The sequence below is a fragment of the Eurosta solidaginis genome, chromosome 1 (assembly GCF_040869045.1).
Source record: "Eurosta solidaginis isolate ZX-2024a chromosome 1, ASM4086904v1, whole genome shotgun sequence".
In the NCBI taxonomy this organism is placed as follows: Eukaryota; Metazoa; Arthropoda; class Insecta; order Diptera; family Tephritidae; genus Eurosta; species Eurosta solidaginis.
In genome coordinates, this window is record NC_090319.1 from 31,924,314 (window position 1) to 31,996,402 (window position 72,089).

Genomic DNA, 72,089 nt, shown 5'->3' on the forward strand with positions numbered 1-72,089 from the left:
TTTTTTCGTTGTTGCAATTAAACAAACGAAAACAAATGAAGGTGGTGAATGGTGTTGCCAGCTCCGCAAGAATATCTTTTCAACTTGGTAGAAGATTATAAGGTGGTGACACGTCGACATAAATGCAAACAAACATACACTATCAATGTATTTTGTTTTGTAATTCTCTGTATAATTTGAAATTAATGTATTTAATTGGAACAAGTGCAGAATACATACATTTATCAAAAAAAAAAAAAAATAATAATTGGACAATTGTTTTTGTTTTTATCGGCCTATTGATAAATCATTCAAGGTTCGAATCGAGCTCAAGGCCAGAACAATCATTTTTTTTTCTAATGATAATTATTGTTATTATTTTTTTTTTTTATCATTATCTTTAGAAAAAAAAAAGAAAAAAAAGAAAAATGATAATTATTGTTATTATTTTTTTTTTATCATTATCATTAGATAATTTTTGTGATTATTATTTTTTTTTTATCATTATCATTAGAAAAAAAAAAAGAAAAAAAAGAAAAATGATAATTATTGTTATTATTTTTTTTTTTATCATTATCATTAGAAAAAAAAAAGAAAAAAAAATTATTGTTCTGGCCTTGAGCTCGATTCGAACCTTGAATGATTTATCAATAGGCCGATAAAAACAAAAACAATTGTACAATTTTTTTTTTGTTTTTGTTTTTTTGATAAATGTATGTATTCTGCACTTTTTCCAATTAAATACATTAATTTCAAATTATACAGAGAATTACAAAACAAAATACATTGATAGTGTATGTTTGTTTGCATTTATGTCGACGTGTCACCACCTTATAATCTTCTACCAAGTTGAAAAGATATTGTTGCGGAGCCGGCAACACCATTCACCACCTTCATTTGTTTTCGTTTGTTTAATTGCAACAACGAGAAAAGCGACAATAGTACCGACGGGTTTTCCGCGAATAACTTTTAAATGAGATAAAAAATGTAGTTTCTGCTTTCGGATTCTGAATCTTGACGCAAATACGCGTCTTTTAATATCGCTATTGGCATGTGCGACCCGAATTTTAAGTGCAGGACTTAAGTTGAAATTTTACTAAATTTGGAAATTAAAAGGCTTATATTTCATAAACTAAGAGTTTCCTAGAGTTGTGGATGATAATTTTGTGATTTTTAGGACCACCCCCACCCCTCGAAAAAAATAAAAGTTGGAAAATCGTGGCACCTTATTCTAAATATTCCCCTTTTCGTATAGATGTGTGCAAGCAATCTTAAGGCAGTGACACAATGACATTTTTCATATAGATGCGTTTAACACAAGCTTATGCATTCCAATAACATCGCCACAATCAACCAAGATGTTGCGTTTGTAAATATGAAGGAACTTCAGACTTGGTAATTGAAGTTTATTATGCCTTGCCCATTCACATACAAAATTTCGCGAAGTACTGTTGTAAACATTCTCCCTATACAACAAAATTACTTGTTAACATATTTTGTGTCGTATTCGATTGTTATATTGCAGTTTTTAATTGTGAAAAATGTTAGAAAATTTACCAACCAGTGGAAAAATAATTTCACTTGCAAAATGTGCCAACACCCTTAGCCAAAGCAAATGCCAAATTCATCTTCTTATGATTTGCTTGGAACAAAATGGGGGAGTTGGCTACTTTTCAATATCAGATGGCGCCAGTGTCGCTCATTCTACCGTTCTCCATAAAAATACGTGCAATCTGCTCATAATGAATAAGCATGTGTTAAACTCATCTATATGAAAAATAGTTTATGTGTCGGACCTATTATGCTGGCTGGCAATGGACAAAAAATGCTGCTGGTAACCATTGTGAATGATAAATAAGTGTGATATCTTTCTGTCAAATGCCTGACAGGATGTTCAATATGGCTACCTTTTAGCGTTTTGACCATTGTAAATTTTACCAAGTAGCGCAACTAACAGCTGATCGGTGAAAATTCGCACATTCACACGCACAGTTCTCGAATCAGTTTCAAAAACAAACTTTAGATTATTTAACTCAAATTTTAAAGTGAGACAATCCTTACGAATTTATGTATATAGAATATATAAGGCGTTTTTTGTTGTTATTAAAACAATAGTTTTATTTTTATTAAAGCTTTTATCATTTTGTTTAACTTTGAAAAGACTCCGAACACCATTCCTTCATTATATGACATTCGACTGCCTAGTCCACTGCCTTCCACTCTATTCGCAACATAACCTCTATTTAAGTTGCCAAACTATATAGTAAACAATGGTTTTAACAGGGTGTTCAATATGGCGGCGCCTATCTTCAGTGGGTGATAGAAAGAAATGCATAATGAGACAGCGATAGTCAAATACAAATCAGGCGATCCAATCACTTTGGAATTTTGACGTCTATGCAGAAGATATCACACTTAGTTATCATTCACAATGCTGGTAACCATAGCAATAGGCGCGATCGGCGGTAGTCGTGCTCACACGTACTTGTTGTCGGCTTCGCGTTGATGAAAATCAAAATTTTCAGATTTTCTTCGCTTGACAGCTGGTCTATTTGATCGTGGCCAACGTGGTTGACAAGCATTAGTGTGTTAGTTTTGTGAGAACGTGAAATCAGCAAATTCGCGGTTGCGGTTCATTGAAACCTACGAATGAAAAGGTCGGATGGAAAAAAATTGCCAAAAAGCAGGTAATTTTCTTAGTGGCTTAACATTAGCATCATATTATATTAAAATTAAATAAGCTACAAAACTGCATAATTCTCAGAAAAAAGTTCAAAAATGTTTTAAATACAAATGGCGCTTGCTGATTCCTGCTTGTGTGGTGGCCGTGCAAGCGACAATCAACCGATACGCACACAACCACCCGTTGCTATGGTTACCAGCAGCATATTTTGTGCCGTTGCCAGCTAGCATTATGCATGTCAGTAACAGTAACAGAAACTTCAGACTTAGCAGTTGAAGTTTATTTCGCTTTGCCCATTCGCATACGAAAATTCACGAATTACTGTTATAAATATTCCCTCTGTCTTGAAAAATACTTGCAAATATTTTTTTTGCCCTATTCATTTGTGGCATATTTTAACTGTAAAAGCTGTTAGAAACGTACGAACGAGTGGGAAAAATAATATCAATTACAAAATGTGAAAGCACTCTTAGCCAAAGCAAATTTCGAATTCTTTTTCTACTGCTTTGCTTGCAAAGTTGGCAGTTGGTTACTTTTTCGTGTCAGATGGCACTAGTGTAGCTTTATCTGCTAATTAATGAGCCTTTTACACTACGCAAAACACATTTGACACTGCATGACCTCTTTAAACAAATATTGCTGCATTAAATCAGTGTTGGGTAACAAATAACCTAAACATAAATAAATAAATATTTTTCCACCATTTCAGTTGTTCTACTTATTTAAATTCAAAACTGTATATTCAAAGCAATTTTCTTGGAATTGTAAGCAACAATAAATACTTTTACATTCAACCATGATACAAAAAATGAAGGTAGTTCCATTTAGTGTGACGTTAGCCACTCGACTTTTGCGAGGGCAATAGCCGTGTTTTTTTCACGTCTATATACGTTTACGCTTGAACTTTATATGGACTGCTAAGCGACAAACTTTAAATACACCTCTGAAATTGCTACGCATAACATTAATACTACTAAATTTCAATACGCATAATACTCAGATGTAACTGAAATATGTGTCCAAGTTTCACCCTCTGCACTAATTACATGTATTCTATGCCCGTCCACTATCCATCACATCTGATTCAGCTATATGTTATACATAGCTATATGTTATACACAGAAATCCGCTTTTCGGTACCCCTAGTTGTTTAACCACTGCCGCTAGATGGGTCTCCTAAGCATTATCTAAGCGAGGATAGGCGTACAAGCATATGGCTGTGGTCTGTTGAGACATCCAGAACTCATGAAAGATATTGTACAAACTACAATGCGTGTGCTATCGGCAAAATTACGCTGATTAAATGGTAATGGAGAGCAATCAACATGTGACAGGAGGTATCAGGGAATGTGTGCAGCCACACGTGCTGGTGATCACATACATATTCAATGTTTTCATAACCATATTACATTTATGTGGAGCAGTCATATGAAAAGGAAGCTGGGCTTGGAATTTATTTTATGTATTTACTTTACAATTTTACGAGCAAGCAACAAATATTTGAATTTTTTGAGGAACGTTATGGCTTAAAGCCCCGCACAGAATCGAAAATGATTTTGAATTAGGGGGCAGCCTTTTCACACTACTAGACTGATAATTACTTACTGAATTTGGCGAATAAAAATATTGTGACGAATACTAGCAACACTAAGGGGTACTATCATCTCTAAGCCTATACTAAGCAGTGACTCGTATGCACATCAACAAATCAATCATTATGTCTACTCATATGCCCATACGAGCAGCGGAGAAGAGACACACAAACACATGCATATATCTCATCTGAGATGCTCACAAAAGATGGCAATAATTTGTGCAAGTATCGTTCACATATACACGCGCATATGAGAAGCTATAAACGTAGTTATAGCTGGTAATTTCATAGCTGATAACTAAATAGTAAATTCTAGAATAGAAAAGCCTAGAAATATGCAACGAGAAAACCAGACAGTAAAAGGCAGCAACAGTAGAGGCATGACAATCAGTTTGATTAAAGACGCTATCTGGCGAGCAATAGAAGTGTTATTTTGAAAGTAGTCTAATAAAGGCCATTTTGCATTATCGAATATTGGAGTTATTTATTCAACAGTTTAGTGATTCGAACGTTAGCAGAAGGTTGCAAATAAGAGGAATTCCAGCAAATTCATTACAATATGTATAGAAGAGATGCTAAACTTATGTAAATAAAAAAATTGAGTAAAATGAAGATTTTTACAGCACCTGTCTTAAATTTAAAGACTCACCATTAGGTTTGGTTTAGTTGATGGTATCTATTGTGTTAAAAATGTTTGTTCTCCTAATCTGAAAAATCCCCTTAAAAATTATGACCTATATTATTGGCACCTAAGGAGTAGAAGGTTCAATGTAGTTGTTGTTGTTGTAGCAGTACTTCGCCTCATCCAATTGGAGCGACAGATCACAAATTGTCATCAATTTCCTATAACGGGAGTCCAAGGAAACCTGCAGCCTGCAGTTTCAACAGGGGTAGATCATACTGACAGGGTGTTAGAGGCGTTGGTTCCAAATTACAGTTGAAGAGATTGTTGGTTTCATGTAGGTGATTATATGTGAGTTCTGAGTATTTTTCTTTAAGAACTGGATGCGTCGGGAAATTCCTGGCATATATATCACTGAGGACCTGCTTGTGCTTTTTGGCTGTGTTCTCAGGTTAGCTATTTCCTCATAATGCTTACGGAGATTGCTCCTTATGGGTGGTGTTGACTCATCAATCAGATGTCTGTTGCGATGCCCAGGTTTCTGGGTATTCAACGGGAAATATTTGGTTAGCATCTCATTTCTCTCCCTGATGGGGAGTATTCTCGCCTCATTATGTAGATGGTGTTCTGGGGGCATAAGAAGACAACCCGTGGTGGTTCTGAGAGCAGTATTTTGGCAGGCCTGTAGCTTCTTCCAGTGAGTAGTCTTTAGGCTTGGGGGACCATATCGGGGACCCGTAACATGCAATCGGCTGGCCAATTGCTTTGTAAGTGGTAATGAGCGTTTCTTTGTCTTTTCCCCAAGTACTGCCAGCAAGAGGTTTGAGGATTTTATCACGGCCCTGGATTTTAAGTACAATTGCGGCTGCATGATCGCCAAAATGTAGACCTTGATCAAACGTCGCACCAAAGATTTTGGGGTGTAAGACAGTCGATAGCATAGTGCCATTAACGTGGATGTTCAAAATAGTCGACATTTGCAACGTCCATGTTGTAAATAAGGTCGCCGATGATTTAGTAGGTGATGTCAGGTTTCGCGAGGCGAAAAAACTGGAGAGATCAGGGAGGTAGCCGTTCGCGCATTTTTTCGAACTTAAAAGCACTTTATCGCCGAATGCGATGGATATTTTGTCGTTGTGCTTAGTTGGGTTCAATAGGGACCTTACGGTAAACCATAGCTTACCCACACCGGTAGAGAGGTTACAATACTTTAGGTGCTCCTCCCATTTCACCCGCTTGTGGTTGTTCGCAAGCTGTCTGATGAGTTGGTTAATGTCCGTTATTTCTCTCACTAGAGTTGCGGCATCCGCTGGAAAGTGTGGCTGGATTTCCGCGATTCTTCCGGCGGGAATAAAACGAGTCGAAACGAATTCGATGACTTTGCGGAATACACGCTCCCCTTGATGGGTATCAGACGGGATTGGGAGGGCAGCGAAGCGATTGTTTGTGAACGTTTTGTGATCTTCCCATTTTCCCTTTTTGAAGTTGATGAAAGCGTATAATTAATATATAAAGATAATATATATATTTATGAAATAAGTATAATTTCGTTATTTTGTGGAAATTGTTGCCTGCTTGCAACGCAAACAAATTTACATATTTGGCGAAAATAAACATAAGCTGACATCTGTTTACAAATGCGCATCATTCATTGTGGCGCTGTTACTGTCACGCATAAGCTTGTGTTAAACGCATCTATATGAAAAATGTCATTGTGTCACGGCCTTTACTATGCTTGCAATCACGGTTCAATTATATGGTTGGCTCATCTGTACAATAACAAAATATATCTGTTCAAATTGTCAAAATCTGTGTATTGGTGTTGGTGCGAATGATATGGAATGGAAACATAAAACTTAGCAGCTTTTGCATGTGTAAGAAAATGATGCCATTGTGTTGGCTTCATTTTGAGTTTGCCATCTCCTTTTGACAATCCCATCAACCATGCAATGAAATAAATAAAATCAGCTGATGAGATGAGCCAACCATATAATTGAGCCATGCTTGTAATACATGAAATATCATATAATAATCTTTCTTTATAATCAGTTTTGACGGGAATGATAGAAAATATAAAATAAAATATTCTTGAATTGAAAAGTTGTACAAACTACACAACTTTAGAATTTTAATTAAAAAGTTTAACAAGAATTCTAAAAGATTTTATAGTATATAAAATAAATTTGGATAAACAAATTCGAAATTTTATGCTTTTGAAAAATATTGTCCATTTTTTATACAAGTCTGTGGCACAAGTTGCACCATAGAGCTGTTAGGCAAGGTGCACCCGATGATATGCGTCATAGACGCGTATTAGACGCTGCAGGCGAAATCTGTACGCTGTGATGTCTAAAAGCCTTCCGCGATTTACAACCAGATTGACTGAATTTTTGTATGTGTGCGTGTCGGGTATTTGACGCTTGCCCCGCGACTATCAAATAAAAAGCCATCAATCAACATTTGCATTGAGAAACCGTAGCGTTCGGACGTGAATATGTCGTCATCGGATGATGACTTTTTTTTACTTGCAACTACAGCAGTTTCATTAAATAATAAAAAAATTTATAAACATTTTATTAAATTTTTGTTGTTATATTTTATTAAATAATAATAAAAGCTTTACATTCCATAAAGCTGGTAAACATTGATAATTTTCAATAAATTTTAATATGAATTGCAGTTCTTCCGCGCACTTGTTCATTTTGAATGTCGACACAAACTAAATACAACACTGCGTTTTGTCAATCACACCCCGCGACTATCAAATAAGCTAGCGTCAAATGAAAAAATCAAAAATTTTTGATTTTCATCAACGTGTAGCCGACAACAAATACGTGTGTCACGAAGCCACCCGACTGCACTAACACACACAAAATTCAGTCAATCAGGTTGTAAATCGCGGAAGGCTTTTACACTTGTACTTGAATGGAGAGCTGCGCATGAGGCGTAAGCTGCATGAAAGCGACAAAGCATAGTGTACCTATACCAAGTGTGTTCACTAAGCGATAAACGTCAAAACTACAAACAGCCTCGCTCACCTGATGGAAATCTCAGGTCTAGAGTCGCATTTTTGGTCTCAACGACAACATTTTTGTCTACCAATCGTCTCGACTTTTTCAATTTTTCAATCATTCGGAGCATTCGGCAATGGTATCCATTTTGAATTCGCTGTCATTCCGAATCCAGCGAGTGCCTGTCAGAATGCTTGACAGATAAGTCAACACACTTGTACTTGTACACTATGCGACAAAGCATGAAAGCTTCATGTAGCTAACGTACAGCAATGTTGGTCGCTGAGCGCACGTACGCCTGAAAAAAAGGAAGAACGCCAACCCATCTCAACAATGCCATCAAAAATATCAGGCATGCTTAACGAACGAAACGATATCATTTCGTTACGATAATCAACGTTAATAAACGAAACGAAGTCATTTCGTTTCGTTTATTAACGTTAAGAACGACAAATTAACGTTAATTTGACGATCTTAACGTTAATAAACGAAACGAAGTGACTTCGTTTCGTTTATTAGCGTTGATTATCGTAACGAAATGATATCGTTTCGTTCGTTAAGCATGCCTGAAAAATATCACAATCAACACCACGTCCAACCAAGTAAAAAAGCAACTAGAAAAAACCAAAAAACTATTTCTTAACAAAGTATTGAACATTGAAATTACACAAGCAAATATAGACATAAAAAATTCCAACAACAACATACACCATGCGGAAAATAGGTTAAAACGACAATTAAATAATACAGATTTTTCCAATTTATCGAAAAACAAAACTTCTTAAGCCAAAGAATAACAAAAGAAAGAGAAGAAACACACAAATCAAAATTAAATAGACTAAAATACCAACAAATATGCGCTACTGGTATCCACATAAACAACGACTTTTCTGTAAACAAAACCAACATTGAATTTCCGGACGAAGTTAGATAGCTACTTTCCCTAGGTAGGAAATTCTCAATACCTACTACAAAAACAAACTTCACACCGATAAATATCATAGCCGAAATGGAACAGGTAATACAAAATATAAAAGACGACAAAGCTAAGGATGTTGCCCGTAACAAATTAAGTAATAGGGTATTACAGTTTAAACGAAATGCCCGACACAATGAAAAAGAAAAATTCATCCTTCATGCCTTTAACAATGCAAAAACCTTTTTAAATCAATACAAAAATATCGTGATAACCGACGCAGACAAAGGCAATAAAACAGTGGCACTATATAAAGATGATTACATGACAAAGATGAACACAATACTAGACGACAAAAGTACGTATAAAACGATGAGGAGTGACCCTACGAATGAGCTCCAAAAAAAGAATAACAAAATAGTAGAAGAGCTTCACAAAAACAAACAAATCAATTCAAAAGAAAAACAACTATTAGCATGTTCCACTGCAATTGCCCCAAGAATTTATGGGCTTCCCGAAATACACAAACGTGATATTCCACTTCGTCCAATTGTATCATCAATTAACGCTCCATGCTACAACAAATCTAGGTATGTAGGAAATATACTTAAAAATTTAGTATCTAATGAGCACAACATTAAAAATTCCTTCGAGTTTAAAGAACGGCTGAATGCCATAAAGGTCAATGGCGAAGATATATTAGTTTCCTTTGATGTAGTATCACTATTTGCGAATATTCCAACTATTCTTGCTACAAAAATAATTTTAAAAAAGTGGGGGGGGGGGGGGGGGGGGAGGGGGGGAAATACAAAAAACAACAAACATACAAAAGAGAAATTTCCAACAAATGCTAGAATTCTGTCTTAAAGAAAACAACTACTTCGTTTGGGGTGAAAAACTGTATGCCCAAACATTTGGGATGCCCATGGGCAGCCCTCTGTCACCAACCATCGCAGATATAGTCATGGACGACTTACTCAACGACTCCATATCTAAACTAAAAACACTACACAACATCGAGATAAAATTACTGGTTAAATATGTAGACGACATCTTCGCGATAGTGAAAAGAGATGATGTGGATACTATCTTAGATACACTAAATAAGTACCACAATAAATTAAAGTTCACGCTTGAAACCGAAACGAATTTTAGCATACCCTTTTTAGATACACGGGTTCATAGATATAATAACATTCTGTCATTAGATTGGCACACAAAACCTACCTCGTCTGGCCGCCTGATAAACTTCTTATCAGCCCAACCATTCAAATACAAAATAAATACCGCAAAAAATCTTAGCAACAAAGTCTTAACTATTAGCCATCAAAACTTCTGGGAAGCAAACATAAGAAAAATTAAAAAAATTCTTACAACCAATAACTTTCCAAAAACACTTATAAACAGCCTAATTCGAGAGAAAATGTCAAATGTTGAAAATAATATCAATACAAATACAACAAGAACCACAACTGATCAACCCAAACAGTATTACAGTGTTAAGTACATACCTAGATTAACCGAATACTTCTACAAACACATTACGTCTAACAACAATAACATATATTAGCATACACATCGAATAATACATTATCTAGTATCTTCACAAAAACCAAAACCCCTCTCAAAACTTCACAACAAAACAAAATTGTCTATGAAATACCATGCAAAGGTAAAGAAAACGAAAGCTGCGATAAAATATACATAGGCACGACTAAGCGAAGTCTAGGACATTGTTTACTATATAGTTTGGCAGCTTAAGTAGAGGTTATGTTGCGAATAGAGTGGAAGGCAGTGGACTAGGCAGTCGAATGTCATATAATGAAGGAATGGTGTTCGGAGTTTTTTCAAAGTTAAACAAAAAAATGATAAAAGCTTTAACATAAATAAAACTATTGTTTTAATAACAACAAACACACCATATATATTCTGTATACATAAATTTGTAAGGATTATCTCACTTTAAAAGTTGAATTAAATAATCTAAAGTTTTTTTTTGAAACTGAGTCGAGAACTGTGCGTGTGAATGTGCGAATTTTCACCGATCAGCTGTTAGTTGCGCTACTTGGTAAAATTTACAATGGTCTAGGAGTCCGCCTAAATGAGCATGAAGCAGACATAAGGAAAAAGAAAATCAACACAGCGCTATCGCAACACACCACATCAAGCGGTCACTCAGCTGATATGAAAAATGTCAAAATATTAGACAAAGAAAAACGAACAAAAATCAGATACACTATAGAGAGCTTACGAATAATGGAGAAAAGGAACAAAACAGTAAACATAAAAGAAGACACGGATTGCATTTCCGCGGCTTATTTGTTATGCCTTTAAATTCTGTTGTTTAGTTTGACAATTGTACCACATATAGATGGTATTAGCGATATGTTTTTGTAACAGAAAATTTAACATATATGTATATGCAGGGATGCACCTTAACGTTAAGCTAATCGTTTATCAAAAAATTTCCACCGTTTCCGTTGAAACACTTCGAAATATTATCGATAAAGAAATTATCAAGATAAATTGTATCTCGTTTTTAACCGAAACGAAAAGCTTTCGTTAACGTTAAAAACGTTAACAAAAACGTGATACTTTATGTTTGAATTGTGCTGGCAATGCTATAGCCATGGTGAAGCCGTAAGGTGGCAACAACGAGCGCACATACACACACAAACTCTATGTAATTTGTTTGTGTAATTCGTTGGTGGTAATGTCAAAAATACTCTGAGAAATGTTTGTACTGTCAAAATTCATGAGAAAAGTTGCAATCAGCTTGGCTAATGCTTTCACCTTTAATGACTCCGCCATCAATCAGCTTTGCCAGCATAGTTTGAAATTAATAATCAACATAAACGATTTGATTTCGTTTTGATATGGCAGAAAACGAAACGAAATCATTTCGTTAATTTGACGATCTTAACGTTAATAAACGAAACGAAATGACTTCGTTTCGTTTATTAACGTTGATTATCGTAACGAAATGATATCGTTTCGTTGGTTAAGCATGCCTGTGTATATGTATGTAAGTCAATTTGGTTTTAATGTTTGGACTTTGTTGAAATTTTAAACAACCATTTTTATAAGTTCATGTCAAATTACGTTGGTAAATTGAAAAAATATTTAAATAAATGCAGTTTCGCCCCTGAGGAAGCTAAGGTGCTTAGCGAAACGTTGGGACGTAATAGTGGAGTTTTACTTGAACTAAAAGCAATGGTCAAGAAAAGCCTATCATAACACAAAAAGAAGAACAAGATGTTTTTTTTTTACATTTTTTGTATGCAAATTTGTGTAATTAGTTATAAAATGTTATTTTATTTAATAAAAGTGCGTGAAAGGTTTATTACCAGAGCGAAAAAGATTATTCAACACCACATAAGCTTGGTTAGACATTGTTGAATCTTTAAAAGGCTAAAAAGTTGTTATGGAAACGCATTTTCTATAGGAGCAGCAAGAAAGGCAGTCGGCATGATCTAGTGGTGCAATGTGGCTAGTCATGTCGGCTGGGCGGGGTTCTTGCCAACCCTGCTGTCCTGCGCCATAAACACTGCCCGTATTACGTGTTACGATCCGTGGACGAAACTCATTTTTTAAATCACAATAGCTCTGAAATGGGGGATCGGATTAATGGCATATTTGAACTAGCGACAAATAGTACTCGTTAGATCCATAACGTCATATAATTTTTGGAAAAAGCCTTACAGTTGCGTAGTTATCGCTTGAGCGAAAATGGTTTTCAGTCACTGATCGTAACACGTAAAAAATCCTATCATACCTTTAAAAAAAAAAAAAAAAACTGACAAAAAGCACAGGACAGCAGGTTCTGGGTTCTAGATCATGCCGACTGCCTTCCTTGCTGCTCCCATAGAAAATGCGTTTCCATAACAAAGTGTTGGAAACTAGAAATCATTTTTTCTCTAGTCCGCGGTGGTGTAAAGTTGCCTTTCATAATTTACAAAGGCTCGGGGATGGAAACAACTTTTAATACCTATTTTCCTTTAGTTTCGGGGACGGATATACCTGAAGAAATTTAATTTCTTATTTTTTGCAATAATTGCTTGCTTTTTGTAACGACGCCCGAAAGTAGCTTCGTGTGCAGATCTTGAGGAATAGTGAAATCGCAGCTATATGTCATATCTTGTACGCGTCTATGAAGCTAAGACCCATGTGCATATTGCTTAGGTAAATATAATCAGAGATAATTTTAAGATAGAGATGTTGCAGGGACAAAAATAGTGTGAAGCAAGCTTCACAAAATTCAACTTACCACAGCAGAATTTGTTAAACAACCACTGGCTGTATTTATTATTTAACAATTACTTGTACACTTTTAATTCAACTAATGTGTTCAGAATTAACATTTTTACACTCTAAAACTACAATCCATGTATTTTGTGTGCTTGAATTATGTTAGAAATTGTTTTAAAGTTTCTGGTGTGGTGGAAGTGACCTACTAGAATTTTGTGAAGCTCTGCTGCTTTCCACCGAAGTTCGCGCCTGCAACATCTATATCTTAAATTTTCTCTGATATAACCAGAAACGATATAATATAGAGACATTGCATAGACGAAAAATAGTGTGAGGCAAGCTTCACAAAATTCTAGTAGGTCACATTCACCACTTACCACAGCAGAATTTGTTAAACTACCACTGTCTGTATTTGTTATTTAATAATTATTTGTACACTTTTTATTCAGCTAATGTGTTCAGAATTTTAACTTTTACTCTCTAAAACTCCAATCAGTGTATTTCTGTGCTTAAATTATGTCAAAAATTGTGTTAAAGTTTTTGGTGTGGTGAAAGTGACCTACTAGAATTTTGTTACGCTCCGCTGCTTTCTACCGAAGTTGGCGCATGCAATATCTTTATATTCAAAATTTTTTGATATAACTGCATATATTGTGAATGACTGCGACGCAAATCGTAACGGCGTCATACATAATCTGCCCCTTATTTCTATCCATTTCTGAATCACGCTTTATTGGAACGCAGCTTATGGTTTCCCCAATTGGAAATGTCAACGTGAATAGGCAAATATGGTGATAAAAGTAGCGCCGAGGCAAGAAGCAGTGATAAAAAATAATTTAAAAGAAAACTCTATCGAAACGCCAATTAAAATTTTTTTGGAAAAGTTTATATTGATTAAAAGAAACGCAATTTATTCAAATAAATGTTGAATCTAAGCTTAAACAAATCAGAGAGCTAAAAGAAAGTGTACTTTATAATTTTTAGGATAGGAAAGGAGTCGAAACATATTAAACTCAAAAAAATGCCACTTAAAGAACGCAATATTGCCATGATGGGCTACAGTTCAGTGGGTAGGACATCCGTCTTTGGCTCATTCAATTTTACACAAATTTTGCAGAGATCTAGCAATGTTAAACCAATTGAATTCTTTGATAAATTCTTAGCACAAGTAATTGTTGATAAAGAACCAAACTGCTAGTATCTGTAAAATTACACAAAAACTACGAGTAATTGTTTATACGTTTATATGGTTTATACACAAACATGTATATATATATATACTTTTGTTAAAACCTTGACTATAAATTACATTTGTTTTTTTTTTATCATTTCATCCTTTGGGCTAATGCTCGCTCTTCACGCATATTTTCGGTGATGGATTATGAAAAATAATAAAGGGAAATCATCTTTATGCATACAATTTGTTGAGGGTCAATTTGTGGACTCCTACGATCCAACCATTGAAAATAGTGAGTATATACAGATGTATATAATATGGTATATATATATATATATATTAGGCCGGGTCGATTTGTTGGGAGGCAAAAAAATCGCCCATTGCTCTGTGAAAATCATATTCTAGGGATCAAAATGAGAAACTTTGCCGAAGGAACCATACCTCTAAAACGAATTCTGATGTCCCCCCCCCCCCCCCCTCAGGTAGGGGCAAATTTTGAAAAATCCCACTTTGACCTATTTAGAGTGCTCCACTCGAGTCCAAATGTATGACCGACCCCACTAACTTTGGAGGCCCGACCCACCGATGCCAGTGGCACACCCCCTGGAACCCCCTAGGGGTTCACCATACAAACATTTCAAAAAATCGCCGGTTTTGCACTTTACATGAAAAAATCAGCACAAACATATCCATACCAACTGAAAAGAGGTGCACCACTGCGTATACGTAACATTTTATTATTACGTATAAGCAAAAAAATGTGCAATAAAATAATTTGAAATGTTTGTATGGTGAACCCCAGGGGGTTCCAGGGGGTGTGCCACTGGCATCGGTGGGTCGGACCTCCAAAGGTGGGGGTCGGTCATACATTTGGACTCGATTGGAGCACCCCAAATGGATCAAAGTGGGATTTTTCAAAATTTTCCCCTACCTGGGGGGGACATCAGAATTCGTTTTAGAGGTATGGTTCCTTCGGCAAAGTTTCTTATTTGGATCCCTAGAATACGATTTTCACAGAGCAATGAGCGATTTTTAAATCGACCCGCCTTAATATATATATATAAATATATATGTTAATAAATAATGGATATATAAAGCTTTAACGTTTTAGAAGCAATTAAACCTTAAAAAGTTAGAGTTGAGAAGAAAACAAGAAATGAGCAGAACATTGTATGGGCATGTATGAGATCATATTGATATCGGATCCCTTTGCTGATTGGTTATATGTAGATAAATATGCAATCATACTAGGTGTTATGCAAACTATGTATTTTTTTATTGACACATTTTCTTCATTATTATACTATTCTGTTTTAGAATTGGTAAACATACAAATGTGTCTCTTCATAGCCAGTATACATACATAAGTGTCGCTGCTAGCTGTGTTTTGTCGTTGCGATTATTTACTAACAGTATAGTGATGCTATTATTCGATACACTGCCCTCCACCTAAGTGTGATCCTCCCGATCAGACAAATCTCTCGATCCAACCGCTGCTAGCCTCTCCAAATGAACCACCCTTCTATTTCGGGGTTTCCCAATTGTTTGTATGCGGTAGATGACATCACTGATCTGCTTCACAACTTTGTAAGGGCCTTCCAAACTACATTAAAATTTTTTTTTGAACACCTTTCCGCCGGTGAGGGTTGTATAGCAGTACCAAATCTCCCTCCCGGAAACTTTTCGAATTATTGTTGTTGTCGTACCTGTGTTTCATCTTTCTACTCATTATCATGTTTCGTTCCGTCACACTCTGTTGTTTGGCCAATGAACTACGTAGGGCCTGATAATGACGAATTGGCTTTACATAATCACTATCGTTTTGACGTTTCACAACAGTAGTACGCCCTGGCTTGAAACCACCCTTGCATCATTTGTGGGAAATTCTTTCCTTCGTTTTAGCACGTCCATTTGAGTTGTCAATGCCAGTGTTTTTCTCGCAGGTACCTTCGGTTTTGATTTGTTTGGCCCATTCGTTCCATCAACCTTTGCCCGATCTACTGTCATTGACTTTTGTGGTGTTTGTCGAATCTCCTCCATCAGCATTCGCTTACTGCTGAACCCTTCCTCTAAACTGAAGTTAGGTGGTACATCCTTGTTCTAATAGCGCATAATCCTTCTTTGCATGTCGATCCTGACGCCATGTTCAACTAAGAAGTCCATTCTCAATATGACTTCATCAACGATCTCTGCCACAACGAATTTTGTAGAACCGAAACCTTCCCAATTACGACCTCGCATGTCACTTCTCCCTGTACTTGGTTATACTCGCTAGTGACCTTATGCAATCTCGCTCCGAGTATTGGCTTTACTCTCCTGTTGGCCAAATCAGATCGTATTATGGTAAACGCTCCTTGTCATCCTCATAACCTCTTACGGTAAGACTGCTCGATTTTCTTCCGATTTGTGATACAGATATCACAGGACATTCAATAGTTGGACCAAGCTCTCGATCTTTACATCTAGCTCGCTCTTGCAACATTGCAATGACGTGCAATGTGACCTGGCTTCCCGCATTTGATAACTCTGTCCCTCCGCTTTTGCGATCCTTTCAGCGCTTCCAAAATTGTGTTCACCCAGTCTGGCCTTTCTACTTCCACACGGTGGCTTTGTACGCTGGCTTACTCAAAAGTAAGGCTGTTTCCTGAGTCAGTGCATGTGATACCGTTGTTAATTTTGGATTCGCATATGTAGCTCGTTTCTTTTCGCCATCCCATATTCCATTTATAAAGCTTTGAATTTTAACCCTCTTGTTGTTGTTGTTGTTGTTGTAGCAGTGCTTCGCCCCATCCAATAGGTGTGTCCGATCACAAATTGTAATCAATATCCTCTAACGGGAGTCCAAGGAAACTTGCTGTTTCAACAGGGGTGGACCATAATGAGGGCGGTGTTAGAGGCGTTGGCCCCACATTATCCTCTCGGTGTATTCCACGGGTGCGTCCGCATTTGCGAGATGAGCCAATCTTTCAACATCCGAAGGGAACCCCTGCAAAGTGTCATTAGCTTTTTCATAGCGGTTTGCACTTCTATTTGGTATATCTGCTTGCTGTGTTCGGTTCCGTGTCGCCACTCTAGAGCGCTCTTCAATGTTTCGTAGTTGTTCCGCTCTACTCGGGAATAGACTGTAGGATTTCCGCAGCAGATCCTTTCAATGCCACGAATAGTGCAGCAACTTTATCTTCAGCATTCCAGTTGTTCACTGTTGCGGTCTTCTCAAACTGAAGCTTAATCCCTTGGAAAGGATGGTGTTTTTACCTCGCTGAAACTGTTGGGCGATTTAGTTGCAACTCCTGTATATGTTTCAATCTCGGCATCGATTTTGTCCTCGAGTTGTAAAATTTTTGTATCCTGCGCCTCCAAATTCGAGGAAATACGTCCTTCTTGCTCTTCCAGTTGCGCAGAGAATTGCGATGATATCTGTGCTGAAATTTGCGCCATTTCCGATATTCGTGCCCCTTGTGCGTCAATCTTAGATGTTCTACGGTTCTCGGTTGTTATACGATTCTCCTGGGATTCCAGTTGAGATGCCATTGATGTTTGTGCAGATATTGCAGCGAATATCATGTTCAAGTCGTGTTCGTCACTGTCTGCGATGTTTCATTTGCTGTTCCATTTTTGTCGTTGCCTCTGCCCCATCAGGTTGAAAGACATACTCCTCCACATTGATTCCTTCCGACTCCATAAACTCTCGTAGTAGTACCTGAAGTTCGGATTTATTGCCGGTTGTATTCAATCCACGGCTCTCCAACTCCTTCAGTTGCTGGATCTTCAATTCACTTAACCTTGCCATATCCAAGTTCTCTTCGAAATCTTCGGAATTTGTCCAACAATTCCTCTTCTGACACCAATTGTAACGAATTTGAGGAAATCCTGGTTATTTTGCACCTTATGCTAACGTTCGTATCGCTGAACTGTCGAATAAGTAACACCAATATTCAGTATTGCAATATAGTATGTATTTAGTCTACTTTGGGGGTAGTACAATTATACGTCACTTCACAACTAATAGCGTGTTTAAATCAAACTGATTACTAATTCCTCAGCTTGCGCTGCTTTTATTCTCTCGGTTTTCTCGTTCATCCATTTGTCCTAATGTCTAGTAATTTCGCTAACAGTTGTATCTCATGCTTGGTTACCGGCTATATACATGTATATTTGTAGTTTATGCTTTTCTACTAGCCATATGCGTGTGCATGTGTGAGTAACTACTTCGGCTGACGGCTACACGTGTGTGTGGGAGATATCTCTTCGTTGCCCTGTACATACATAAGTGTCGCTGCTAGCTGTGTTTTGTCGTTACGATTATTTACTAACAGCATAGTGATACTAATAATCGTTACAATATTAAGCAGGCGAGGTTCCGGCGACCCTAAGTTCCTCATGGACCTAAGGGTCGAAGGCGGGGAGTGCATTAATCGCTACAACAACAAAGGAATTGACAACTGTCGGCTATATAGGTCACCAACTTCGATGGCATTACGCGGCCTTCAACCTCATCCACGATAAGTTGTCAAAGTACCATGATGATAATTAGATATATACGCCGGCGACGGCGGCTTTCGGCTCGTTACTATATTTTTACTCGACAAGGTCGAAAAGGGTATCAACGGATGCCCATCACTGCAAGTAAAAAAAATTCAATTGCGAAATTTAACTCTTTCCAACCGTTAAAAACAGCCGCTTTCAATGCCAGCTCAACACCGATTTGGCATCACCGCATTTATCAAGTTATTAAAACAAAACACTTAAAGAAAAGTTATATAACAATCTTAAATGCTCACTTTGTATAAAAAATTCCAATCCTGATTGGTTTAAAGAATAAGCGAAATCGGTAATGCAAAATCCTTTATTAGATTCCAGCGGTTTAAATACTCCTTTGAAATGATTCTCACGTCATACTTGAAGATATATGTACGAATGTAAAGGGTTTGAAAAATCCCTTATCTTTATATTCAAACCTCTGTTGTTTATTTGCGAAACTTTAAAATAGCGTCTGAAATGTTTTTTTTTTTTCATACTTCATCATTCAACACCCAAGTCTCCAGGTTTGAGTGGCCCTATGCCCAGCCCTTGGAGTGAATCACATTGATTGCAGCCTATCAACTAAGTTTAAAAATCACCTATACGTTACGGCTCCTGTTGCAAATGTGAGTACGTAGGCACATACATTTTTTTTGAGGTGTGACCTTGTCCTTCCCAAGAAAACTCGAAATTGGTAAAGCAAAAGATTTCTCAAAACATTCGAACAAATTTTGGCCTACATTTTAAAATTGAAATTATGCAGATGCGTCGGGGATTATACGATTTTCACCCATTCCGCAATGGCATCCACTTAGACTGCTTATGATTTCGAGGGCGGCATCCTTGGCCGAAAAGTTACTCCGTAACGTTTCAAGATGTTTCTTTGTTGTAGCTAGGCAGCATAGCGCGCCAAAAACATACATCTTTGCAGCTACACCTAAAGCTTCTAGGCATGCGACGTCGACGAAAGTATGAGTTCGAAGTCGCAGACCTATAGCTTCTGTGCTGGTATATGGTGTGAGGGCCAGGAAGCGTGGTAGCGCGTGATCGGGTTTGCTACTGTTCACACAGCTCTATAACTCTTAAAAACAGCCGAAAAAACTGGAGGCGTGATCAACTTTGGATCGATCAATAGTAGGTCAGCATTATTGCTAATAGCTAAAACTGCCGAGAGTATGTTGTTGTTTTTGTTGTTGTAGCGAAAAGGTTGCTCCACGAAGGCTTTGGGGAGTGTTATCGATGTGATGGTCCTTTGCCGGATACAGATCCGGTACGCTCCGGTAACACAGCACCATTAAGTTGCTAGCCCGACCATCTCTTGGGGTCGCCAGAGCCTCGTCTGTTAGTGAAACAGGATTCGCCGCGGATAGGTGAGGTTGACAATTGGGTTTGGAGAAGCTGTATATTGCGATGGCAACCTGAAGGGTTGCGCTACATAGCCCCTTGAATCTGGTATTTTAGTCGCCTCTTACGACAGGCATACCTACCGCGGACATATTCTGATCCCCTACCCCGCTGGGGGACTGCCGAGAGTATCATAACTATTGATAGACTATTATTAGCGGCCGTAAGTTGCCCCTGTGACTGCACAGCAAGGAACCACAAATGTTCCAAGGCAGTCGGTTCTATGTACCGGAGCGACTCGGGATTTTTCCCGACCAAGGACTGTCATTTCAGTGTGACCCCATTTAATTTGTTTCGTCCCTCCCACAAATTGTCATCCTCCCAGCAGCTCCTTGCAGCAGGACTGCTACATATTCTCTTACTCCGGGAAGGTATCGAACCCAATCCGGGTCCGTCTCCTGACCCCGGTCATGAGAAATGGTTTTGCTGCATTTGCCAGAAAAGAATCTTTTTAGGACGGTCATACTCTGTTCAGTGTGTCACGTGCAAGGGATGGTTGCATCGGACAGGTTGTTCTGGGCTTGATCCCAAAACCCGACGTCCACGTAACTTTTATAAATCTTTTGTGGCTCCTTGCTGCTCACGCCCAAGGGCGTCCCGTAGTCTACGCCTAAGCGTATCCCCACTACCTTCCAGCAGCTTCGCTGCTCAGCAAGCCACAACAAGTACCCGCTGCTGCTCGCGCCCCACGGCGCCAATAACTCAAACAGCTGATACCACTCATAACTACTACCTTCGTAGTAGAGCTGGTTGCAATGCTGAGCATCAGCCCCTGCCCCCGTCTTCTTCTCCCCCCCTCTTTTTTGGCAGCAATCGTGCAGGTTAGGGAAACAGACTCTTAGTCCCTGCCTCCGTTTGCACCGTCTGCCAGCACAGAATATATAGGTTTGCGACATCCGCTCAATGCAGCTCCTGCCTTGGGTGGTGCCACTTTCCTAGATGTTCTGGTCTCCGCGACGGCAACCCCCCGACGGGTTTCATCGCGCCATGTTGCCAGGTCGCAAACCCAAATCATCCGGGTACCCCAATGCTTGCCCAAGGGCGCCCAGTCCCAAGGCCACAACAGCAATTGCGTCCTGGCCTTCCACAACCTAGGCGTAGTCACCCCTCACTTACCCCTAGAGTGGCGGCGTCACCCCTCATGCACTTCAGAATTCTGCAGTTCAACTGTAATGGACTAACTGGGAAGATTACGGAGATAGTCGATTTCATGAAGCGGCACAACATCCGCATTGCTGCGATTCAAGAGACTAAACTCACAGCAAGATCTGCATTGCAGACCTGCTCTGGTTATAATGTCCACAGGAAAGACCGCGAGAGCGGAAATGGAGGCGGCCTCGCGTTTATTATACACCACTCTGTGCAATATCATATATTTGATCCTGGCATCGACCGCAGTGACAATGTCTTAGAACGTCAAGGCCTATCTGTCCGGTCAGGCGATGCAAATCTAGAAATCATCAACATCTACATCCCTCCTGTCACCTGTTGCCCCAGTGGATACCGCCCTAATATCGAGGCCTTACTCACTGGCAACAATCGCATTATCTTAGGCGATTTCAATGCCCATCATGACCTATGGCATTCAAACTTGCGGGCGGACAGTAGGGGTGAGATGTTGGCGGATCAAATAGACGAAACGACGTTCTGCACAATAAACGGAGACGCCCCCACACGTATGGTAGGAAGCTGTCATAGCTCGCCAGATATCTCAATCGTGAGCGCAGAAGTCGTAAACTGTGTCAACTGGCAGCCGATGGTAACATTGGCATCCGACCACCTGCCCATACTTATTTCGTTCAAGCGTACCGCCGACTTCATCGTCACCGAAAAACGCACTTTCATAAACTTCAAAAAAGGAAAGTGGGAAGAATATAAATCTGCAACAGACAGCAGCTTTGCTGCCCTCCCTATCCCGACTGATGCCCGCCAAGGGGAGCGTGCCTTCCGTAAGGTCATTGAATCCGCCTCGGCACATTTCATTCCCGCCGGGAGAATTCCCGAAATCCGGCCCCACTTCCCGGCGGAGGCCGCGAGCTTAGCGAGGGAACGCGACCTTATAAGACAGCTTGATCCAGGCGACCCCCAAATAAGGGATATAAACCAACGCATCAGATTGCTTGTGGACGAACACAAGCGGGCGAAATGGGAAGAGCACCTAAGAGGCTGTAACCTCTCTACCGGTGTGGGTAAACTTTGGTCCACCGTAAAGTCCCTATCGAATCCGACTAAGCACAAAGACAAAGTTTCCATCGCCTTTGGCGATAAGGTGCTGTCGGATGCGAAAAAATGCGCGAGCGCTTTCTGCCGACAATATATAATGCATCCTACGGTCGACAAAGATAGACGGAGAGCCAATAGACACGCACATAAACACAAACTCAGCGCGTCACCAATTACCATCACCGCTAGAGAGGTTGAGGACGCCATTGGTCGCGCTAAACCATCCAAAGCAGTGGGCCCAGACGGCATAGCCATGCCGATGCTTAAAAACCTAGGGAAAGAGGGTTTCAAATATTTAGCGCATGTCTTCAACCTGTCTCTTTCCACCTTTGTCATACCCGAGAAATGGAAAATGGCCAAGGTGGTCCCGCTACTAAAGCCTGGGAAACCAGCTAACGTAGGTGAGTCATATCGTCCGATATCTCTCCTATCGCCAGTGGCAAAGACGCTTGAAGCCATTTTGCTCCCTTATTTCCAAGCACATTTGCAGCTAGCCCCTCATCAGCATGGCTTCAGAAAACTCCATAGCACTACCTCCGCGCTAAATGTCATTAGCACCCAGATAAATTGCGGTTTGAATCAATATCCCCACCATAGAACAGTACTCGTAGCGTTAGACCTATCAAAAGCTTTTGATACGGTCAACCATGGCTCGTTACTGCAAGATCTGGAAGGGTCCACCCTTCCCCCATGTCTTAAAAGGTGGACCGCAAATTATCTGGGTGGTCGGCAGGCATCGGTGCAATTCAGAAACGAAACATCAAAACAAAGGAGAATTAAACAAGGGGTGCCACAGGGTGGTGTCCTATCCCCGCTTTTGTTTAATTTCTACATATCTAAGCTACCTTCACCACCGGAAGGAGTCACAATCGTTTCCTACGCCGATGACTGCACAATAATGGCCACAGGCCCAGGCCCAAAGATCGATGAGCTATGCAATAAAATAAACGGCTATCTCCCTGATCTCTCCAGTTTTTTCGCCTCGCGAAACCTGGCATTGTCACCGACTAAATCTTCCGCGACCTTATTTACAACATGGACGCCCCAAATGTCGACCATATTGAACATCCACGTCGATGGCACTACGCTACCGACTGTCCTACACCCCAAAATCTTGGGTGTGACGTTTGATCAGGATCTACATTTTGGTGCGCACGCAACCGCAATTGTTCCAAGAATTCAGAGCCGTAATAAAATCCTCAAATCCCTTGCTGGCAGTACCTGGGGAACAGTTAAAGAAACGCTCTTGACCACATACAAAGCAATTAGCCAGCCGATTACGTGCTACGCGTCACCCATATGGTCGCCAAACCTAAAAACCACCCACTGGAAGAAACTACAGGCCTGCCAAAATACTGCTCTCAGAATCGCCACGGGCTGTCTTCTTATGTCCCCAGAACACCATCTGCATAATGAGGCGAGAATACTCCCCATCAGGGAGAGAAATGAGATGCTGACCAAACAGTTTCTGTTGAATACCCAGAAACCTGGGCATCCCAACAGACATCTGATTGACGAACCAGCACCGCCTAGGGGCCTAAGGAGTCATCTCCGTAAGCATTTTGAGGAAATACGGCACCTGAGAACCCAGCCGTATGAAGCGGAAAAACACAAGCAGGTCCTTGGTGAACTCCATAGACAGGCGTCGGACCTTTATGTCGGGAATTGCCCGGTGAATCCAGTACTTGAAGAAAAATATCCAGAACTCGCAGAAGAGGAACGCATACTCCCCAGGGAAACGCGTGTCACTCTTGCTCAACTTCGTTCTGGATACTGTAACAGGTTAAACTCTTACCTATCCAGAATCAACCCCGACATACAAAATGTATGCCCTGCTTGCAATGTGTCCCCACATGACACCAACCATCTCTTTAATTGTAATGTGGAACCAACGCCTCTAACACCCCTTTCCTTATGGTCCACCCCTGTTGAAACGGCAAGTTTCCTTGGACTCCCGTTAGAGGATATTGATGACAATTTGTGATCGGTCGCGGCTATTTGGGTGGGGCGAGCATTGCTACAACAACAACAACAACAAATGATTTAAAGAAATTTGCAGCTAGCCTCTCATCAGCATGGCTTCAGAAAACTCCATAGCACCACCACCGCGCTAAATGCCATTGGCACCCAGATAAATTGCGGTTTAAATCAAAACCCCCACCACAGAACAGTACTCGTTGCACTAGACCTATGTTGTTGTTGTTGTAGCAGTGCTTCGCCCCACCTAACAGCTGCGACCGATCACAAATTGTCATCAATATCCTCTAACGGGGTCCAAGGAAACTTGCTGTTTCAACAGGGGTGGACCATAATGAAAGGGGCGTTAGAGGCGTTGGTTCCACATTACAATTAAAGATATGGTTGGTGTCATGTGGGGAGACATTGCAAGCGGGGCATACATTTTGTATGTCGGGGTTGATTCTGTATAGGTAAGAGTTTAACCTGTTACAGTATCCAGAACGAAGTTTAGCAAGAGTGACACGCGTTTCCCTGGGGAGTATGCGTTCCTCTTCCGCAAGTTTTGGGTACTTTCCTTTGAGTACTGGATTCACCGGACAATTTCCGGCATAAAGGTCCGACGCCGTTTCGTGGAGTTCACCAAGGACCTGCTTGTGTTTTTTGTGTCACACGGCTGGTTTCTCAGGTGCGGTATTTCCTCAAAATGCTTACGGAGATGACTCCTTAAGCCCCTAGGCGGTGTTGGCTCATCAATCAGATGTCTGTTGGGATGCCCAGGTTTCTGGGCATTCAATATGAACTGTTTGGTTAGCATCTCATTTCTCTCCCTGATGGAGAGTATTCTCGCCTCATTATGTAGGTGTTCTGGGGACATAAGAAGACAGCCCGTCACGTTCTAATTCTAGGAATAATTTTAGAAATTCTTTTAGGCATCGTTCTAACTCGCGTAATAATCCAAATTCGTTGTGTAGATTTCACTACAAATTTGGAAATAATGCAAGAAGTTGTGAACAACCTTGTTCTTATAACAAAAACAAAGATTCAACAAACTAAATTCTTCCGTTGTTGCAGCGACGAACAACGGAAATTAAGAATTTTCGACGCGTCGCTTATTTATTTTTGATAGAGAAAACAAACAAAATTTTTTAATTGATAGTGGATCAGAAATTTTCTGTATTACCCGCGTCTAAATTTCCTCATACGAAACGTTCAAACATAATTCTCACTGCAGCTAATGGCTCAACATTTGCTACTTACGGGAAAAGGCTTTTAAACATAAATTTAGGTTTAAGACGTGAATTTCCCTTTACATTTTTTGATTGTGGATATAGCCAAGCCAATAATTGGCGCTAATTTTCTTTGTAAATATGGTCTTCTTATAGACATTAAACAATCTCTCAGTTAATACAGTATCCTACTTTTGTGATATTCCATTACCTAAATTATTTGTGGTTGACAATAAATTTACAAAATTATTAAAAGAATTTCCGTCACTTATTTCAGAGCCAGATTATACTAAACCTGTTAAACATACAACAGTACATCGACTTGTAACAGAAGGTAGTCTTCCATTTTCTAAGCCCAGGCGCTTAGATCCGGTTAAATACAAAGTCGCGAAAACGGAGTTTGATTTCTTCAGTAGCATCACCACTTCACCTTGTTCCTAAAAAAGAGTTGAATGATTGGCGTCCATGTGGTGATAATATTGTAACTGTTCCCGATCGTTATCCCTTACCTCACATTCAAGATTTTAATATGAACCTTCATAATAAAAATATATTTTCAAAATTAGATTTAGTTAGGGCATATCACCAAATTCCTATGGCTGAAGAAGATATTTATAAAACTGCTATTACAACTCCTTTCCGAATGTTTGAATTCATGAGAATGCCTTTCGGACTTAGAAATTCTGCACAAACCTTTCAACGATTCATAAATGAGGTAGTAGGTGACTTAGATTTTGTATATCCTTACATCGACGACTTACTTATTGCAAGTAGACGAAGATCAGCATTTAAAAGATTTACGTATCCTTTTTCAACGCCTTACCAAACCAAGTAAATGTACTTTTGGTGTAACGAATATAGATTTTTTAGGACATAACATTTCTGGAACAGGTATTCGACCTTCCGATGAAAAGGTATCAGCTATTCGCAATTTCGAACGTCCAAAATCAGTTAAGCAGGCACAGAAATTTATTGGTATGGTAAATTATTATCATAGATACATTCTAAAACTAGCAGAATTTACAAACAAAATTTATGATCTAATTAACAAAGTAAATAAGAAACGTGACAAAACTTCGGTATGGGATGAGAATTCGAATGAAGCTTTTGAATGCATTAAAGATAAATTTGCATCTACGATATTGTTAAATCATTTTAACAAAGATGCTAAATTATCTTTAACAGTAGATGCATCTAACACAGCGATTGGGGGCGTTATACAACAAAATTACAATAATAAAATTGAGCCCATTGCATTCTTTTCTAAAAAACTTTCTCCAACTGAAATTAAGTATAGTGCTTTTGATAGGGAATTATTGGCGATTTATTTAAATATAAAACATTTTAGATATCTTTTGGAAGGACGACAATTTACAGTTTATACGGACCATAAACCTTTGACTACTGCTTTAAATTCAAAAACAGAACGAAGTCCTAGACAAACGAGACACTTGGAATTTATAGCATAATTTACTGATGACATACAATACATTAAAGGAGAATCCAATGTTGTAGCAGATACGCTATATAGAGCTTTTGAGGTTAATGCAATATATAATACAGAACTGAATTTTAAAATTTTACAAACTGAACAACAAAAAGATGATGACTTAAATCAACTTGTATCTGATTCTCAATATCTAAATTTAAAGTTAATTAATATTTACCCATTTTAAATTTTTATATTTGGTGTGAAATTGCAGGAGAAACTCCTAGGCCATTTCTACGGAGTAATTTGCGAAAGACATTATTTGATATTTTACATGGAGTAGTACATCCGGGTACAAGAGCTACACGATGGCTCATAGTTAAAAAATATTATTGGCCTAATATGAATAAGGATATTAATATTTGGTCAAAAGAGTGTCTTAGTTGTCAAAAGTCTAAAGTTTATCGTCATACAAAATCCCCTGTTGTCAAAATTCAAATTCCCAAGAATAGATTTGAGCACATCCATTTAGATATAGTTGGACCATTACCTATTTCAAAAACACATCGCTATATTTTAACGATTATTGGAAGATTTACCCGTTGGCCTGAGGAATATGCATTAAAAGATATTTCAGCAACTACAATTGCAAATAAGTTTTTTAGAGAATATATTTCTCGGTTTAGAGTTCCGTTAAAGATAACAACTGATCAAGGTAGCCAATTTACATCGAAATTGTTTTCAGAGTTAACTAAATTACTTGGTAGTCACCAAATTACAACATCCGCATATCACCCTCAAGGAAATGGTATGGTTGAAAGGTTTCATAGACAATTAAAGACTACTATAATAGCTAGAGAGGACACAAATAATTGGTATGACGAGTTACCTGTCATATTACTTGGTTTGCAATCTATTTACAAAGAAGATATTTCGGCTACACCAGCGGAAATGGTTTTCGGTCAGAATTTACGTTTGCCAGGGGAACTTGTTGAGCCATCAGCTAAAAATTTCTCATCAACTGAAGTTTTAAGTAATTTACGTGAACATTTTCGAAATGTTAGATCAAATTTAAGTCATCATAAAGATGCTAATACTGGAATTTATGTTCCAAAAGATCTTCAAACTTGTAAATTTGCATTCGTTCGAGTCATTAATAAACATTCATTACAACGACCATATGAAGGACCTTACAAAATTGTGGAAAAAGACCAAAAATGTTTTAAACTTGAAATAGATAATAATATTAAAACTATTCCTATTGATAGATTAAAACCTGCAATAATTGAGACAACAGACACGAACAACACCAAGAATTTACATAAAAAGAGAGTTACATTCAATTTGTTTAATGATACATTTTCTTGAAGGGGGAGTAATGTAGGGTTCTTATTATTTTTATTTATCTTTGTATTTTAGTTACTTTGAACTTTGTAATTTTTAAATGTATTATCAATATTTTAAGTTTCAATATTGATTTTCAATTTTCAAAAATTTTCATTGTTGTGAAAAAATAAAGAAAGAATTTGACGCATACTTTTAGGCGTTTTTAAAAAATATAATTTAAAGTTTTACTATAAAATAAAAACGTGGTTTCAATAACAACAAGGTTAAACTCTTACTTATCCAGACTCATCTCCGACATACACAATTTTTGCCTGCAGGCAATGTGTCTCCATATGACGCAAACGATCCTTTCAATTGCAAAGTGAAACCGACGCCTGTAACACCCATGGTTTGGTCCAACCCTATTAAAACTTTCATTGGACCTACGTTGCAGGATATTGATGACAGTTTGTGAGGGATACTTCCGGAATCCAACGAGAATGCGGAACCTAAACCAAAATTACTCACAGGGGGCGCCAAATGGTCCGCAAAGCAGAACTTCCTGGATAATTTTTATTATAACTGATTTCTGGAAAAAATGTTCTATACTAAAAATGCATGCATATATCCGGAACACTTGCGACAGGTTGTGGAATAATTGAAAGCATATATCTTTTCTTATAACTTTAAACGAGCAATTCTTGTATATTTGTATGTTTGTATAGCCGAAAGATCTCGGGAACGGCTCAACCGATTTAAATGAAATTTGGCACAGAGATAATGTATCACCTTCTAAGAGTGTCCACCTAGGTGTTGCCACTCACAATGTTTCACAAGATTGCCACATATTCGAAATTAAAAAAAAAATTGCATGAGATATGCCGATATGGGTATCAAACGAAAGGTATTTCACTCCGCATTACAATAGGGACATTTTTGAGTAGGGTTGCTATTTAGGGTTGCCACCTATTCGAAATCAAAGAAATTGCATGAGATATGCCGATATAGGTATCAATCGAAATGTATTTCCCTCCGCATTACAATAGGGACATTTTTAGTAGGGTTGCCACCTATTCGAAATTTAAAAAACTTGCATGAGATATGCCGATATGGGTATAAAACTAAAGGTATTTCACTCCGCATTACAATAGGGTTGCCACCTATTCGAAATTAAAAAAAAGTTGCATGAGATATACCCACATGGGTATCAAACGAAAGGTATTTCACTCCGCATTATTATAGGGACATTTTTAGTAGGGTTGCCATTTAGGGTTGCCACCTATTCGAAATAAAAAAAACTTTCATTAGATATGCCGATAAGGGTAGCAAACGAAAGGTAATCCATTCCCCATTACAATAGGAACATTTAGTCATTTAGGGTTGCCACCTATTCGAAATTAAAAAAAATTGCATGAGATATGCCGATATGGGTATCAAACGAAAGGTATTTCACTCCGCATTACAATAGGGACATTTTTGAATAGGGTTGCCACCTATTCGAAATTAAAAAAAAGTTGCATGAGATATGCCGATATGGGTATTAAACGAAATATATTTCATTCCGCATTACAATAGGGAAATTTTTGAGTAGGGTTGCCATATAGGGTTGGGGTAGTTAGACGAAATAGTACTCTACTTACTCATATTCTATTAAAGCTTTAAAGGAGAACATTAAAGTTAAAAATCTTCGTAAAAAAATCTTACACATGACACATTACCCATTACACGCTAATATAATTGAAATGCAATATCAAGGCACCATGGAAGGTAGGTAGGTGAAATGGCTGCGACCCTGGTCGTCCAAGTAGCTATTTAAAGCCGTTTTGATGCCTTGTAACTCGTCTAAAAACCTACGGAATGTTACGGTCAATGTATTACAACCAGCCCAGAGTTGTTGATAAAATTAAGAATATTCGCGATTGATATCAGAGATAACCCGGTCTTCTAGAAACGGGGTTCCAAGGAACTAGCTAGAGCCGGGCATTTACACATAAAGTGTTCTACTGTCTCCCTGGCATTTGGATCTTTGTAGCTTCTGAAGTATTCGTTATACGGAATGCCCATCTTTTCCGCATGCATCCCTACTGCCCAATGACCGGTACAGACTGCCATCAGTTTGCGTGTGTTAGCCCTGGATTTGTTCAGAAGACTTCTCGTCCTCTTTCTATCATGGTTTGGCCAAATGGATTTTGATATTGCACAGGTGGTGATGTTATTCCACTTTGTTTGTGCTTTTCTCATGTAGAAGCTTTGGATATTCCCCTTGGCTACTGCTAAGCGTATGCCTATTTCAACACTGGTTATTTCCTCGTTCATCTCCGATGAGCCCCTGCGTGCTAGCTCGTCGGCCTTCTCGTTACCCTCTATCCCCCTATTACCCGGGACCCAGATAACGCGTAATTCTAGATTGGTGGATAACTGGGATATGAGTCGCTTACAAGCCCACACTAATTTTCGGTTAATGTGTGGCGAGGAAAGCGCTTTTATCGCTGCTTGGCTATCCGACAGGATGCAAACTTTACCAGCTACATTCAAGCCCTCCAGTGATTTGCAGGCTTGCCAAATCGCGAGGATTTCTGCTTGAAACACGCTGTAGTGCGATGGGAGTCTGAATGATGCAGACAAATCTGGGGACTCTGAGAAGACTCCGGCCCCACTCCCGATTCCTTCTTGGAGCCGTCAGTGTAGATTTGGATGCCGGCGACCGTTATGCCCTGGTTGCTCTTCCACTCGTTCCTGCTTGGAATGGCGGTATTACAACCGTACTCAAACTTCAGTTTGCGAGGGTAGTAATCTGTCTCGGTACTACATGTACCATCCGGAAGTTTATTTAGGATACTACTATGCCCTTGCTGAGTATCCTCCCAACACCCAGACTCCCTGAGTCTCAGTGCGGTTTGTGACGATGTACAAAGTATATGCAAGTCGATCGGAAGAAGGTGCAAAATGGGGTCTAAAGCAGCTGTGGGGCAAGTGCGTCCGGCCCCTATGGCACCAACACAAGCAGTGCGCTGGCCTTTTTGCAGGCTGGTGAGATTGTAGCTCTTACTTAGAGCTTCTCACCATACTATGGAACCATAGGTAAGCACCGGTCGCACCACCGCCTCGTACATCTAAAGTACCATGCTTGGCTTGATTTCCAATTTCTTACCAAACATTGATTTGCAGGCATAGAGGGCGATGCAGGCCTTTCGTACCCGCTCTTCGATGCATACTTTCCAATTCAACTTGCAGTCAATTGTTAGTCCCAGATACTTGGTACTCGATGACAGGGTTAGTTCCTGGCCGTTTAAGAATGGTAGTCTGAAGGCAGGTGGCTTGTACTTCCTCGTGAAGAGAAGCAGGTCCGCCTTGTCGTGATTTAACCCAAGGCCACATCTCTGTGCCAACCTGCTGAGTTTAGCCAAGGTCCTTTCCATGATTTCGCTCATTACGGAGTGGAAAGGACCAGAGACCAAGATCCCCACGTCGTCGGGGATTTCATTTATGGTGATCAACCAAAGAAGAGGTAAAAGCACCCCACCCTGTGGTGTGCCTCTGCTTACCTGCTTGCCAACACTAGCTCCGCCTAGCTCTGCTGTTATTTCGCGGTTGCGAAGCAGGGTTGAAATCCAAAGCCGTAGTGGTTCTTCAACCCCTGCCCTACCGAGGGCAGCCTCAATCGCTTCAGCTCTTACATTGTTAAACGCGCCTTCCACATCAACAAACGCAGCCAGGGTGAACTGCTTGTGATGAATCGGACTTTTCCACCGTTCGAACTACCTCATGTAGCGCGGTTTCTGTGGATTTCCCTCTCAGGTACGCGTGCTGTTCCGTGGAAAGTGGAGCCTCGCCTAGAAGCTCCCGTATATGTATATCTAGTAGCCTTTCGAACGTTTTCAGAACAAAGGACGTTAGACTTATTGGCCGAAAGTCTTTGGCTACTTCATGCCCCCTTCTGCCGGCCTTGGGGATGAAAACCACCCTTGTTTTCGTCCACGATACCGGAATGTGGTTGAGACGAATGCATGCTTCGAAGATCTCCTTTAGTTTCTTAACCAAAGATTTCTGAGTCTTCTGCAGCATAATAGGTAGAATACCATCCACGCCCGGTGATTTATATGGAGAGAAGCTATCTATTGCCCAAGCAATTTTCTTCTCCGCTAAAAGGTTGTTTATGAGGCCAACATGTACTTCCTGATGTGCCGTCTTTGTATCACGTACTCCCTTCCCCGATCCATCCGGGAAGTGAGCATCTACAAGGATGTTTAGAGTCTCAGCCGCCGATTCTGCCCATGTTCCATCGGCGCTCTTGACAAATGTCTTGTTTGAATGACTCTTGGCAAGAATCTTTCCCAGCCTGGCTGAGTCCTTCGTGGACTCAATCGACTCGCAGTGATCTCGCCAGGAGCTTGATTTTGCTGTCCATATGGCTTTCTTATACTCCCTCAGAGCCGTTCTGTACTGGAAATCGATCCTGAAGTGACAGTCGTTGAAGACCCTCCTCAGCTTTGACCTCAGGTCGCTGAGATTGTTGTCCCACCACGGTGGGAAGGTCTTTTGGCTCCTCGAAATTGGACAGGCAACTTTAGAGGCCACCTGAAAACTTTACTCCAGAGACCGAACTCGGTCGTCAAGACTGTCTGTAGATTGTATAGGCGTCCTACTTCTATGGAGTCTATCGCTGACTATCTTGTCAAGGGTTTAGAGTTTCTGTGCGGCTGACTTATTTCTTTTTCCCAGTCTATGTTGAAAAGGATCAACCGGTGATCCGACAGGGGAAGTTTTTTTCGACACCTCCCAGTTTCTTACCGTAAGCTCCCGAGAGTCAGATGTTAATGTTATATCAAAAAACTAAAGGTGGGAGAGCTGCCGTTGTTACATCGTAGAGGTTGTTAGCTAATATAAATTCAAACAGAGACTCACCCCGTTCGTTTATCTCGCTGCTCCCCCTAACCGCGTGCCTTGCGTTGGCGTCGCAACCCATCACGAGCGTCTCCTTCTTGGTTGTTTGTGTTATCATTTGCGCGACCTCCACTGGAGGAGCAGGTCGATCGTGGGCCATATAAGCCGAGGCGACCGTCATGCTTCGGCCGCTTCTTGACTCGACCTTGACCACAGCAACGTCGTAACTACTGAACTTAGGTGAAAAGAAAGCATTAATAGTATTCCTAACGAGGATACAAGCCCTCGGTTTACCATCTATATGTGTAAAAGAGGTTATAGTTTCGGGTCTTTAGGCCCATAACCTGTGACCGCCAGACCCATGGTTCCTGCACTAGGCAGACATCAATGTCCTCCTCCCTGAGGAGGACCAGCAGGTTATCCGAGGCGACTTTGAGTGATGCAGGTTAATTTGAGCCACCCTGAGCATTGGGTTGAGACTCGCCTTCCGAGGATTGACGACCCATCCTCCCCAGCTCCGCCAGGTTGAGCTCCCCCAGGAGTTTGTTGGCGTCGCCAGAAGATCATCTTCAGAGAGCGTTCCCAGAACGCTCCCTTTCTCCCCCTCCTTTTTATTATTTGTATTTACATTGGGAATACAGTTCCCACGAGTTTGCATGGAATGGTTAGTCAGCCCCCGGCAGAGCCAGCATACCGGGGGTAAGACACTTATACAACCGACCTTGCCCGGGCATCGGAGGGGACCGTTCGCGATCAGCCCTTCAATATACACCCGCTGACCACACAGCCATCGGCACGGGTACCTCAACACCTTGGCTTGGGTGTTGTTGGTGCGGCAATCCTCACATCTCCTGCAGCGACAAGTGATGCGTTCTCCTGAATACGCCATCGACGCTGTAGGACATATGAGGCTTTTCTCTGAGTTCGGCTCGTGTTGGGACCCCTCCGCAGAGGAGATTCCAACACGATACTTAAGCCCCTTCTCCACGACAAGGCGACCAACATTGAAGGGGAGGCACCATGGAAAATTCTAGCAAAATATATTTAAGTACATATTTTTGATAAATATGAAATGAATAATTGCAATTTCTCACAGATTACTATTAGAAAGATTTCTCACCATACCAAAAAGATATCTCACCATGGTAATTTGCTACCGTTGAACACTAGAGGCATATGCTCAATTTGAAAACGACATCTAACCATTTAACTACTTACCAACAGATGGCGCTTAGGGAAGTAAGTTGACATTTAAGTTAATAAAATTGTGAGACTTTCATAGTGTATAACTAAAAGAAATGTTTGAATAATAGTTCGGCGCTTGAAGATACTCGACCTAAATAACTTAGTTCTCGATTTCACTAATTGTCATAACAATCCCTTATACTATAGGCTGGAATTACCCATTTCAAATTTTTCATTCCAGTTTATTTTGCGGTTAGTGTTTGATCATGGTATAAATATTACCAGGTAAAACCATTTACTCATCTTGGCGGCCATAATGGTTTTTTGATTTTTAAAAAAAATTTTAAATCACTCTCTTAAACTTTGTGGAAATGCCAAACCAAAGTAAACACAAAACAAGTAAGGAAGGCTTAGTTCGGGTGTAACCGAACATTACATACTCAGTTGAGAGATATGGAGAGAAAATAAGGGAAAATCACCATGAAGGAAAATGAACCTAGGGTAACCCTGGAATGTGTTTGTATGACATGTGTATCAAATGGAAGGTATTAAAGAGTATTTTAAGAGGGAGTGGGCCATAGTTCTATAGGTGGACGCCATTTAGGGATATCGCCATAAAGGTGGACCAGGGCTGACACCAGAATTTGTTTTTACGATATGGGTATCAAATGAAAGGCGTTAAAGAGTATTTTAAAAGGGAGTGGGCCTTAGATCTGTAGGTGGACGCCTTTTCGAGATATCGGCATAAAGGTGGACCAGGGGTGACTCTAGAATTTGTTTGTACGATATGGGTATCAAATGAAAGGTGTTAATGAGTATTTTGAAAGGGCGTGGACCTTAGTTCTATAGGAGGACGCATTTTCGAGATATCGCCATAAAGGTGGACCAGGGGTGACTCTAGAATTTGTTTGTACGATATGGGTATCAAATGAAAGGTGTTAATAAGTATTTTAAAAGGGAGTGGGCCTTAGTTCTATAGGTGGACGCATTTTCGAGATATCTCCATAAAGGTGGACCAGGGGTGACTCTAGAATGCGTTTGTTAGTTCTATAGGTGGACACCTTTTCGAGATATCGCCATAAAGGTGGACCAGGGGTGACTCTAGAATTTGTTTGTAAGATATTGGTTTTGATACCCAGGGATGACTCTAGAATTCGTTTGTACAATATGAGTATCAAACGAAAGGTTTTAATGAGTATTTTAAAAGGGAGTGGGCCTTAGTTCTATAGGTGGACGCATTTTTGGAGATATCGCCATAAAGGTGGACCAGGGGCGACTCTAGAATTTGTTTGTTCGATATGGGTTTTGATACCCAGGGATGACTCTAGAATGCGTTTGTACAATATGAGTATCAAACGAAAGGTGTTAATGAGTATTTTAAAAGGGAGTGGTGGTAGTTGTATATGTGAAGGCGTTTTCGAGATATTGACCAAAATGTGGACCAAGGTTACCCAGAACATCATCTGCCGGGTACCGCTAATTTATTTCTATATATAATACCACGAACAGTATTCCTGCCAAGATTCCAAGGGCTTTTGATTTCGCTCTGCAGAACTTTTTCATTTTCTTCTACTTAATATGGTAGGTGTCACACCCATTTTGCAAAGTTTTTTTCTAAAATTATATTTTGCGTCAATAAACCAATCCAATTACCATGTTTCATCTCTTTTTTCGTATTTGGTATAGAATTATGGCATTTTTTTTTCATTTTTCGTAACTTTCGATATCGAAAAAGTGGGCGTGGTCATAGTCGGATTACGGCCATTTTTACACCAATACAAAGTGAGTTCAGATAAGTACGTGAACTGAGTTTAGTAAAGATATATAGATTTTTGCTCAAGTTATCGTGTTAACGGCCGAGCGGAAGGACAGACGGTCGACTGTGTATAAAAACTGGGCGTGGCTTCAACCGATTTCGCCATTTTTCACAGAAAACAGTTATTGTCCTAGAATCTAAGCCCCTACCAAATTTCACAAGGATTGGTAAATTTTTGTTCGACGTATGGCATTAAAAGTATCATAGACAAATTAAATTAAAAAGGGCGGAGCCACGCCCATTTTGAAATTTTCTTTTATTTTTGTATTTTATTGTACCATATCATTACTGGAGTCGAATGTTGACATAATTTACTTATATACTGTAAAGATATTACATTTTTTGTTAAAATTTGACTTAAAAAAAAATTATTTTTTTAAAGTGGGCGTGGTCGTTCTTCGATTTTGCTAATTTTTATTAAGCATACATACAGTAATAGGGGTAACGTTCCTGCCAAATTTCATCATGATATTTTCATCAACGACTGCCAAATTACAGCTTGCAAACTTTTAAATTAACTTCTTTTAAAAGTGGGCGGTGCCACGACCATTGTCGAAAATTTTACTAATTTTCCATTCTACGTCATAAGTTCAACTCACCTACCAAGTTTCATCGCTTTATCCATCTTTGGTAATGAATTATCGCACTTTTTCGGTTTTTCGAAATTTTCGATATCGAAAAAGTGGGCGTGGTTATAGTCCGATATCGTTCATTTTAAATAGCGATCTGAGATAAGTGCCCATGAACCTACATACCAAACTTCATCAAGATACCTCATAATTTACTCAAGTTATCGTGTTAACGGACAGACGGACGGACATGGCTCAATCAAATTTTTTTTTGATACTGATGATTTTGATATGTGGAAGTCTATATTTATCTCGATTCCTTTATACCTGTACAACCAACCGTTATCCAATGAAAGTTAATATACTCTGTGAGCTCTGCTCAACTGAGTATAAAAGATTGTTGGTTTGACATTTTTCACTTTTTTTAAATCCCAAAAAAATAAAATGCTTATTAAATAAGTGAAACAATATTTCGAAAAGTTTTGAAATCGGTTTTTATGTATGTATATGGCATAAAAATGAGTTACCAATATAATGGATGCCTCAACACGTCCTATTTTTGCAAGGGGAAAAACGAAAAGGCCTTACTTCTTACCCTCTTCTAATTAAGAACCGAATGTTGGAGACCACCCCTGTTGATTTTTCATTCATCCTTCTTCCCTTGGTTGATACGTCTTTATCTCTTAAATATACTGAAACTTCACTTTATAAGAGATCATCAGTCTCAAGTATCCTCGCTACTGCGGAAAAAATTATCTTGGGGTATTCTTTGGTTTGTTTTGGTCATTTTCCTCGCGGTTGGAAGATACATTTTTTAATTGGCGCTTAATCGTTTACGAAATGCTGGTCGTTGCGTAACAAGTCACTTACCCTGTTTCGTGATAACTGACGCCAACAGGCGGCACCAAGAGAGATCAAAGTCTTCCCCACCTGCTTCTCCGAACCTAGTGGAGATTTTCCCATAACTTGCCCACGCCAGCAAAAACGGTGTAGCTCTTCGCAGCTTAGATAAATATCATCGTCCAGTTGGAGTATAATAGTTCGTGGAGGCTGAATTTACCGGCTGAACGGTCAAAGTCTGCCGCCTTGGTGTAGAGCTAGTGTGTTGGCCTATCCATCAAAAATATTTAAGAAAATTTTTATAAATAGTATTGATTGTCCCTCGGCATTACCTTGGCACCAAAAGTTCGTCCTTTTGAGGGAAACCACAATACAATTCTTGAATTGAAAAGTCTGGAATGCGGTTGACCGTTAAGATTTCTTTCCCACCAAAAAAGTTATTTCCGCCAATAAAAAATTCGGTTTTGTATAAAATATAATAATATTAATGTTAGAACGCAAAAATATATGGTAATTCTATATGACAGCATGACACTGGTAATACGCCTCCAAAAATACCGAGAGAGGTGTCATAAGACTCATACTGACCTCGTCAACAATAATCCAAAGGCGGAAAATACAAATTTTAGATCGTGCAAAAGATATTAACGAAGAACCGAAAAATTACCCCGGAGTGCTCCGAAACCGATGGTGGGATCCATAATATTTTTGCGCAGAACACATTTCTGCATTGGCGGCCGCGCTTATAAGAAATTACCTTGGGCGGGTACAACACCGGTTTGGAGACCAAAACTATATCCGCGGAAAACACTTATGTTCACAATTGTTTTCTGTGGGTACCACAAAATCATCAAAATTACAACAACCACATGAAAATTTTCAAAATTTCTTTTGCAAATATCTCTTGACATACCCAACATTTTTTACCTCCGCTTTCGGATTCCCGATCCTGAATCCAAAACGCGTCTTTTGATACGCCTCTTGATATTTTTGGGCGTATATAGTGTCATGTTGATGTATAGAATTACCAAATATATTACAGTTTGTTATATTTTTGTTATGAAAACAAAACCAAAATAAAAAAATAAAAATCTGAGCAGTGAGAACATGGTTCAACTATATACAGGTTGGCTCATCTCATCAGCTGATTTTATTTATGTCATTGCATGGTCGAAGGGATTGTCAAAAGGAGATGGCAAACTCAAAATGAAACCAACACATTGCCGTCATTTTACTTACACATACAAAAACTGCTAAGTTTTATGTTTCCATTCCATACCATTCGCACCAACACCAATACACAGATTTTGACAATTTGAACAGACATATTTTGTTGCTTTACAGATGAGCCAACCTGTATATAGTTGAACCATGAGTGAGAATTTTAAAATTTTTATAAACGTCATTTCGGCTATCACCGGTTTTACCTTGTAATATTTATACAACGGTGTTTGATATGTTTTTGAAATCTATATTTAAGGAAATGAAAATTGGTAAGTAAAAATATATAATATATGTACATTAGGGTGGCCCTTCGTTCTATGGAGGGGAAAAAACGTTTTTGGATTCTTGATCTCACCCCCTAAAAATATGCTAATAGCTCAAAAACGAATATATACAAAGTCTTAGGCCAATCAAAAAGATTTAGAGGTGGCGCAAAGGGCTTGAAATCCTGAAAAATTACGAATTTTTACAATTTCGTGTTTCAGGCTTCCATATTTCTAAAGCCTACGAAAATTTACTGCTTTTCCACACCGTAATAAGATCTGTATTTTCTTACTTTCGTAAAATGGCCATAGTCTTCAAAATCGGTCGATCAATAACAGAGTTACAGGGCAAAATATATATTGTTTTCGACAAATAAATATGAAAAGTAAATTAAGTCTGTGCAAATGTGTTTATCAGTGAATATTCGGGTAAAAAACGCTCAAATAAACTTTTTTATACACCAATATATATATCCCTTGAAGCCAAACTTGAAGTTTATTTATTTAAAAAAGTATACACATATATTTTTTTATAAATTTTCTTTCGAAATGCGTGATGTCACAACAAATTTAAGCCTGCACTGCAACTTGTTCTTGCAACAAGCATGTCGAAAGAAATTTAAACAAAGTATAAATAAATGAAAATATATATTTTAAAATTACAAACAACTATAAAAAATTTCTTTGACGTTTCCTTATTAAAACTATACTGCTCTTGAATGAACAAATTTTGAATAGTAGGTTTTTTTTAAATAGATAAATTGCGGCACTTTGCAATGGGATGGAAGACCACTTCCAGAAATAACAGGTCGTGAAAAGGTGAAACGACTTCCAGTTGTTGTTACTTACAGGAATGGCGAACATTTAATAGGAGCTCCAAAATTATATGCTGCAACAGACTCGGAAATACTGATACGTTGTATGAACTGTTGTTTGAATGGTGTCTAAGCTTTGGGCAATTGAGGGCGAGCAGTTTAATAAGAGTTATAAATGAGTAATTTTATGTGCTTATAAGCGTATGAGTCGTGGCACAGTGGCTGACGTACCCGACCAAACGCCCGGGGTTGCGGGTTCAACTCACACCAAGCATTCCTTTTTTTAAATTTATAAATTATTATTATTAATGGACTGTATTGAGTTTATGGGGTTTTTGATTTAATGTATTCCATTTATTGAGTTGGGTAGTTTTAGTGTTATTGGTGTATTTAAGTCATGGGAGGATGCATAGCATCAGTACACCTTTATTTATTTAATTTGGGGGCGAGCACTGGGGGGCTCTGAGGCTTCGCTCTACTGAGCCACCTCATCCTCTATTTGAAGAACCCTTTAAAATGTGATATGGAGGCGAGCACGGGACGGCTCTGAGGTATTGGCACCCCATTTTCTACAAGAAAAACCACTATTTATTTAATTTGGGGCGAGAGTTGGGCACTCTGAGGTTTCGCTCTAATGAGCCACCTCATCTTCTATTTGAAGAACCCCTTCAAAGTGTGATATGGAGGCGAGCACTGGGCTCTGATGTATTAGCACACCATCCGAAGAACCTCGATTTTAATTAAAAAACTCAAACTATGTCTTTAGAATATTTCACTAACCAGTTGAGAATTACAAGCACACTCAATGGCTACTGAAACAAACGAACGAAAAATGTTCATAGTTTAAGTCGCTTAAACATACTCCCCCCTTAGACGGCTTAGTCGTCTAATGAAACTTCCATACGAGCCAGTCATCCGGCTCGAAGGACCATGTCTAAGCTTTGGGCAATTGAGGGCGAGCAGTTTAATAAGAGTTATAAATGAGTAATTTTATGTGCTTATAAGCGTATGAGTCGTGGCACAGTGGCTGACGTACCCGACCAAACGCCCGGGGTTGCGGGTTCAACTCACACCAAGCATTCCTTTTTTTAAATTTATAAATTATTATTATTAATGGACTGTATTGAGTTTATGGGGTTTTTGATTTAATGTATTCCATTTATTGAGTTGGGTAGTTTTAGTGTTATTGGTGTATTTAAGTCATGGGAGGATGCATAGCATCAGTACACCTTTATTTATTTAATTTGTGGGCGAGCACTGGGGGGCTCTGAGGCTTCGCTCTACTGAGCCACCTCATCCTCTATTTGAAGAACCCTTTAAAATGTGATATGGAGGCGAGCACGGGACGGCTCTGAGGTATTGGCACCCCATTTTCTACAAGAAAAACCACTATTTATTTAATTTGGGGCGAGAGTTGGGCACTCTGAGGTTTCGCTCTAATGAGCCACCTCATCTTCTATTTGAAGAACCCCTTCAAAGTGTGATATGGAGGCGAGCACTGGGCTCTGATGTATTAGCACACCATCCGAAGAACCTCGATTTTAATTAAAAAACTCAAACTATGTCTTTAGAATATTTCACTAACCAGTTGAGAATTACAAGCACACTCAATGGCTACTGAAACAAACGAACGAAAAATGTTCATAGTTTAAGTCGCTTAAACAAATGGGATCTGAAGAATGATATTGTAGCCTGTTGTTTTCATATGACATCGGTTAACACAGGCGTTGTAAAAGGAGCTGCAACGTTATTAGAAAAAAAACTTGAGCGAAAACTTTTGTATCTACCTTGTTGTCATAATATTTATGAAGTTCTGCTGAGAGTTATTTTCCAGTAAATACTAGTAAGGATGTTCAGTTATTTCGGCGATTTCAAGAAAATTGCAAAAACATTGACAAAAATTGTTTTAGAGATTTGCTACAAAGTAACGAATTGAAATTACTTTTAAGCGATAGCAAAGATACTATTTTAAAAAACCCTCTAAGGAATAGTTGAGAAAGGAAATAGTAAGAGATGACTATAGGGAATTATTGGAATTAACGTCTATATGTCTAGGAGCAAGTGATGGCATAAAGTTTCGTGTACCATGCTCGGTGGATGTCTAAGGCATTGTATTGCTTAAAAATCGATTGATTTCGTGAACAGTTTAAACTAAAGCGAGTATGAAGAGAATTCGATAGCAAGTATATGCGCGTTTATTATACCATTCTATGTTAAGCTTTGGTTTTACTGTACTAATCCTCATAGAGCACTCTTCAAGACTTATCTTTTATTAAAGAAATTTACAAATACAGAAATGTTAATAAAAAAATATCTGCCATTGCAATAAAAAAGTTTTGTAACCACCTATGGTACCTATCTGAAGAATTTATTGCATTGGCATTGTTCGATGATGACGTCTCTTGTACCATCAAGAAAAAGATTGTGGAAAAAATCAAAAGCATAGGACAACTGCGACAAGGAAACAGAAAGTTTAAAGAGGTTACACTTAAGGCCCAGTGAAATCAATAAATTCATAGGAAAAGAACTACACGATTTTGTAACAGGAAATACAATTGATTTTTGGTCGGTTTGGGATATCATCTCAATTTCTGGAGGTAGATCCACTATACTAGAGGGATACAGGAACCTATAAAAAAGCTAAGGATACTGTTATAAATATAAAAGTAGTTAACGACACAGCAGAACGGGGAGTAAAGCTTATGGAAGAATATAATAGAATACTTACAAATGACGAACAAGAAAAACAATATTTTTCACAAGTTGTACCTGATTACAAAAAAAAAAATTGAATCACATAATAAATCATCCTTAATTAGATCTAGGAAATAATATCATATTATATACGTGTCAGCTAAAGTGTCACAAGATATATGTATGTATATGTTTTAAAAATGTATTTTCAAAAAAATTTATAATAAAGAAATTTGAAACAAACTCATTTACGTATACTCATTATATACGCATTCTTGAAGTAATGGCACAGTGTTTAAGACATAATTTATTTTATAACTTTATTATTATTTAACCAATTTTTGTTGTTTTAGATTTATTTGAAAGTCAAATATCTCTAGAACTTACTAATAACACGATAAATTCCGTTTCGCCCATAACAAATGAAGTAGGGTTGACCAAATTTAAGAAATTGTAAAAATTCGTAATTTTTCAGGACTTCAAGCTCTTTGCGCCACCTCTAACCTAGATTGGTATTGAAAATGAGCGAAATCGGATGATAACCACGCCCACTTTTTATATATATGTATAACATTTTGGAAAACACAAAAAAACTGATTATTTAGTACATAATACCCCTAGAATATTGAAATTTGACGTGTGGACTGATATTGAGACTCCTGATAAAAATTTAAAAAAAAAAATTTAAAATGAGCGGGGCACCGCCCACTTGTGATAAAATCAATTTTACAAATATTATTAATCATTATTCAAAAATCGTTAAACCTATCGTAACAAAATTCGGCAGATAGGTTGCCTTTACTATAAGGAATGCTTTGAAGAAAAAGTTACGAAATCGGTTAAGGACCACGCCTACTTGTATATAAAAGATTTTTAAAAGGGTCGTGGACGAATAAAATAAGCTATAACTTTGCAAAATAGAGGTTTATATCAATGGTATTTCATTTCCCAAGTGGATTTATAACAACAAATGGGAAAAACTTCAAATTAAAAAAATGGGCGTGGCACCGCCCCTTTTATGACTAAGCAATTTTCTATGTTTCGGGAGCCATAACTCGCAGAAAAAGTAACGGATCGTAATAAAATTGGGTACATACATTTTCATTACAGCAGAAAATATTTCTAGAAAAAATTGACGAGTGTAGGGTTGTTTATGTATGTACTTTTAATAAATATACTTTGTTATATTTATAGTGTTCTTATTATTTTTATTTAACTTTGTATTTTAGTTACTTTGAACTTTGTAATTTTAAAATGTTTTATCAATTTTTTAATTTTCAATATTGATTTTTAAATTTTCTAAAATTTTCGTTATGGTGAAAAATTTAAAATAAAAAAGACGCATACATTTAGGCGTATTGAAAAATATAGTTTAAAGTTCTTATAAATTAAAATGTGGTTTAAATATCCACATTGTGTAGATTTCACTACAAATTTAGAAATAATGCTAGAAGTTGTGAACAACCTTGTTCTTATAACAAAAACAAAGATTCAACAAACTAAAATATTTTCATTTTTTTGATATTTAACAATAAACAATCCAATAATAATAAATTTAAAATATAACAAAGTATATTTATTACAAGTACATACATAAATAACCGTACATCTAATAATACATGAAAGAAACGCGATGCAACTTAAAAGCCAAGCGTCTCGTTGGTCATGCACGTATTGGTTTGTGTTGCATTGCTGGTAATAAAATGGTACATTCCATGAGTAATGCTACGTTTCCACCAAACCCAAACTCCGTGTTTGCCAACTCTTATGCAAAATATCTCTTGGCAGAAATGCAACTTTTGATTTTTGCTTTCGCATTATTGATACCGAAGTTAAAACGCGTTTTTCGATAGCTTTCGCGATATTTTTAGACATGTTTTAACAGTCTTACGAAACTGGCAAACACTGGAGTTTCGGTTTGGTGGAAACGTAGTATAAAACTAATAAACGTTGCGTGTATTTCGGCAGTGATGTAAATAACTAGAGCGTCCAAAAATTCCATTAGGAATTGTACGTAGACAATTTTTTTGAGTACACTTGTCATTGTATAAACGAAGTAATTGTCCACATTGACTAACTGGCCAGTTTGCAGAAAATGTATTAACTTTTATAGTTCCCTTATGATTCGAAGCGGGATCGCCATTATAGTTTAATTCAAAATATTTTATTTTAAAAAATATTTTATATTTAATTCACTTGAAATTTATTTTATTAAACTTAAATTATAAAAGATATTTTGTTAACTGACAATATTTTAATTTTTTGATATTTAACAATAAATAATCTAATAATAATAAATTTAAAATATAACAAAGTATATTTATTACAAGTACATACATAAATAACCCTACAACGAGATCGGTTAAATACCACGCCTACTTTTATATGAAAGATTTTTAAAAGGGTCGTAGACGAAAATAATAAACTATAACTTAACAAAAAATGGTTTTGAATTAATGATATTTCACTTATCAAGTTTTACTGTAAGAGGAAATGGGGAGACATTTTTCATTTAAACGGGCGGTGCCACGTGTTATGTAGAAAAGTAATTTATCTGAAATGAAATGTACAATTGAAGCTAGCGCTGAGTATATAATGTTCGGTTACACCCGAACTTAGACACCTTTACTTGTTTTTATGTTATTTTAACACCCGACACACATATATATCCATGCTTCTACTGAGAAAAAGACAAATACGTACGTACAAAATCTGCACCTCCACCGGTAGCTTGGTATATGTACTGGAGTCATTCGGGATTTTTTTCGGGACCAAAGCATGGCATTTCAATGTAGTATGGCGCAATTTCTCGTGGATCGTTCAAAATTTTTCACCCAATGGGTAGCTCCTTGTGGAGAGATTGTCCTTCATTCGGTCCTAGATACTAGCACTGCCGCGTCTACCGAAGAAATACATATTTATAAAACGGGCACATATATGTCACATACAAAACGCGATGTTTTAGGCTAACCCCTAATACTTTTTGTCGACGCGATTTCTTTAAAACATGTATTGCTCCTTTCTGCTCACAACCAAGAGCTATTTCACGCCGGCTTTAAGCGTACCTCCGTTCCAGTAGATACCACTCAGAAATTTTTATTGCGATCAATACATCGTACAATTGTTCGTACATATGTCCCCTTTGAAATCAAATATTTCTGCTGAAATTGTAAAAAAAAACTATTACTTATTTTCAGCAAGTAGTTCGAAGCCAGAAGTTCGGCTGTTAAAAAACTGAAAAATGTTTAATTAAAAATAATAAACAAATTCTAGAGTCACCCCTGGTCCAACTTTATGGCGATATCCCGAAATGGCGTCCACCTATAGAACTATGGCCCACTTCCTTTTAAAATACTCTTTAATACCTTCCATTTGATATCCATGTCATACAAACATATTCCAGGGTTACCGTAGGATCATTTTCCTACATGGTTATTTTCCCTTATTCTGTCTCCAAAGCTCTCAACTGAGTATGTAATGTTCGGTTACACCCGAACTTAGCCTTCCTTACTCACAAATCATACACAGAAGATTGCGCATTGCGCATGTAAACAAAATATCAGCTGTTTTTTATGGGCAATTTTTACGGCATTTTCCTTTAGCTCTTGTTTTTTTCTCTCTCTTTCATTCGCTGAAGCAGTCAAGTGTGACGTAGAAGCGCAGAACGAAGCAATTTTGAGCTCGTGAATGCGCAATCTTCTGTGTATAATTTGTGTTCCTTACTTGTTGTTATTGGAAAACTATGTATATGTATATTTGGTATACTTCGGCCGCGTGAATTAGTATCAAACGAACGTGTTCTGAATATTCGAAATGAACGGTTTATGCCGAACGCTTCCATAAGTACTTAAAAGTGAAGGAGCTTTCTAAATTTTCAGAATAAATAGGTAAAAGTATTCCAAAGCTGAACTCTTATGTCAAAGTCAAAGCCTGAAATTAAACTTCTGAGCAAATAAGCCATTTTTTTTTAGATAATGTCGACTACAGAATGGAGTATCACCTGACCGTTCGAAATCGCTTAATCCCAAAATATTTCTCAAAAGATCTATTAGGATTTGTGTCAAAACCTCCGTATCTCATAATTAGTTGCATAATGTCCTCTCTCAGAATTTTTTGTCATAAACGCCTAATCTCATGTCAAATGTATTGAATTTATGCTTAGATAGGGCGTTTCCGACACAAATTCTGAGATAGGGCGTTTTTGAATAAAATTCTGTACTACAGTACAATACTAAAACAATACTATTACTTAAGGTCATTTCTACTACAGTTTTCCTTGAAGTGCATTAAATTTCCCACTTTCTTTGCTTCGTAAAAGAACATTTTTTTAAATTTGGGAATGTCAAAGCTCTGAATCATGATTAGAGATGGGCAAGGGGTAAATACCCAAATGGTAAAATCCCGATAAATTGGTTATATATGGTAAAAATGGGTAAATACCCAAATATTTACCCAAAAGAAAGGTAAAAATAATCTTTTGTAAAATATGGGAAACAAACACACAAATTCAATCCAAAATGTACCCAATTTGTCCTATATTGGTGGGTAGTTATCCATTACGTTATCGGTTGAATTAGTTTTAATCTGTAATCCAGCGTTTTTGAAAAATATTTAGCCAATAATGCATGCCGTTGCAAAAATTTAAGTTTACCCAGTAAACATTTTAAGTCAAAAAAGAGTCGGAAAAATATCTAAATTGGAGCGTTTACAGTCGGTATGTGTCCTTTGGCGAGGCCGAAACCAATGTACTTCCCTTCTTGCAATGGTCGTCCTATATGAGCCTATTAACGTATATCGTTTGAGCCTAAATAAGAGTCCGACATAAGTCTTAAAAGGCGTTTAAACAGCTCATATTATACTCTACTGGAATTCTCCGGCGTCTTTTTTAACTCTATTAACTCTGCTTGTCTGACACTTATATGGCCTATTTATTAGGCATCGTCAGCCCTTATTGGGGTCATATATAGTTCGACATACCTGGACAGAACGTGACAGCTTTGCGGTCACATTAAAAATGTTGAGAAGCGTCCATGAGCGGAAAAACGTCGATGCTTATACAAAAAAAGAATAGCTGGAGTAACAATAATATACAAATGTAATTCATTTTGTATTAAAATGAAAAATTGTCGTAACACAGTTTAAAAATTTGTTCCAAACTCGCTGTGACGACCATAAATAGTAGATAAATGACAATTTTTGCATGCTAGGTTAGGAGCTTTTAGGCCATTAAATAAAAGGCAAAAATTAAATTTTCTTTTACCCTCCTACGCGTTTTGACGCTTTTCTGATTCCTCATTACCCACTTATTTTGGACTCGTTTCGGATTCTTAAATTATGAGCGCCGTGAGCATGTTTGAGAGGTAGCTTTGTTTGCGTAAATATGTGTACCCTATAAACATTCTCTTACAGTTCTGGAGTTTAATATGGGTCAAAAGCTTCAAAAATGCTATCACCTTAGAGCCTATGACTCCAATTGATGAAATTATAAACAAACGCAAAATATTAAAATTAGTAAACTAGGCAGCTCCGGAATAAAAACTCAGAAATTTTTATGCAACAATTTATTCTAAATAAATAATTGAAAATAATAATTGATATTCAAATGATTTTTAAATACCCAAAAAAAGATACAAAAGAGGAATATTACGTGTATTTTCCTGGTATTTACCCATAAAAATGGTAAATACCCGGTAGAATCCCAACTCAATCATGATTCAATACATATATGTAATACTCCTAAATTGCTAATAGAAAATGCTCGCAATGTGTTTGGAATTCGAAATCAAAACAACACAGCCTATACAATTTTTGTAATTGTAGCCGTGATAAAAAAAAAATGGAGGTAGTTCCATTTAGTGTGACGTTAGCCACTTGACTTTTGCGGGAACAACGACAATTTCAGCAAAAACAAGCTACCAAATTGAAAAATGTTACGAATTTTTCTAATTTTGATGGATTTCATATTAACGGATACGACTAAACTACTTTCTTAGTTACTTTAATTAAAAAAGAAAAAACTTAGCCCCATGCTTTGGAAATATTTTAATACGAAATATGAGCCTAGAAAAGGTTTTTAGTAAGTTTTTCGTGCTCCCGAAAATTGTTTTGGTGGAAGAAACATGGATGGAATGCAAAGCAAGGGAATATAGCCTTCTTAAGTGTCCGTACGTTTGCTCAGAACATTTTGACAAAACATACACGTTTGTCAATTGCTTGCTCAAAGGAGGTCCTTATAAACTGACACCGCAATTTCTTGCTAAATTGGCTACAAGTCCACATTTTTTATTTCTTTATTTATTGTATAATTCAAGCGTTGCGCTTTAGGAGGGAATTGTTAAACCATTTTTAGGGAGAATATTACCACATGTAGATCTACAGGTTAGCCACGAGTTATGAAAGTGTTTTTGCCCGTTGTACCAGGGGTCACCTTGGGACAGCCCCGCCTATACACATTCTGTGCCCTTTTAGCATTGACATCGATGCGCAGACTTTGGAGGTACACTTTTTGTCAACATGCCTTGAGAAATATCCAATGTAGGGGCATGCTAGAACAACAAGATTTTTCGTGTATTTTTTTTTTCTGTCTAGGGGTCAAGCTGCCATAAAGATATGAGTCATTATCCACTATTTTTCAATAAAATTCCTTGTTTTACTATATTCTCAATCGATATATATGCACATAAATCGTGCTAAAGTATATTATTATTATCTCAGATAACCATTGCGTTTTCATCCTGAAGGAAACTTCCATCCCGAAAAACCACAATTTCGCCTTAAACAGTAACGGTATGGCAACGCTTCTAGCAAAACAACCAACATTGTGAAACTTCAAAAATCCCCAAATCCGTCAAAAAATTTTGAGTGGAACTATGTACCTTCTTTTTTGTATCATGATTGTAGCACAGCATAAGTGTGACAAGAAAAAATTTAAATTTAGGTACATTCGATTATTGAAAACAAAAACGTTTAAACAGCAATATATAGGCACTCTGATGTTTGGGAATGTACGTAGCTTTTTGTAGCAATATAGGAGTATTACATATATGATTCAATATAACAATAATGAAATAATTAAGAGTTTCTACTTTGTATTGAAATTTGAATAAGCCCTTAAACGTAGAAAATTTTACATTTTCCTCTGTGAAATTAGTATTAAATTGAAATGTTTTAGAACTGTAGCGGATCGTATACATTTGTTTTCATTAAATAATTTTTCTTATTCCTACCGTTTAAGCCTTTACAAAAGTAGCACGCGTTAATTCACAGGATTACGATGTAAAAGTAGTTGATACAGCCGGTCAAGATGAATACAGTATATTTCCCGTACAATATAGCATGGACTTTCATGGTTATGTTCTTGTCTATTCCATAACGAGTCAAAAATCCTTTGAAGTAATTAAAATTATCTACGAAAAACTACTAGATGTAATGGGAAAGAAATAGTAAGTTTAAAACTTTTCAGTAAAATGTATGTTAAGGGCCAATTAATGGTGACTTATATCCATAAAACCATAACCAGATAAAACAGCTGATCGCACCTACCTTATGAAAATCAATGTAATTGATTAATGGTGTCATACCATAACGCTAACGCCATAACCATACCATAGCCAACCAATTGGGTTTTGGTTTTTCGCCATATCCATAACCTAAAAATATTTGAGTTGGTGAATTTAATAAGTTTTTGTAGATTTTATTCATTGTTTTGGATAGGTTATGACTAAAATACTTATTTTTTGTGGAATATGTTTGTAATTTTTTGCCTTTTCTTCATTTTTATGAAAATTTCACGAGTTTTAGGTTAAGGCACCATTAATCGATCACATTGGAGATGATTATGGATATGGGTATGGTTACGACTATGGCGTTAGGGTTAAGGAAGTTTAATTGGCCCTTTAACCTACTTATGTTTACCATTGTTTTACAGTGTACCTGTGGTGTTAGTTGGCAATAAAACGGATTTACATCAGGAGCGTACAGTAACCACAGAAGAAGGCCGTAAATTGGCTGAATCATGGCGGGCAACATTTTTAGAAACATCCGCTAAGCAAAATGAGGTAGAGATGTTTTTATTTTGCAGTCATTACCATTATTATAATTGGAAAAATTTATATTAATAATATTTATTTTTTTTTTATACATTTCATTATAGTCTGTTGCTGATATTTTTCATCGATTACTTATATCAATAGAGAGTGAGAATGGTAATCCACAGGAGAAGAATAGTTGTATAATATCGTGAAAACTCATAATGGGCATAAACTGTCGACCATATCAACAACAATTACAAAAGCCACAATCCCACTTATGATAAAAGAATAATGTGGAGAGCACAAACAAATTAATATGTGAGCAAACTGCAACTTGAGCTGTTTGCGTTTTGTGAAACAAACACAATACAGTAATAAATATGCAGCTGCAAACAATGTAGGTGTGGTCGTAGGGAAGGTCAAACGCGAGTGTTATGATTCAATTGAATGATTTTTAGGTGGGAGTGAGAGATAGTTTTTCTTTTGTTTTCTTACATCATGCATTCATACATAAATACTGCTGAATAGAATATCACCCCATTTCGGCTGCCAGTTCAAAATCGCCCCGAAATATTTTTTAAATTAAATTTTTTAAAAGGCACTATTCACACTTCGATTAAAGAACGTCCTATCTCGGATTATTTTTCATAAATGTTTTTTTTTTTTTCAAATTCCCAAAGGCTACCTACAGTCCTTTCTAATTTGGGCTCGTTAATTTACACTGAAAGAAATGGTGCTAGTAAAATCAACAAATCGGTTCTGTTGTTCTTGACTTAACGGAGATTCGGTGAAATTGATCGAATTATGGTTAATTCGACCGAGTTCTTTGTCAAGCGAACAAATTAGTTTAGTTATTTCAACAGAAGAGAAATTGTCGCTCTTAAGTTAACAAAATTCTGTAAAATTGACAGATTCCTAATCAATCTAACTGATTTTTCTGTTAACACAACTGATCCCACTGGTCATTTCAACAGCATCAACGGTCAATACGTGAGCAAATTTCAAAAAGAATTTTACGCTCACTGCGCTCTCTACCTTGTACTTATGACGATGGTGCTACTTGTTAAAAAAAAAACACCAAAATAAGAAAACCACCAAATCGAAAAAACACAAATTGGGAAAACAACAAAAAACTAGTTTTTCAGTTATCAATACAAAACGAAAAACCCTTTTTTGATTTACTGTGCAAAAAATTATGATATACCGGGACACATATTTATCGGGTACAATTTTGCAACCTCTCCTCCAAGCGAAATGCAAAATTGCGCCCTCTTGTTGCAAAAGTTTTTTTTGAACGAACAGAATTTTTCCAAAGTTAGTAACATTTTGTTCAAGTTTTTACGAATTTTCACTCACGCGAACGAATCTAATAAGATAATAAAAATATCCTTTTTTAATGTGGATGTGTCTGACAACATAAAGGTTTGAGTTGTTTTGGAATCGTTTCAACTTGAAGTGTTACGAAAATTAAACATACATGTAAAGTTACTCCAGTGGTGAATTGCCTTCCAGCGACTTCATTCTTTACTTATCTTTAACTTACAAGTTCTCTATTTAAAATGTTATGCCAAACATTTATACTACAAGTTTTGTTCGAAACAATCAAGTGTGGCAACTACATGCGAGAGAAGAAATTTAGAATGAGCTGAGCTGCAACTGAAAGAATTGAGAATCAGTTTTGTGACTACTATTTTAATTTCTCTTTGCAAAGCGAAGTTCAAAACTATAAATTAAATAAATTATAAAATATAAAATTTGGCGAAAGTGCGTTTAAAAAAAAAAAATAAATGTAAGGCGCGATAACCTCCGAAGAGATCTAAGGCCGAGCTTCTCTTCCAATTTGCGTCGTGCTCCTCTTGATTTTTCCCTACAAATTGGCCGGACGGGACCTACATGTTTTATGCCGACTCCGAACGGCATCTGCAAGGCAGATGAGTTTTCACTGAGAGCTTTTCATGGCAGAAATACAATCGGAGCGCTTGCCAGACACTGCCGAGGGGCGACCCCGCTTAGAAAAATTTTCTTCTAATTGAAAAATCTTATTTCTAAAATTTTGATGTTGCTTTGCCCGGGAGTTGAACCCAGGGCATACGGTGTGATAGGCGGAGCACGCTACCATCACACCACGGTGGCCGCCAAAGTGCGTTTAATAAAACAAAATAATAAAGTCTATAATGTTTATTGTGTGCCAGCATATTTGATGTACGCCCAATTGAGGTTCGGTTAGTAAGTGCGTACATATCTATGTATATGTAGCAAGCATGCGTATTTATGTATTTACATATTTACGTATATGGCAACATAGGTACTTTCGTACAAAGCTGTCGCAACAAGTTTTTTGTTCATTTGACTACTAAAACGGTCAATTACGAATCAACGATTTGTGCGCAGTTGATTCAACATCTTGTTGCGATGGATACAAATTTACAGAAATTTCGGTTGAATTGACCCGTATTTCGGTTGATTTTACCAGTCTTTTTCTTTTAGTATACGAACTGTTAAAATTTTGATATTTTACCACATTGTCCGACTTACCACTTTAAAACAAATTGGTAAAATTTGGAAGAACTTTAAAAATCACATAAACACAAATTGAATTCGTAGCAATGAACGTAATAAAAATTTACATCTGTATATGAATGTGACTACTGTCCATAATAAAACAGTGACATATAAACAGGTGCTTAGTCTCGGTTTGATAGTATGATAAATTTATATTTACATGAGAAGGTGACTTTGAGTAACCTATATTCTTAAGTTTATTTAAAAAAAGAAGCAATTATTTGGTTTTTAATCCAAAATTCTACCAGTCCATTTTTTTTTAATTTACCCAACAACTTTCAGTCCGTACCGACTCTAGAGCCGAGACCGAAACCGCAGCCGAATTTCGATTATATCTCTACGAGCCGTGCCCGTGCGCATCTTGTGCAACCAATCTAAAAGTCTCTTATCAAATATCAACATACATCAGCTGTTCTATCAATCAATTGAAACTTATAGCCGCCATCTGGCGTATGAGAGCAACTGCCGGTAATGCAGAGAAAATATTCACAATCCTCGTGTTCCAATGGTACATGAACCAGATACGGATAGAGATTTAACATGCAAATGCAACAACAATATGATCCATATGGTTCACATTAGGGCTGAGACTATCCGTTGACACGGATAAAATCCGGACGGCATGGATATCCGGTTAATATTCGTTTGTGAAACTATCCGGATTTATGAAGATCCGGTTAAAAACCGTATTTTTGGATATCCAATGAAAGCAACAAATTGATGTACCATATATGTTTATTTAACACTAGGGGGACCCCGGTGTGCTTCGCTACACCAATAGAAATATTGGAAAAAGAATAAAATATCATAGAATTTTTTTAATCTTTATTTTAATTCTTAATACAAACACGGTTCCTCCAAATTCAATCCGCATACTCGAAGCGTTTGTCCTGCGCCTTGTTTACTGACATAGCAAATGACAGGCGCACTGGAAATTGCAAACGCTTGAATTCAAATGGCATGTCTGTTGGTATCAGTGGGATTCGCGGTATAAGCACAATTTCACCTTTCGCTTTGCCGGTCAGTATTGTTGCTTCAATTAAATTTGTCATCAACTTTTTTACATTCAGTCTTGTTCCATTACACTGTTTTGGTGCATTTAAATTCCGTAATAAAATAACTGATGAGCCGACCTTCAAATTTAAACAATGCGGTGGCATACCAGGCGGTTCCAATGATTTCAAAAATTCAGCTGGGTAATTCACTGCGTCATCTTGATTCATTGCGCTATCCTCAGACTTGTATGTTGTCACCACACCTGGCAATTTTTTTCAGAATGTGATGATTGATTTCATTGACATGTACATTTTTTGGTGCCAGTATTGCGCGTTCTCTCCACCAATCGTGATTCATGTAATTTTGAACAATATTTGGAAACACTCGTTCAATTAATTCTTTTGATTGGATAATTGTACAAAAATTGTTTGGCAATGTAATCAAACCATTTGTTTTGTCGATTGGAATTTTGCCATTTACGATCTCTAACAATTGCTTCGAGAAATGCTCTGCAGACTGATCATTGTGCAACTGAACACGCTTGTTTATGTGTAATGTTAATTTTTTCGCGTATCGCCACAAAAGGGAAGACTTCCGGCAATATGCATTGATCTCATCTGCCGTTGTTGATCGTGGAATAACGGGAAATGTTTGTCGAAAGTTACCTGACAATAAAATTAAAGCACCACCAAAAAGCCTTCGGTTTCCACGTAAATTTTTCTTCGTTCGATTTAATGCTTCCAATGATTTTTTGTTTGCCATTGTACCCTCATAACATAGAATGACCGCTGCTTGTTCCAAAACGTTTGCCATCGCTGAATTTTTGGATATGTTACAGGTTGGAGTTTCAACCACCTGTATATTCAATGGCAATTTTAAAGCTGAATGAGCTATCCGTCCTCCATCCAATAAAGTTCCAGCAATTCCAGAAGAAGCGAGTGCCAAAGCAATTTTCTGTTGCGATCGAATAGTTGCTAAAATCAATGAAATCACAAACGTTTTTCCGGTGCCGCCAGGTGCATCCAAAAAATATAATCCACCAGTGTTATCAGAAACAGCTTGCATGATTTTGTCATATATATCCTTTTGTTGATTGTTCAATTTGGTGATGTTGGATTGAACAAATGTACGTAAATCGTCACAATCGAATTGTTGTTCACGCTGCAACTCTCGATCAAATAAATCATGCATTGGACGATTTGGTGAAATCAAAGCTAACTGCCTCAATGCTCTATTTGCAATCGCAAGACACATATCTTCAGTTATTATCAAATTTTCATTGTACATTTCCAATGTAATCAGCAAAACAGGATCCATTGCTCTACGACGCATCCGAATTAAAATATCTTCAGTCATGTAATCTTTATATTTATTCCACAATTCAATTGGATTCGATGGCATGCATGTTGATATTATAATCGAAAATAGGATTCGTATTTGCTGTGGATAAGATGAAATCGATGCATCATGAAGTGTTGCGTCCCAATGAGTGTCACCTTCTAACAAATGCAAGAGCTGACATGCTTCGCAATATATCTGACAAAAGTTACCGTAAACTGTTCTTAAATCCTGAAATTATTTTGGCCCTCAAACGTTTACCAACAACATTCGCAAATAGAAACATTCAGCATTGTTGGGATGTACCGTATCATCCTGCCCAAAGCATCTGCTTGGAAAATACCTGGATGACCATCAACTGGTGTTCCTTGTTTACGTCGTTGAAATTTGTTTGATGATGCATTCCAGGTGTAATATTGCGGTATATCAACATATATCAAATTTCTGGCAAATGTGTCGATTTCACACAATTGAAAAAAGCATTAAAGTAGTTGCTGGTAGTTGTGCTGCTCTCTGCTGTACATTCTCAGTAGTGAAATAAACTCGTTGACCATTCTCCAGATGAACTGCCAAATGGACAACAACAGGATGTCTTTCGTGCAAAGGAAACGAAAAGGATACGCCAAACTGCTTCATTACTGCTTATGTATCGCCCCATTTGATATTGAGTGATTTCATCATTTCTATTTTCACCATCTACTCTAAAACAGCCATATCACTTTCTTTATTTACAAATGTATTTGATAGACTTTACTGAGTTACAGTACTCAACATTTATGTGAGCCTGAAAAACTTTTGACAGTATCGGTGAATATGGCACGACACAACGATTGTCAACTTCAATGTCTTGATTGCGTACTCTTATTATCGCCGTTTCACCATTATTTTCAAATGATCGACGTCGATACAATGGATATCCGTCATTGCCTGCTATGGTATCGGAAATTAATGCTCTCGGATACCGCTTTGAACATTTCCCATCGATCATACATGGTGAATTCATATTTATTTCACCGCATGGACCGTGAATCATGTTTTTTGTTACCACTTCAAATAATTCTGGATCGATGGTTTGATCTGGTATTTCGGCTGATATGACGCTGTCAATCTCGTCCGGTGTTATTTTACGTACCAGCCATATCAATATGTGTGCGTGTGGCAAACCTGTTTTTGTCATTCAATCGAGTACATCCAACATTGTACCTTTCCAAGAATGCTTAATTTCACAATTAAATCCATCAGTGCCTTCAATTTTTGCCGGAATACACGTGCTGTAACATCGTGTCGATCTGTTGGTGACTGACCGTCGAACAAATTATTTTTTATATCGTTCCACATCGGATTACACGTAAAAGTGAAGAAAAGATCTGGTCGGCCGTATTTTCGAACATATGACATAGCATTTTGTGCATATTCGTGCATGTGGCGTGGACTACCAATATAAGAAGCTCGTAATATCGTCAGACGTCCGATATCATTCACATTTGCATCATTCGCTATTGCATCTTGCAAATGTATGTACTCTTCAGATCGCAATTTGGCTTGATTGAATCGGATGAAATTGAGACGTTCAGTTTCAATTTTTGCACACATGTCTACAATGTATTGGTGAAAAGGTTTACCACATCTCAGAATGTAATTTTGTTCTTGTGCACGAATCATCAATCGATAAGAATAATAATTCATCGCACTAAAATTCTTTTGAACATCCCGACCTGTAAAAAATATGTTCATTCGATTTTAAATTTTAGTTTTTATTTAATATCTGATTAATACAATTAGTATATTATTTACCGGTTCTTGGATCTATCATTGGTATATTATGTTATAACCATCATCAATGTATAATTGGATATTGTAATGCGTAGTAACTGCGATGACGCTCCGAAACACGCTGTAATTGTTCATTTCTAAGATGAAGTACAATATCGCGGAATTGAAACTGATCGCCAACAATTACAATTGCCACTTCATCAATCGTCGGTACATTAACACACCGATTCTAAATATTCTCGCGGAATTTTGTTCCTGCGGATTTTTTTATTCCCGCGGAAAAATTCCTCCAATTCTTTTCTCCTAGGGAGAAGAATAATTGGGGAATAGGAATTTCGAATTTTCGAAGTCAGCTGTTTTGTCAATTGAAATTTCGTTGCGCATTTTTTATTTTGTTTAAAAAATAGAAAAGTTTAATTATTGTTGCGTATTTGTTTGAAATTAAGAAATAAACAGACCAATTCTAAATGTTCTCGCGGAATTTTGTTCTCGCGGATTTTTTTATTCCCGCGGAAAAATTCCTCCAATTCTGTTCTCCTAGGGAGAACAATAATTGGGGAATAGGAATTTCGAATTTTCGAAGTCAGCTGTTTTGTCAATTGAAATTTCGTTGCACATTTCGTAGCAATGAACGTAATAAAAATTTACATCTGTATATGAATGTGACTACTGTCCATAATAAAACAGTGACATATAAACAGGGGCTTAGTCTCGGTTTGATAGTATGATAAATTTATATTTACATGAGAAGGTGACTTTGAGTAACCTATATTCTTAAGTTTATTTAAAAAAAGAAGCAATTATTTGGTTTTTAATCCAAAATTCTACCAGTCCATTTTTTTTTAATTTACCCAACAACTTTCAGTCCGTACCGACTCTAGAGCCGAGACCGAAACCGCAGCCGAATTTCGATTATATCTCTACGAGCCGTGCTCGTGCGCGTCTTGTGCAACCAATCTAAAAGTCTCTTATCAAATATCAACATAAATCAGCTGTTCTATCAATCAATTAAAACTTATAGCCGCCATCTGGCGTATGAGAGCAACTGCCGGTAATGCAGAGAAATTCACAATCCTCGTGTTCCAATGGTACATGAACCAGATACGGATAGAGATTTAACATGCAAATGCAACAACAATATGATCCATATGGTTCACATTAGGGCTGAGACTATCCGTTGACACGGATAAAATCCGGACGGCATGGATATCCGGTTAATATTCGTTTGTGAAACTATCCGGATTTATGAAGATCCGGTTAAAAACCGTATTTTTGGATATCCAATGAAAGCAACAAATTGATGTACCATATATGTTTATTTAACACTAGGGGGACCCCGGTGTGCTTCGCTACACCAATAGAAATATTGGAAAAAGAATAAAATATCATAGAATTTTTTTAATCTTTATTTTAATTCTTAATACAAAACATTTGGATACACTACATTTTTCGTTTTTCCATCTGGGATTTGATTAAACAAACAATTTGGAATGCCTACTCTGGAACAGGCAACGTATGCGAAAAGCACGGTTCCTCCAAATTCAATCCGCATACTCGAAGCGTTTGTCCTGCGCCTTGTTTACTGACATAGCAAATGACAGGCGCACTGGAAATTGCAAACGCTTGAATTCAAATGGCATGTCTGTTGGTATCAGTGGGATTCGCGGTATAAGCACAATTTCACCTTTCGCTTTGCCGGTCAGTATTGTTGCTTCAATTAAATTTGTCATCAACTTTTTTACATTCAGTCTTGTTCCATTACACTATTTTGGTGCATTTAAATTCCGTAATAAAATAACTGATGAGCCGACCTTCAAATTTAAACAATGCGGTGGCATACCAGGCGGTTCCAATGATTTCAAAAATTCAGCTGGGTAATTCACTGCGTCATCTTGATTCATTGCGCTATCCTCAGACTTGTATGTTGTCACCACACCTGGCAATTTTTTCAGAATGTGATGATTGATTTCATTGACATGTACATTTTTTGGTGCCAGTATTGCGCGTTCTCTCCACCAATCGTGATTCATGTAATTTTGAACAATATTTGGAAACACTCGTTCAATTAATTCTTTTGATTGGATAATTGTACAAAAATTGTTTGGCAATGTAATCAAACCATTTGTTTTGTCGATTGGAATTTTGCCATTTACGATCTCTAACAATTGCTTCGAGAAATGCTCTGCAGACTGATCATTGTGCAACTGAACACGCTTGTTTATGTGTAATGTTAATTTTTTCGCGTATCGCCACAAAAGGGAAGACTTCCGGCAATATGCATTGATCTCATCTGCCGTTGTTGATCGTGGAATAACGGGAAATGTTTGTCGAAAGTTACCTGACAATAAAATTAAAGCACCACCAAAAAGCCTTCGGTTTCCACGTAAATTTTTCTTCGTTCGATTTAATGCTTCCAATGATTTTTTGTTTGCCATTGTACCCTCATAACATAGAATGACCGCTGCTTGTTCCAAAACGTTTGCCATCGCTGAATTTTTGGATATGTTACAGGTTGGAGTTTCAACCACCTGTATATTCAATGGCAATTTTAAAGCTGAATGAGCTATCCGTCCTCCATCCAATAAAGTTCCAGCAATTCCAGAAGAAGCGAGTGCCAAAGCAATTTTCTGTTGCGATCGAATAGTTGCTAAAATCAATGAAATCACAAACGTTTTTCCGGTGCCGCCAGGTGCATCCAAAAAATATAATCCACCAGTGTTATCAGAAACAGCTTGCATGATTTTGTCATATATATCCTTTTGTTGATTGTTCAATTTGGTGATGTTGGATTGAACAATTGTACGTAAATCGTCACAATCGAATTGTTGTTCACGCTGCAACTCTCGATCAAATAAATCATGCATTGGACGATTTGGTGAAATCAAAGCTAACTGCCTCAATGCTCTATTTGCAATCGCAAGACACATATCTTCAGTTATTATCAAATTTTCATTGTACATTTCCAATGTAATCAGCAAAACAGGATCCATTGCTCTACGACGCATCCGAATTAAAATATCTTCAGTCATGTAATCTTTATATTTATTCCACAATTCAATTGGATTCGATGGCATGCATGTTGATATTATAATCGAAAATAGGATTCGTATTTGCTGTGGATAAGATGAAATCGATGCATCATGAAGTGTTGCGTCCCAATGAGTGTCATCTTCTAACAAATGCAAGAGCTGACATGCTTCGCAATATATCTGACAAAAGTTACCGTAAACTGTTCTTAAATCCTGAAATTATTTTGGCCCTCAAACGTTTACCAACAACATTCGCAAATAGAAACATTCAGCATTGTTGGGATGTACCGTGTCATCCTGCCCAAAGCATCTGCTTGGAAAATACCTGGATGACCATCAACTGGTGTTCCTTGTTTACGCCGTTGAAATTTTTTTGATGATGCATTCCAGGTGTAATATTGCGGTATATCAACATATATCAAATTTCTGGCAAATGTGTCGATTTCACACAATTGAAAAAAGCATTAAAGTAGTTGCTGGTAGTTGTGCTGCTCTCTGCTGTACATTCTCAGTAGTGAAATAAACTCGTTGACCATTCTCCAGATGAACTGCCAAATGGACAACAACAGGATGTCTTTCGTGCAAAGGAAACGAAAAGGATACGCCAAACTGCTTCATTACTGCTTATGTATCGCCCCATTTGATATTGAGTGATTTCATCATTTCTATTTTCACCATCTACTCTAAAACAGCCATATCACTTTCTTTATTTACAAATGTATTTGATAGACTTTACTGAGTTACAGTACTCAACATTTATGTGAGCCTGAAAAACTTTTGACAGTATCGGTGAATATGGCACGACACAACGATTGTCAACTTCAATGTCTTGATTGCGTACTCTTATTATCGCCGTTTCACCATTATTTTCAAATGATCGACGTCGATACAATGGATATCCGTCATTGCCTGCTATGGTATCGGAAATTAATGCTCTCGGATACCGCTTTGAACATTTCCCATCGATCATACATGGTGAATTCATATTTATTTCACCGCATGGACCGTGAATCATGTTTTTTGTTACCACTTCAAATAATTCTGGATCGATGGTTTGATCTGGTATTTCGGCTGATATGACGCTGTCAATCTCGTCCGGTGTTATTTTACGTACCAGCCATATCAATATGTGTGCGTGTGGCAAACCTGTTTTTTGCCATTCAATCGAGTACATCCAACATTGTACCTTTCCAAAAATGCTTAATTTCACAATTAAATCCATAAGTGCCTTCAATTTTTGCCGGAATACACGTGCTGTAACATCGTGTCGATCTGTTGGTAACTGACCGTCGAACAAATTATTTTTTATATCCTTCCACATCGGATTACACGTAAAAGTGAAGAAAAGATCTGGTCGGCCGTATTTTCGAACATATGACATAGCATTTTGTGCATATTCGTGCATGTGGCGTGGACTACCAATATAAGAAGCTCGTAATATCGTCAGACGTCCGATATCATTCACATTTGCATCATTCGCTATTGCATCTTGCAAATGTATGTACTCTTCAGATCGCAATTTGGCTTGATTGAATCGGATGAAATTGAGACGTTCAGTTTCAATTTTTGCACACATGTCTACAATGTATTGGTGAAAAGGTTTACCACATCTCAGAATGTAATTTTGTTCTTGTGCACGAATCATCAATCGATAAGAATAATAATTCATCGCACTAACATTCTTGTGAACATCCCGACCTGTAAAAAATATGTTCATTCGATTTTAAATTTTAGTTTTTATTTAATATCTGATTAATACAATTAGTATATTATTTACCGGTTCTTGGATCTATCATTGGTATATTATGTTATAACCATCATCAATGTATAATTGGATATTGTAATGCGTCGTAACTGCGATGACGCTCCGAAACACGCTGTAATTGTTCATTTCTACGATGAAGTACAATATCGCGGAATTGAAACTGATCGCCAACAATTACAATTGCCACTTCATCAATCGTCGGTACATTAACACACCGATTCTAAATATTCTCGCGGAATTTTGTTCCTGCGGATTTTTTTATTCCCGCGGAAAAATTCCTCCAATTCTTTTCTCCTAGGGAGAAGAATAATTGGGGAATAGGAATTTCGAATTTTCGAAGTCAGCTGTTTTGTCAATTGAAATTTCGTTGCGCATTTTTTATTTTGTTTAAAAAATAGAAAAGTTTAATTATTGTTGCGTATTTGTTTGAAATTAAGAAATAAACAGACCAATTCTAAATGTTCTCGCGGAATTTTGTTCTCGCGGATTTTTTTATTCCCGCGGAAAAATTCCTCCAATTATGTTCTCCTAGGGAGAACAATAATTGGGGAATAGGAATTTCGAATTTTCGAAGTCAGCTGTTTTGTCAATTGAAATTTCGTTGCACATTTCTTCTTTTGTTTAAAAAATTGAAAAGTTTAATTATTGTTGCAAATTTGTTGGAAATTAAGAAATAAAATATGAAAAATGCACAGTATTTATTGCATTTCATGTGGTATTCACTGAAATGAATAATGAATTGGTGCCACAGCAACATCAACAGCGGAACATAAGAAGAAGACGCCCACAACCCAGGCGTAGTCACCCGTCACTTACCCCCAGAGTGGCGACGTCTCCCCCCATGCACTTCAGAATTCTGCAGTTAAACTGTAATGGACTAACTGGGAAGATTACGGAGATAGTAAATTTCATGAAGCGGCACAACATCCGCATTGCTGCGATTCAAGAGACTAAACTCACAGCACGATCTGCATTGCAGACCTGCTCTGGGTATAATGTCCACAGAAAAGATCGCGAGAGCGGAAGTGGAGGCGGCCTCGCGTTTATAATACACCACTCTGTGCAATATCACATATGACATCGACCGCAGGGACAATGTCTTAGAACGTCAAGGCCTATCTGTCCGGTCAGGCGATGCAAACCTAGAAATCATCAACATCTACATCCCCCCTGCCACCTGTTGCCCCAGTGGATACCGCCCTAATATCAGAGCCTTACTCACTGGCAACAATCGCATTATCTTAGGCGATTTCAATGTCCATCATGATCTATGGCATTCAAATTTGCGGGCGGACAGTAGGGGTGAGATGTTGGCGGATCAAATAGAAGAAGCGACGTTTTGCACAATAAACGGAGACGCCCCCACACGTATGGTAGGAAGCTGTCACAGTTCGCCAGATATCTCAATCGTGAGCGCAGAACTCGTAAACTGCGTCAACTGGCAGCCGATGGTATCATTGGCATCCGACCACCTGCCTATACTTATTTCGCGAGCGTACCGCCGACTTTATCGTCACCGAAAAACGCACTTTCATAAACTTTAAAAAAGGAAAGTGGGAAGAATATAAATCTTTTACAGACAACCTCTCTGCTGCCCTCGCTATCCCGACTGATGCCCGCCAAGGGGAGCGTGCCTTCCGCAAGGTCATTGAATCCGCCTCGGCACGTTTCATCCCCGCCGGGAGAATTCCTGAAATCCGGCCCCACTTCCCAGCGGAGGCCGCAAACTTAGCGAGAGAACGTGACCTTATAAGGCAGCTTGGTCCAGGCGACCCCCAAATAAGGGATATAAACCAACGCATCAGATTGCTTGTGGATGAACACAAGCGGGCGAAATGGGAAGAGCACCTAAGAGGTTGTAACCTCTCTACCGGTGTGGGTAAACTTTGGTCCACCGTAAAGTCCCTATCGAATCCGACTAAGCACAAAGACAAAGTTTCCATCGCCTTTGTCGACAAAGTGCTGTCGGATGCGAAAAAATACGCGAGCGCTTTCTGCCGACAATATATAATGCATTCTACGGTCCACAAAGATAGACGGAGGGCCAACAGACACGCACATAAACACAAATTCAGCGCGTCACCAATCACCATCACCGCTAAAGAGGTTGAGGACGCCATTGGTAGCGCTAAACCATCCAAAGCAGTGGGACCAGACGGCATAGCCATGCCGATGCTTAAAAGCCTAGGGAAAGAGGGTTTCAAATATTTAGCGCAGGTCTTCAACCTGTCTCTTTCCACCTTTGTCATACCCGAGAAATGGAAAATGGCCAAGGTGGTCCCGCTACTAAAGCCTGGTAAACCAGCTAACATAGGAGAGTCGTATCGTCCGATATCTCTCCTATCGCCAGTAGCAAAGATGCTCGAAGCCATTTTGCTCCCTTATTTCCAAGCAAATTTGCAGCTAGCCTCCCATCAGCATGGCTTCAGAAAACTCCATAGCACTACCTCCGCGCTAAATGCCATTAGCACCCAGATAAATTGCGGTTTAAATCAAAACCCCCACCATAGAACAGTACTCGTAGCGCTAGACCTATCAAAAGCTTTTGATACGGTCAACCATGGCTCGTTACTGCAAGACCTGGAAGGGTCTACCCTTCCCCCATGTCTTAAAAGGTGGACAACAAATTATCTGGGTGGTCGGCAGGCATCGGCGCAATTTAGAAACGAAACATCAAAGCTAAGGAGAATTAAACAAGGGGTGCCACAGGGTGGTGTCCTATCCCCACTTTTGTTTAATTTCTACATATCTAAGCTACCTTCACCACCGGAAGGAGTCACAATCGTTTCCTACGCCGATGACTGCACAGTAATGGCCACAGGCCCAGGCCCACAGATCGATGAGCTATGCAATAAAATAAACGGCTACCTCCCTGATCTCTCCAGTTTTTTCGCCTCGCGAAACCTGGCATTATCACCGACTAAATCTTCCGCGACCTGATTTACAACATGGACGTCCCAAATGTCGACCATTTTGAACATCCACGTCGATGGCTCTACGCTACCGACTGTCCTACACCCCAAAATCTTGGGTGTGACGTTTGATCACGATCTACATTTTGGTAAGCACGCAGCCGCAATTGTTCCGAGAATTCAGAGCCGTAACAAAATCCTCAAATCCCTTGCTGGCAGTACCTGGGGAAAAGATAATAAAGAAACGCTCATGACTACATACAAAGCAATTAGCCAACCGATTACGAGCTACGCGTCACCCATATGGTCGCCAAGCCTAAAAATTACCCACTGGAAGAAGCTACAGGCCTGCCAAAATACTGATTTCAGAATTGCCACGGGCTGTCTTCTTCCCCAGAACACCATCTGCATAATAAGGCGAGAATACTCCCCATCAGGGAAAGAAACTAGATGCTGACCAAACAGTTCCTGTTGAATACCCAGATACCTGGGCATCCCAACAGACGTCTGATTGACGAGCCAGCACCGCCTAGGGGCTTAAGGAGTCATCTCCGTAAGCATTTTGAGGAAATACGGCACCTGAGAACCCAGCCGTATGAAGCGAAAAAACACAAGCAGGTCCTTGGTGAACTCCACAAACAGGCGTCGGACCTTTATGCCGGGAATTGCCCGGTGAATCCAGTACTCAAAGTAAAGTATCCAAAACTTGCGGAAGATGAACGCATACTCCCCAGGGAAACGCGTGTCACTCTGGCTCAACTTCGTTCTGGATACTGTAACAGGTTAAACTCTTACCTATCCAGAATCAACCCCGACATACAAAATGTATGCCCCGCTTGCAATGTGTCCCCACATGACACCAACCATCTCTTTAATTGTAATGTGGAACCAACGCCTCTAACACCCCTTTACCTATGGTCCACCCCTGTTGAAAGCAAGTTTCCTTGGACTCCCATTACAGGATATTGATGACAGTTTGTGATCGGTCGCGTCTGTTAGGTGGGGCGAAGCACTGCTGCAACAACAACAACGGCCGCATAACACAAATCTGCCGGATTTGCCTGCTTTCATTCAGCAAAGCAATTTTCTGGCGGCCAAGTTGAGTTGAATTCGTCCTTCGTCATATGCCAAAATCTATTTAAGCCTTATTAAATAATCCTTGCGCAATTTCTGGATGGCTGCATCAAATATGTATACCAAGAGCTTTACCGTTGCTTATGATATACTTTTCGACTTAAAGAATATTGTGGTTGTAGTTGTTGTTGTATTAACAGTGAGAATATTGTGGTAGAATGTATATACATATTTTAGCACAAATTTGTACAAATAAGTGTTCTTTCTTAAAAGAACCAACTTCCTTTAACTATTTTGATGCATTCCCTTTAATTTAACAAGTGAAAAAACTCCTATGAAATGGCAGAGAAATCTCCCTCTCCCTCACATTCATAATTAATCAGCCCAATTCTAAACGAAAATTCCGTGCGAGTTTTTTCCCTTCTCCCATTCCTCGTATTCTAAATAAAAATTCCTTGTGAATTTTTTCACTTCTCCCTTTCCTCGTATTCTGAACAATGTTCGAAAAAGCGGAAACCTGTTATGGGAGAAAAGTAGGTATTATGAATGTGAGGGAGAGGGAGATTTCTCTGCCATTTCATAGGAGTTTTTTCACTAGTTAAATTAAAGGGAATGCATCAAAATAGTTAAAGGAAATTGGTTATTTTAAGAAAGAACACTTATTTGTACAAATTTGTGCTAAAATATGCATTTACGTTCTACCACAATATTCTCACTGTTAATACAACAACAATCACAATATTCATTATTTTAAGTCGAAAAGTATATCATAAGCAAAGGAAGAGCTCTTCACATATTTGATGCAGCCATCCAGAAATTGCGCAAGGATTTTTTAATAAGGCTTAAATAGATTTTGGCATATGAAGAAGTAGGAATTCAACTCAACTTGGCCGCCAGAAAATTGCTTTGCTGAACGAAAGCCGGCAACTCCGGCAGATTTGTGTTAAGCGGCAGTTACCCACCGACGTGTGCCGTACGTACGGACGTTTGTCGTACGAAACACGTTTGACCGAACTCTCAAGCCCGTAGGAATTAATGTGTGCGTCTGTGTACATGTACATAACATATTTGTGTGTGTATTGTTTACAGATAAGCACTGTTGCCATTGACCAGTTTGCATGCATGCTTAAGGAAACATCAACTTTTTCCAATTTAATATTTCATGTTTTAAAAGGCTGGAATTAATATAAGATAAATATAAATAGATTACATATTTATAATCTGCACTTTTACATAATTATTTCGAATTATTTTCACAATTTTTTAAACTTTAATTAGGTGTTTTTGCATAAAACTGCAAACGGTCAAAAATTAGCGCACAAAAGTTTACTAGGCAACTCTGTCTAGTGAGAGAGCGATCAGCTGACACGTTCTTACGGAAAAAATCAAAATTGTTTTGATTTCTACGTTCCGGGCTACGTACGTACGGGCGTTGCACGTTGGTGAGTTTTCGTTTACATTGCACACTCATAAGATAGGTCGTGTCAGCTGACACGTTTTTGGTACGTACGTTCGTGAGTAACTGCCGCATTATGCGGCCGGTCTTCTTCTTATGCTCCTCTGTTGATATTGCTGTGGCACCAATTCATTACTCATTTCAGTGAATACCACATGAAATGCAATAATGTGCATTGTTTATACCTTATTTCTTAATTTCAAACAAATTGGCAACAATAATTAAACTTTTAAATTTTTTAAACAAAATAAGAAATGTACAACGAAATTTCATTTGACAGAACAGCTGACTTCGAAAATTCGGAATTCCTATTCCCCAATTATTCTTCTCCCTAGGAGAAAAGAATTGGATGAATTTTTCCGCGGGAATAAAAAAATCCGCGAGAACAAAATTCCGCGAGAAAATTTAGAATTGGTCTGAATAGAAAATTGTGGCAATGTTGTATCATGTTTTTCTCTTCAAATTTATTTTTTCAAATGTTCTTTCTTCGTTCATTTTACAGAATACATTTAATCTAATCATGCGCACGTGTTTTATTGTGTTTCTCATCAAATTTTTTGCACGGTTTGTATTTTCGTTTTGTCTTTTGGACATATACGTGTGGGTGTATTTCGATCGCGTATTTTTTGTTTGCACATGTACTTTTCTTAAATTAAATTTATTGCGTTGAACATGGAGTTTTCATTTTATGAATCATATACAAGAATACAATTCATAATTGCAAATGACTTCTTTTGGTGCTACAAAAATTATAAGAGACAATTTTATGCCGACATTTCAGGTTATTACTTCATGTGGAATATCTAATTGTTCTGTAGATCTAAGTAATAGTTTCTACAATGTTTTTAAGGATTCTGATCCAACATCAAATTACATTGCATACATTCTACAGATTCAAGGTCAGATTTATCATCGAGCGGGTGCATTGTTACCATTTCCTGACGCTAACCATTAGTTTTTGCAAATATATTTTATCGGAGATGAAAATCGTGAGTTGGATGAAAGTTGCACAATTGGCTCACATACAAAACCAGCGATTATTTGCGATCTCCAAAGATTTTTTCATCAGAACAATGAATTGGTGAAATTGTTCAAAACCGCTCTCGATCGTATGCCATCTGATAATCCCAAAAGCATAATAAGAGCGGATAAAACGCCTTTTGGTGAGCATGCCAGAAGATTTACAGCCCAATTCTAAACGAAAATTCCGTGCGAGTTTTTTCCTTTCTCCCATTCCTCGTGTTCTAAATAAAAATTCCTTGTGAGTTTTTTCACTTCTCCCTTTCCTCCTATTCTGAACAATGTTCGAAAAAGCGGAAACCGGTTAAGGGAGAAAAGTAGGTGTTATGAATGTGAGGGAGAGGGAGATTTCTCTGCCATTTCATAGGAGTTTTTTCACTAGTTAAATTACAGGGAATGTATAAAAATAGTTAAGGGAAATTGGTTCTTTTAAGAAAGAACACTTATTTGTACAAATTTGTGCTAAAATATGTATTTACATTCTACCATATTCTCACAACAACAACCACAATATTCTTTATTTTAAGTCGAAAAGTATATCATAAGCAACGGAAGAGCCCTTCGTATATTTGATGCAGCCATCCAGAAATTGCGCAAGGACTTTTAAGAAGGCTTAAATAGATTTTAGCATATGATGAAAGACTAATTCAACTCGACTTGGCCGCCAGAAAATAGTTTTGCTGAATGAAAGCAGGCAACTCCGGCGGATTTGTGTTATCCCGCCGTCTTCTCTTCTTATGCTCCTCTGTTGATGTTGCTGTGGCACCAATTCATTACTCATTTCAGTGAATACCACATGAAATGCAATACTATGCATTGTTTATATTTTCAGCCCAATTCTAAACGAAAATTCCGTGCGAGTTTTTTCCCTTCTCCCATTCCTCGTATTCTAAATAAAAATTCCTTGTGAGTTTTTTCACTTCTCCCTTTCCTCCTATTCTGAACAATGTTCGAAAAAGCGGAAAGCGGTTATGGGAGAAAAGTAGGTATTCAGACCAATTCTAAATATTCTCGAGGAATTTTGTTCTCGCGGATTTTTTTATTCCCGCGGAAAAATTCCTCCAATTATGTTCTCCTAGGGAGAACAATAATTGGGGAACAGGAATTTCGAATTTTCGAAGTCAGCTGTTTTGTCAATTGAAATTTCGTTGCAAATTTCTTATTTTGTTTAAAAGATTGAAAAGTTTAATTATTGTTGCAAATTTGTTGGAAATTAAGAAATAAAATATAAACAATGCACAGTATTAATTGCATTTCATGTGGTATTCACTGAAATTAATAATGAATTGGTGCCACAGCAACATCAACAGCGGAACATAAGAAGAAGACGGCCGCATAACACAAATCTGCCGGAGTTGCCGGCTTTCGTTCAGCAAAGCAATTTTCTGGCGGCCAAGTTGAGTTGAATTCCTACTTCTTCATATGCCAAAATCTATTTAAGCCTTATTAAAAAATCCTTGCACAATTTCTGGATGGCTGCATCAAATATGTATACCAAGAGCTCTACCGTTGCTTATGATATACTTTTCGACTTAAAATAAATATTGTGGTTGTTGTTGTTGTTGTTGTGGTATTAACAGTGAGAATATTGGGGTAGAATGTAAATACATATTTTAGCACAAGTTTGTACAAATAAGTGTTCTTTCTTAAAAGAACCAATTTCCTTTAACTATTTTGATGCATTCCCTTTAATTTAACTAGTGAAAAAACTCCTATGAAATGGTAGAGAAATCTCCCTCTCCCTCACATTCATAATACCTACTTTTCTCCCATAAGCGGTTTCCGCTTTTTCGAACATTGTTCAGAATAGGAGGAAAGGGAGAAGTGAAAAAACTCACAAGGAATTTTTATTTAGAATACGAGGAATGGGAGAAGGGAAAAAACTCGCACGGAATTTTCGTTTAGAATTGGGCTGCTTATGTCAATATACACCGAAAGTACGATGACAGATATGTTGTGTTGTGGTGTATCTCTATCCATTGTATCTGAAAAATCCCTATTGCCAAAATGGCAACCATGTTCATTATTCATACCCTTGTCTAAGAAAACTCGATCAGATGCAGATGAATCAGTACAACAAACCATAAATACATTTCTTCATTACTTTTTTTTAAATTTTTTATTCTTAAGGCATCAGAGTAAAAAAGTTAGTAAGTGTGTAGGAACAACAATTTTCGGGACGCTGGTAAATTTATTCGTTGAACTCGAGGGATCCATGAGTTAAGTTACCAAATAGTTGTAGCGATGTTGATTCGAAAACAGGTGGATGAATGTTGTTGACTTGATCCGTATTGCGAAGAAACATTGTATATGTAAATCTTATGGCTATCAGATTTGGTAGTCGCAAATTTGCAAGTTGAATGGCAACAGTCAACGATTCTGTATATTCGTTTTCCAAATAAGTGATTTCTCGTCGTGAAAGAAGATTGTCTTGGCCGGGCCACAGCTCAGGGATGGTGCCGGTTAAGATATAGTGCAGAAAAGAACAAAAAAAGTTGGTATTAGTATTGATAATCACAAATAGTCTTTATTGAAGATAAAGATTAAACACAAAAATTTATATATATATATTTGCAGGTTACCTTTTGGTTGAAGCTGGAAATTGCGGCGGGATACGTCCTTTCTCCTTGATGTGTGAAAACAAGTAAAGTAAAAGAACATAACAGGTCAATACCGCTTGCCAGTCAAACTGTTTATTTATTCCAGCGATGTTTATTTGTATGGTTAACATAAACAATTTGACTGGCACTGTTAACTAATATAAGGAAAAATGCGAGGGCGACCTTTCATGTTTGAAGTTTGGGCTGTCGGCCTAAATAAGATTGAACACGTTGCGCCGAACCGTTGTTTGTTGGGACAGTTGTGTAATGAAGAGATATTGTAAATTTTCAGAGGAAGGGACCATTTGAAATTTGCGGAATGTCGGGTTTTGATTTCGAGAAATCTAAAATATTGACCGAAATAATGCATCAGCGCTTCGTCGTAAAAAATGCGATGAACTCGATACTCTTGAATTCTTGCCAAAAATGAATTTGCCGATGCGAAATGTATGACATCTTCATCAGAATGCAGTCGGAAGAAAAGCAACGCAATTCTATTACAATGATGTTTCTTTGGCACAACAAAATTACACTTAATAAATTTAGTGGGACATTACTCACCAAATTGAAGCACAGCATATACCGAATTTACTTAAATCCAGTTCATTTATTTTTTTTTTTCATAAAAACTATGAAGAAAACAAAACAAATTACGTCTTTTTTTCGTTTCGTTTTCACTTGAGAAATCCGAACGTCAAATTATAACTCTAGAAACGTCAATTCCATTGAATAATGCAAAATGGAAATAAGCACTACCTATTCCATTTCACGAAATAAAGCAAATATGCAAATAATCACCATCTATTGGTATGAAACGTAGCCGTAGCTTGGTGTGATATATCTCATGAACCGCTCGACCCAATTCAATCAAACTTTACAGAAACCATCTACATGATAGCCCAAATGGACCGTAGAAATTTGGTTGA

At 37.9% G+C, this 72,089-nt stretch overlaps 1 protein-coding gene across 2 annotated transcripts; it reads left to right on the forward strand.

The window, feature by feature from the left end:
* Positions 1 to 8,525: 8,525 nt before the first annotated feature.
* Rheb (Ras homolog enriched in brain) lies at positions 8,526 to 51,062 on the forward strand. Of its 2 annotated transcripts, none has more exons than XM_067784640.1 (5): positions 8,526 to 9,395; positions 14,451 to 14,522; positions 49,843 to 50,050; positions 50,536 to 50,665; positions 50,761 to 51,062. In XM_067784640.1, the coding sequence occupies exons 1-5, from the start codon at positions 9,311 to 9,313 to the stop codon at positions 50,848 to 50,850; spliced, it is 585 nt and encodes a 194-aa protein (XP_067640741.1). In that variant the 5' UTR covers positions 8,526 to 9,310; the 3' UTR covers positions 50,851 to 51,062. The 2 variants fall into 2 exon arrangements, with proteins under 2 accessions (XP_067640741.1, XP_067640749.1); XM_067784648.1 differs by lacking the exon at positions 8,526 to 9,395 and adding an exon at positions 13,868 to 14,123.
* Positions 51,063 to 72,089: the final 21,027 nt, after the last annotated feature.

Excerpts from the sequence above, each read along its gene's own strand:
- Rheb (XM_067784640.1), top strand. The coding sequence starts at position 9,311 with ATGGGCTTCCCGAAATACACAAACGTGATATTCCACTTCGTCCAATTG. Across the intron at positions 9,396-14,450 it reads CCATGCTACAACAAATCTAG|GGAAATCATCTTTATGCATA; the intron begins GTATGTAGGAAA and ends AAAATAATAAAG. Across the intron at positions 50,666-50,760 it reads CATCCGCTAAGCAAAATGAG|TCTGTTGCTGATATTTTTCA; the intron begins GTAGAGATGTTT and ends ATTTCATTATAG.